Here is a 62286-nt window from a genome sequence, read left to right as displayed (position 1 = left end):
GCTCTAGGAAATTGGTGCCATGATGATCTGATCTCAGAAATGATTCATTCAGATTCCTTTCAGGTTGGATGAGGGTTGTGATGACCCCATATCGTGCTTTGTAAAGCAAGGAAAGATGATTTCCTCTATATATCATTGGATTTCATAATGATCTAACTTGTCGTACTCTTAGGATCAACAATTAGGATGAAACAATGTTTGGAAGATAGCTGATGGACCACATATAAAACAATTTTTCTGGCATATTTTTCATGGCAAAGTACTAAATTACTGATTTATGAGTTATTTTTGCAACTTTGGATCACATGTGTACACGCTACCATGCTGTTTTGAAGCATGTTAAAAAAAATACAAAACAAACAAAAACCTAAGCGGGGCCCGCAGCTCAAAATAAACTGGGTATAAACCCTAAGCCTAAATGAATTTCGCCACCCTTTTATGTTTCATCCTTGTCGATGAAATTTACCACATTTTTTGTTTTATCTTTGTCAGACGAAATTCGCTAGCTAGGTACGTTTCTATTCTCCTTAATATAAATGTTTTTAACCTAACTAGCCTCTTTGATAACTTATTTTTCAAAATAGAACCAAAAAGGATCTTTAGCAAGGTAGCCCAACATAAAATGCTAATAAATTTAGTGCTTTATCTAATCAAAAGTAAAATACTAATCATATATGCATTTTATATCAGAAAATATTAAAAAATTAAGCATTTTATCAGAAAAGCTGAAAATAAAAATAAAAGTAATACTTGGAGAAGCTACGATTTTATTTTTCACAATTCTAAGCGTAGTTGGTTTTGAGAATGATTACATGATTCCAATTTATAAAACTTTTCGATTTATTCACAATAATATATTTTATAGCTAAAATAAATATCAAAGCATAAAAGTATACTGTTATAAACCTTTCTTTATATTTTTATTTATATCTTTCTTATTTAGTATTTTAATAATAAATATTTAACTTATAGTACAGCATGTTTAACATTTTTTCTTTAAATAAAAACAATGATGTAATCAACATTTTACTTTTAACTAAGTATAATTCTTAACAATTTAACATTTTACTTAGGCTAGAGTAAAATAGACCTTTTTAGCATTTTTGATATTAAGTTTAAAAATATAATCTATTTTGGTCAAAAACTCTAATATAATTGGTATAATATTTTTCCTTAAAAAAGGACTAGTCCCTTTCCCAAAAAAAAGTATACAACTTTGAACTTGGGTTATGAGCAATTTGCACCAAAAAGCCCATCAATTATCAAATTAGCAGCAGCAGGCCCCCTAGTTATTTAATTACAATTTTGAGCCCTTTTTACCAATTTAGACTAATTTTCCTTTCTCTAACCCAACCCAACCATTTAATCTAATCTATCTAATTAATTAAATTCTTCTTTTTAGTTTTTTCTCCTCACACATCAACCTCACCATCAACCCCAACTTCCTCTCTCATGCATCAAACTTGTCTTTCTCTTCTTCATCTTCTTCCTCTACTTTCTCTTCTTCCTCACAACTCTCTTCATTGTCCTTTCATTCTCACGCATCAAACCGTAATGCACGCATCAATTATAATATTTTGCCTTAAAGTTGCTTGCATCAAACCCTAAAACACGTATCCAACTCTTTTTTGTTCAATTCATGCTCTATTCTTATCTTCTTCACCATTTTCACTATTTTTGATTGATCTTATGGCTCCTCGACAAAGACGTAAGAAAATCCTAAGATTATTTTAGGTAATTAGTGTTTTGAGTAGTATGAAATAATTTATTTTTTTCTATATTTCTGAAATATTTTGTTTATTATTGTTTGTTCTTCCTTATTTATTTTCTCTTATGTTTAGTTTTGATCATTTTAGTTGATTCTTATTTAATATCAATAATTATGTAATTGTATAAAGTAATCAGTTGTGCATCTTCATTAGTTTCTCTCATCCTTGAATTTAGAAAGTTCTCTGTGAGTTATGCATGTCAATTTCAGACTAAACTAAAACTAAAATTTGAAGCCTTAGAAGCAATACAAATATTTAGTAAAGACTGAAAGCTTCTTCAACCCACAAATACTATTGAGGAACTCAAAAGTACCATGGTTTCAACATTTCCTTCTAAGTTGGTATAGTTGTAGCTCAAGTTTCATATGGAATTTAACCAAAATATCATTTTATCCAAATTATCAGATTTTTGAATTCCAGTCAAAATAAGATGTATATTACAAAAGGAAAAGCTCCTACAGTAGATGCAATTCATGGTCACTTAGAAATCATTTTGTATATGAATTAATTTCAAACATGAATGGATCTCTTATCAGGCCAAATATCTCTATTTTTTAATTGACTAGATATTTTATCTTCCTTTAAGACAATCTCTTCTAATTACTAATGTCCATTATTTTGGGTTGGAATTTATTTAAAAGTATTTTCTATTTTTGGAACAGTTCCGATAGACTTACTATAAAATTTGTTCTGCAAGCTATGTTCTACCTATAATGGCAATGACTTATTTAGCTATTAATTGTAGAATATATTTTGTTCTAATTGCATATATGTTGTATGCTAGATGCATACATTTCTACAATATAATGCACACCTTGACTAATAGAATGCGCATGCTGTCCGTAGAAAATCTAAGCGAGCAATACAAAATTCTAAGCAACATAAAAGTCTAAAATTTTTGGCAAATGTGAGTAAGAAGAAAAAAATAGAAGATGAGCAAAATAAATACACGGTACATTTATACTCTAGATGCTACACTCGTGCTGTCATAGAAGCTATACAAAAATTTGTGAGGGAGTCACATAATAATATCTTGATGCATACACTCTTTATAAGATTGGTAGAATTTCCTCACGTTGATGCCAACATGTCATTGGTGCAAGAGTTAGTCTCTTATTGGCTACACAAGAGCCTTTCAAGATTGGGCATCTCGTTCTACTAACAAAGGAGGATGTAGCGGTTATGATTGGTATGCTGATTGTTGGTCTTCCTATTGAGATAGGTTAAAATGAAAATGAACTATTTTCTTGAATTTGTTACAAAGCATTTGGATGAAGATAATAAGAAATTAGACCATTTTGTCATTCTTAGGGTGTTGGAGAAGCTATCACCTAGCAATGTGGAGAGTGATGTCGAAGATTTTGTTCACTTTTTAATACTTTTCATATTCAATAGCATACTTTTCCAAATAAGTAACTATAAATGTCTACCGGGCCTTACATATTATTTGGAAGATTTTGAAGGCCTTTCAAAGTATTCATGGACATCTGTTGTTCATGATTTCTTAATATGGTCTATAGCTGAGACACATAAAAGAGTAAAAGAGATAAAAAAGAAAAATGGAAGGAAAAGTATGATATTTAAATAGTGCAATCGTCTTGCTCACTTGTTAGTTTTATGAGTATGTTGACTTTGTGAAACCGTCAAACATGGTGCATCAATCCACAGTAAAGAAAAACTTATAGAGAATAAGGCAAAGCTTGGTAATGTTTAATATTTATCTTTCTTAATTTTATATAGATATTTTCAACCTCATCTAATCTTAATTTTTTTTTTAAAATTATTTTTCGTAGGTTAAGAAGACATTGCAGAGATATATTTACTTATGGATGAGCATGATGCACAAGAAGAGATGTATTTACTTATGGATGAGCATGGTGCATCGAATGAAATAGAGAAACTAGTGAGTAGTGATTATTTCGAATGATGGTCGGGAGACATGGAAGGCGTAGAGGTGGCTTCGAAAGGGGGTGAAGAGAATGAGCAAAAGAAGAGGAGTGTGAAAAAAGGAATGGTATATAATAAGTATGTTTTTAGTTATATGCAATTCTTATTATATAGTAACAAATATTTTATCCATTTTGAAATGTAGGATAAATTAAAAAATGTGGGGTAGTTTTCAAATACTTATATCCAGCTATTGATTAAAGATGTGAACGAACTTATAGTTGGACAAGCTGAATTGACATGACGTGTGATTGATATTAAGGCTATTATAAAGATGCTAAAAAAGAAAATAGATACTTTGTTAATACCTTACTCGAAACCTGAAGACCACAAACAAGATACACAAACTTCACTAATTGTAATACTGGAAAAAGAATTAGTTAAATTTTATAAATCTACCACTGAAAAGCATGCAGAAGTTTCTCATGTTGTATCTAATGTTGTTGGTAGCGGCTAACTTATCAGTTGGTAAGGTGGTAGATGACTTATTAATTGAAAATGATGACATTATCAAACTTTTAAAATTCTCTGATCCAATAGTGCAAACAGATACTATTACTTTGCATCGAAGTCCATATAAATTTAGAGCAAAGCAATTAGAGAATATAACAATAACCAAATACAAGATAAGTAAAAGTAAAAAAGAAGAGCAAATATGGGATCTTTCTAAAATGGGAAAAAAAAATTGGAGAAGGAAAAACGTTTAGAAAAAGAAATAAATTTGGGACTAATTTTAATAAGCTTTACTGAAATGTCCCTTCAAACAAGTGACTAAGATTTTGAGATACTCTTTGAGAAAGTTCATCACTAACAATGAGCATAACAACATTCGAAAGATGCTAGAGATACAAAATGAGTGCGTCACTTATAAATCTTATTCACGTTTTGATACACTATACTCTTTTAATGTTTTTAAATCTTATTAATATTTTTTTTGTAGTGCGGCAATCATACGGTGCAATAATTATTCTATTGTCAATAGAGGATAATTAGTTAGTCTTCTCACTCATCATATGATTGGAGAAGATGTCATACGTGTTTGTCAACAAATGCTATACAATATGTGGTTGGCAGATCCGACTAAATATGCCCTTTGTTTATTTATGAGTACTAAAGTCTATGTAAGTTATTTTCATAGTAAATAATTATATTTCATATTTATAGTTTATTTACAACAAATATTATTTTTTTTAAAGGGCAGCAAAGGCCAAAAATTTTAAAGTATTTACAACTTTTATGCAGCCAATTTATGAAGATCAAAGTTTTGATAAGAAGGATTATTACTTCTTCTCCTTGTTGATTTGAGAGAAGCAAAAATGATTTATTATACTTCTCTACCTAGTGATAAGTACACAAAAAGATGCCAATGACATAGTAACCTGAGTATGTTAAATTATTTATAAAATATTTATTTGCATAGGCACATATTATAAAGAATTATCTTTCTAATTAGCATAAAGAGATATACAATCGATGTGAAATTAATGAAAAAAGCAATTGGAATATGATTTCTGTTGAAAATATCCCACAACAATGAAGAATATATGTGTTTTTATTTGTTTTCCTTTTTATTCGAAGTTCTTATTATTCCTTACTATAAACTAATTAATAATATCATCTTACATGAATAGGTAAGATTGTGGCGTATTTATCTTATAATATAAAGATTGCATACAACAACGCTCGCAGTGTGATTTTTACCAGTGAGATATTATGAAAATTATGGTAAAGCTAGCTATTGAGATTACCTTTGATGGGTTGGTGCGTAAAGGAGGCAGTAATTAGAAGTTATAAAACTATACCATGTAATTAAATGTAATTGTCATATCTATGATGTAATATTTATAGTGTAATATACTCAATGATAGTTGATTGTTACTACAGTTAGTTTGTATGGTTGTGTTGTTATGAGTTACTGTTTTATTTTATTGATGACTTTAGTGATAATTCGTAGTGTAGCATACTCAATGATGATTAAAATATTTAGTTCTGCAAATTGATACAAATTCTAGTGATAATTTATTGTAATTCCAATGATGATTTAATATTATTGTGGTGTTATGATTTATGGTGTAACATACTTGGTGATAATTTTAGATTTTTCCTCTGAATTTTCTTTTGCTTTCTAGAAGATGAATGCATTCAATTTGTTAAACATATGGATACTTTTAATTTGGGTCATGATATTATGTTGTTCTTAAATTTTTGTTGCTAAGGGAATGGATGCAAATTTCTACAATCTAATTTGTCAAATCTTAGTGCATTAATTTCTGAAAGATAAGTGCATTATATTTTAGTCTTATATTAGTTGTTTTTTAATTTCTATAAGATGAATGCATTTAGTTTGTTAAACAGATGGAAATTTTTAATTTGAGACATAATATTGTGTTGTTATTTAATTATTTGTTGTTAAGGGAATGAATGCAAATTTCTATAATCTAGTTTGTCAAATTTCAATGCATTAATTTTTAAAAGATGAGTGCATTATATTTTGGTCTTCTGTTAGTTGTTTTTTAATTTTTATAAGATGAGTGTATTTAGTTTGTTAACAGATGCAAATCTTTTAATTTGTCTAAATTTGTGTTGGATGGATAGTATAGTAATATTTCTATTTTCTTTTAAGTCTCAATGTGTACTTTATAAAAAATTGCAGTATACATTTTAAATATTTAATATATATAAATTATATATGTGATACGTATAACTTTTTATGAAATCTTAATGCATATCTTGTTTGAATTTGAGCATATAAATTACATAGACGATGCGTATAAATTACACAAGAGATGCATGACGTTTTTTTTAAATCTCAATTCGTACATTGTTTAAAATGAGAGCGTACTTATTCCATAGTCGATGCGTAGAAATTACATAGGTGAAGCATGACGTATTTTTTTTTATTGTCGATGCATACTTTCTTATATATTAAAACATACATTTGACATAGATAATACGTACAAATAACATAGATGATGCATAACGTTTTTTTTTAAATCTTGTCGTCTACCTTCTTAAAAATTAGATCATATATTTTGCATAGATAATGCATATAAATAACATAGGTAATGTGTAACGTATTTTTTTAAAAATCTCGATGTATACATATGTTAAAATTATAGTATATATTTTGCATAGGCGCAAACAAATAATATAAATGATGTGTGGCGTTTTTTTTAAAATCTTGATGAGTACATTTGTTAAAAATAGAGCGTATATTTTGCATAAACGATGTGTACAAATAATACAGGTGATGCGTGACTTTTTTTTATAAATCTCGATGCGTATATTTTTTAACATTATAACGTATATTTTGCATAGGTATGCCTACATATAACATAGGTGATACGTAATATTTTTTAATATCTCGATGTATACCTTCTTAAAAATTAGAGTACACATTTAGCATAGGCAATGCGTACAAATAATATATGTGATATGTGAAATTTTTTTTTAAAATATTAATGCGTACATTTGTTAAAATTAGAGTATACATTTTGCATAGGCGATGCATACAAATAACATAGGTGATGCGTGACATTTTTATTTTTTTAAAATCTCGATGCGTATATTATTTAACATTAGAGCGTACATTTTGCATAGACGATACGTACAAATTACATAAATGATGCATGTAAGTTATGTATCCCATATATTTGTATTTTAAAATTTGTGATTGTTAATTTATCAAAATGATGGACTTCTTTTTCTATTTAATATCATGCTAATCTTTTATTAGTAATTTTTTTTATTTCTTGGTAAAAAAAAATAGTTTCTTTATTTAGCTTTTGATGCTTACCTTAGCTAAAATTTCTGCCCAAATTTAGTATACTTTTTGGAAGTACTTTACATACATGATGTGTATGATTTTGTAATAAGTTTGGATGCATATGTAGTTAATATGATGGTGTTAGATCGTAAATTATATGCAATCTTACATTATTGTCTTGTATCCTTAGTGTCTGGCGAAGAAGCTAAAGATGATATTTTTATTTTAAATTTTATTTTCTTAACATTTGACCATTATATACAGCTACATATTTTAATACCTAAAATTTTTTTTCGTCAGTTTACATAGGTGATAGGCAAGACTTTTTCATCATGATAAATGTGTATCTTACCTAATTACGAAGCACACCTTTTATATAGATGATGCGCGTAAATTACATAAGTGATGCTTCACATTTTTTTAAAAATCTTGATGCGTATATTGTTTAAAACTAGAGCATATTTATTGCATAGGCAATACGTATATAACATAGATGATGCGTAGCGTTTTTTTAGATCGCAAAGCGTATTTTTTTGAAACTTGGAGGATACATTATGCATAGGTGATGCGTATAAATTACATAACTGATGCATGATATTTTTTTAAGTCTCGATGCTTCCTTTTTTTAAAATTGGAGCATATATTTTGTATAGGTAATACGTACAAATTACATAAGTAATGCATGCCATTATTTTAAAGTCTCGATGCTTGCCTTCTTTAAAATTAAAGCGTACATTTTACATAGGCGATACTTATAAATTACATAGGTGATGCGTGACATTTCTTTTAAAGTCTCGATGTTTTTCTTTTTTTAAATTAGAGCATATATTGCATAGGCGCTGTGTACAAATCACATAGGTGATATGTGACTTTTTTTAAATCTCGATGTATACCTTGTTAGAGCGTACATTTTGAATTGCCGATACATATGAATTACATAGTTAATATGTGCATTTGTTTATTTAGAGTTTGATGTTCACCTTATCTAAAATTACATAGCTATTCACTAATTTGAATCCGAGACACCTTTGCAAAATTAGAAAAAAATATTGACAAAATAATATGCAAATGTTGACAACATTTACATAGGTGATACTTCAAATATTTCTTTCTTTACAAAATATTGATAAAATATTAAAGTGTGACTATGTCAATCATTAAACGAGCATAGTTTGGCTGCAACTTCTTTTATTATGTACATTTCTATAACAAATTGAACATTGTTTCTGTTTTTTCTTGTGCTATTAGTTTGAGCGTTGCCAACTGATGGTTGCCTCTTTTTCCATTTACATCCAGCCTTTACCTTTACTATAGGGGGTAGAACTGAAAGATAAAGAATATCATCTTTAGCCCAAAATTCTTTTGATGTGGTAGCTGGCACGTAATCTGAATAAATGCTTCTAAATAAATTTGCCGTAAACTATTTATCACAATAGTCATATTCTGAATGTAACATGAATTTGATGGTAGCAAGGGCATGCTCACAGAGAAAACTAAGTACCTTCCATGCATTATATGTGAATTCCCTCTTTTCTAGATTGACTACATGAGCCTTTTCAATATTTGTCACTTAAAATTCAAACATGTTGGACAACTATACTATATGTTGTCTTCCTGTTTATCTTGTATTTATGATTACTTTTTTTGCCCATATTGTTAGCATAGTATTCATCTTTGTTGCAATATTAATATTATGATGCTTCTAAAAATACGCTGCTACTTTCTTTCTAGTTTTCTCGACCATAAATTGTATAAAGAAATATTTTACCTCTTTGAAAGATTCATTACAACTCTCTGCAATATTAGTTGGAATAATATTATATCTACGTCTAGAGAAACAATTATTTGTCCAGCTTTTCTTTAGAATTCTTTCAATATATTTATAATACTCTAGGTAAAACTTCTTTAACATATCCATATAGCTTGCAAATTCAGAGTGTAAAAGCACGAGCAATAGCCCAAAATTAATTATAAGGTGCAGAATTTTTAGGAGCATTTGGAAGATTTCTTGAAAGATGGATCATATAAAAATCATGTACTGTATTTGGGAAGATATTTTGTACTGCATTGATTAACCCCTTTTGTTGGTTAGATATAATTGTAAGTTCTGAAATTGGTGCAATGCAATCACAAAGGTGTGTAAAAAACTAGGTCCAAGAGTTTTCATTCTCTCTCTCAACTACAACAAAACCAATAGGGAGCATGCAATTATCACCATCCATTGCAATTGCAATTAACAATGACCCTGTATATTTGCCTGTGAGAAATATGCCATCAATAGCAAAAAATCAACGCATGTTACCCTTGAATACTCTTAAACAAGCTCCAAAAGCCCCCAAAAATCTGTGAAAGTGACCGTCTAACTCATATTTCAATATACTTATGTTCATTAGGTCTCTCAATGTTAACTCCCTCATGTATGAAATTAATAAATTATACGATTCGTCAAAATTTCTGCATACTTTTTCAATTATCTTTACCCCAATGGGATATACCCATGTCATACTTTGTTTGCATAAATATTTGAATTGACTTCGGTCTAAATTCTTTATTTGTAACAATTTGTTCTCGACTTTCATTCAAAATGAAATTAGTTATCACTTGTCTATGACCTTGACCAACTATCGATTTATTGCATGTGTACTTATCAATAAACTTGTTTTATCTCAAAAGCTGCAACTCCATTTAATTTTTTTGTCATTATCATCATCATGGGCAGTCTAGAGAGCTACATCGAGCCTTTACTTTAAAATGTTAACACTTTATGGGCTGAAATTCAAATCGATAAGTGACAGCATGGACTTTGAGAGTATGCTTCAAATCAGCTATCCCATAAAAACATTGTCCAATGTGTAAATCTGAGACGAGCATATAAGTATCAATCTCTGCTTTAGGAGTATTGAAGTTAATAATAAATTCATCAATAAAATTTTCAAATGTTTATTTTAATGATGCTAGGTACCCCTTCTTTAAAGCCTATAATCAATTCATTATGTGTTGAAGTAGATGATCCATTTTCAAAAACGTCTTCTACTATTCCGTAATTTTCAATTTTGTCATCCTATGAGGTAGTCCACCTTCACAAACAATGCCTTCTAGTGCTCCATAATTATCAATTTTGTCATCTATAGGGACATATACATTTGCAAGAGACATTTCAACATCTCTTATTTTCTCTAAACTTTGTTTCAGAATATCATATCTGAAATAAAACAATATACATCATTACTTGCTAAAAAAGAATATCTTAGCATCAACGACAAAATATAAAAATCAAGATTAGACTTTTAAATGCGTTCATCTTTTATACTGGATACACTTTTTTATGACAAAATGCACACTACTTACATAAGAAATGTGCATAAAGTTTTTATAAATTATGTGTATTTAGTTGTAAGAAGATATTCATCTATCATTATAGGAAATAAAAGTCATTTGCATAACAACTCTCTATTTTCTCAAAAATTAAGATTAGGTTTTTAAATGCATTCATTTTTTTTTATACTTGATACACACATTTTTATGACAAACTGCACACTATTTACATAAGAGATACACACAAAATTTTATAAATTATGTGTATTTAATTGTAAGAAGATATGCATCTATCATTATAGGAAATAGAAGTCATTTGCATAACTCTACAATTTTCTAAAAATCAAGATAATTAGGCTTTTAAATATATTTTTATACTGGATACATATTTTTTTATGACAATATACACATTACTTACATAAGATATATACACAAAATTTCATAAATAATATATACTTAATTGTAAGAAGATGTACATTTGTCATCGTAGGAAATAGAAGTCATTTGCATAAGTATCTAATTTTTTAAAAATCAAAATTATGCTTTTAAATGCGTTCATTTTTTATACTAGGTACACATCTTTTTATGATAAAATACACACCACTTACTTAAGGGATGTACACAAAGTTTCATAAATTATATATATAAGTAAGAACACGTGAATTTGTCATTGTAAGAAATACAAGTCATTTGTATAATAACTCTTTAATTTTCTAAATATCAATAATAAGTCCTACTCATCTCTTATATAATTTACATGCATCTAGTATATAAAATAAATGCATTTAATTTTAAGACTCCAAACTTTTCATTACTAAAAATAAGATTATTTTTCTGCAAATTAATAATCTCACGTACACACAACATAGTACACATTATATATATGCATCACCTACCTTTATAATCTATGCATATTTTTAAAAATATATATATCAAAGATTTTTTAGAATCTATGTGCTTACATTGCATCTGATTTCTAGATTGTTTTTCAAAATACTTCAATCACTAAAAAAGATGAACAACAAACAAGATAAAAGAGATGTTTAATAGAGAAACTATTTTCTAGGATTGCTATATGACATTTTAGAGGAGAAAAAGTATTTGAATTGTTAGTGATGAAAATAGAAGATGGAAGAAAAATGAGAGAAGAATGAGAGGAAGAAAATGGCAACACGGCAATCTTTTCTTAGTTGAACACGACACACGACTGTCTTTTTGAAATTTATTAGAGGTAAACTGGTAAAAAAGGCCCAAAATTTTAGATAACTATGAGATCTATTGCTGTCAATTTGATAATTGATGAACTTTTTGATGCAAATTACCCCCTCCGATTACTGATTCATTGTCATTATTATAACAGAACATATATGTTCATCTATTTTAATATTTCCGCCAACTATCCACCAGTCATTTGAGCGAAATGAAAACAATAATGCCAAAGTTGAGACTCATTTTGTGAGTAACGTTCAAGGCAATTCATTTCACAAAATTGTCATGTATTTATCATATTCTAAATCAAAATAATTTGATTGAATGACTGGTATATTAAACAACTATCAAAGAGCATTCTAGTGTTTAATATAACATTTGAATTGACATTAAGAAAAGCGAACACAAATTAGATTGTATTAGTTTAAAAGATCTCTTCTATACAAGTCGATTAGGCTAATTGGACTCGTATCCAATAATTCATCAATATTTCTGGAAAGAGCTGTCACATTTTACAGATGCTTTACATTTGCGTTCCTCCAGAATGAGGAAAAAAGAGAGTACCTGGTCTTGTAACAATAAATAAACAAGCTTAACGACTAAGATGGCAATCCAATAGAAAAATGTCCAGATGATCCCGCCAACTATCCTGATGAGCAGTGGGTCCACGTTACAATTAGTAGTAGTAGATGTACTAGCTCAAGTACATAATTCTAAAACTCTTGAGTAGACAAGGAGAGATTGAATTAGTACCTACATTTCATACCGCAGGAAACGTACAGTTTGCTTGTGTTGTATAAGTAGCGGGGACTGAAGACAAATGTAACTTTCCCTGAATGCAGAAAGCAAAAACAGTAATCTCTATACAGCTCAGGGCGAATGAAGATATTCTTGAAATTCAGTGTCATCACAAATAAAGAGAAGACTTATTACATCAGTGAACATCAATAAGAATGAAATAGAGCAGTCAATTAATACATGTTTATCAATACCTCGCATCAAAATTGAAGGATTAGAGCTTAATTCAAGTGCTAGCTGCAAAATCAGCATAGAAATTTGCTGTTAGACATTTGTAGTCACTGATCAATTCAAAGACAAACTAGGAAATGGATATTATCATTTTCAGGCAAATTACAAAGTACTTTGACAAATGGAAACTAAAAATTAGAAAAAGAAAGTACAACTACTACCTAAGAGTCCAGTAACAATTATATACTGCAACTTGAATTTCTATAGCAAGCTTGGATAACAAGATAAGCCAGCACGAGCAGATTGCAATTTACAATGGTCATTCAAGAATAAAGAACTCACTTCTTTACAAAAGTTAAATGACATCTAGTAGGCCAATGCACCATTAACTATACCTGCAAGTATTAAAGGAATGATTATTCCTATACATGTTATAATGGCATCAATAATTAGTTTACAGAGAAAAGTAATGGAGCTGTCTTTCAGATAATTTAAGGGGAATATAAATAGAACAATTAAAAGAATCATGTTCAATAAAATGCAGCATTCAATGTAATAAGCATATCCTTTTTGTGTTCAAGAACCAAATCCATTCTGCATCCTCACCTACACAAATTGTTCAATCATTCTGGTGTGTCGGAATAGGTAAAAGTGGAATAGGTAAAAGTGGCTTATTGACATTAACATGTCGTACCTAGACCAGTGGGGCGTCGATTCGGTGAAATTCCACCGCTAGTCCCTTCTTGCGACACCAATCTTTGTCGAGGAGACGACGAAGCCGACCGTTTCATGACGTACTCCTTCAAGGCATTATAATCGTTCTGCATTGTGTCCACCCGCTACAGCAATGTTTGGAACATGCCTCTAAGTTTATCCACCAAACCCATGCTCATACCCACTGGCATCAGTTGACTCTGCCCTACCGCAGCTGCTCCAAGGGGCTCGACTTTTCGGTTAGGATTTTCGTGGGTCGAGTTTTTCGGTGTTAGTGCGCCCTCCATTGATTTCCTTAATGCCATCAACCTTGTCTCCACCATTAATGGAGGTCCGAGGTCCACCGGGCTCTGATACCACTTGTTATGAACGAAACATCCTCTTCGCGATCTGAATCAATTGCAAGAAAGCAGCCCGCGCAGCCGAAGAAAAATATTCACCAGATATTCTCCCGTAGTCGAAATATTACGAAACTATAGGTGGTCAATCCATAACTTCCTGGTCTATATTTTTGGTATTTACGCCCTTCGCAGATTGATTGGAAATAAGACAAAAATACGTAAAAGTGGGGATGATGGTGGTGATAATGATAAGGTTAGGGATGATAATAAAAATGAGGGTGGATGGGTTGTAGAGTTTAGGGGATAAGGATGAAGGAGGATAAAGGGGCGAGATCCCAAAGTGGAAGGAGGACTCGACAGACAAGAGAGGTTAGAAGATCACCGACGTCGAGATGGCGCACGGTGAGAGCTTGAACGAAAGGGAAGGGAGATTAGGGTAGAGAGACGAGAGAGAGGATATAACTCAATATTCATTCGTCATAATATTTTTTATTATCATTTACACTTTAAGAGGCTAACTAAACAAGCCAAAAATGATAATTATTAATCCTAAAAATAATAAATTCTCGCCGATCGCATTCGGATGGGGTTGAACACGTTCGAAAGCACAAATTGAACGATGTCGATACGAATGTATGCAGGCATTCAAATGCAGGCGTTCGAATGCACAAATTACGTTCACTGTCGATACGAACGTATGTAGGCATTCGAACGTGAGCGTTCCGTCGAGCGCGTTCGAACACACAAATTGCGTTCTCTATTGATGTGAATGCTTGTAGGTGTTCGCAAAGGCGTTCGAACGCACTCCCTCCCGCATTCGAACGGGAGTGCGTTCGAACGCAACATATAGAATCCTTATTTTTTTCTAAAATAAATAACTAGCATAATAAGAAAGACTCTCGTAAGGTGTATCACAAATCCATCTAGTTTCAAGTATAACAGAGAAATGCCAATATAGGACACAATGCCTACCAACAGTTGTTATTCCAGCTGCCCAGTACCTGACATGACTTAAAAAGCTAACTTCAAAATCTCACTCCTAATTCTACATATTATTTGTATTTCACAACTAGTGGTAATTTGTCAAGCCTTAGCTAGACGATATATGACTCTTTCATTTACCTACGATTTATCTATTACTTATAACTCAAAAATATTATAACCGCATAGATAGGTAATTATTCCTTTTCCATAACTAACAAGTACTAAAAGGCTTATTGCAAGCTTCCATAATCCTTTTTAGAGTACCACTCGTGCATATGAATCATCTGTAATTCAGATAAGAATGGCTACAAGAGCACAAACTCATAATAAATTTTAGAGTACACAATATTTCAGGCAAGATAAGAAAATAAGGCAAATGTCTATAAGCAAGCATCAAATGGCTAAGAGACAACATCCAAATGAATGTGCAACCTATAAGATACATACCAAATTATGCCTTCAATCTACTAACCTTCATTCACCTTTCCAATGAATTAAATCACTTTGATGCACCCTAACTTTCGCTGCTTGCTGCTCTGCTTCAGCGTCATTAACGATTCCACGACATCTTGGAAATCCACAATAACAAGAAAGTTGCTCATCGATGGAAAAGAACCTGATTAAGAAAATTCATTGTCAATAGAAAATTAACAGGAAAACTAATAGCTAGAAAGACAATTTTCATATCAAACCTATAATCATATGTCAGCTCCTCCCATTTGTTAATGTCCCGTTTTGCAAATATAATAATATGATCATCACCATTAACACTTATAACTCTTGAATAACAGTTAGGCTGCATAATAAAAGAAAGTAAGTTTTGTTAGTAAGGACAAAAGACAAATGTACATGAGGAAATTAGTAAGGACAACAAGCAATATGTATGCAAAGAGAATTATGTAAAATTAGTTAAACAGAAACTATGTCTTATATAACTCTGCTTAAAAAAACAATTCCATCTGTCCTCCGTTTCAGACCAGGTGTTTATACCACAAATTAAAGTCAATATCATCAGCAAGATGTTGACTTTCTCTAGAAGAAATGGTCTACAAATAGGAATTGACTTTCATTGCTTTATTCAAAAACACGTGGAAGTCAGCACAGCTGACTTTGATAAAGGTTAAAGAAAGTTATTAGGCTAGAGGAGGCCATAAAACTTCATCTTTATTAACACAAAATAAGATAAACAATGACAAGGTAAATGTATCAAAACAGCTTACAACAATGTCATCAACAAAGAGGTAATGAAGAGAGATTTTCCAACATAAAACCTCATTAAAACTCGAGAAGTTATTTATGGCGCAATTATGACAAATCCTTATGGAGAATGGATAAACTAAATGAGTCTTTTTGTCCAGTCAGTTTATATCCACTCACACAAAAGGCTAGCTTGATTGCTAACTTTCTCTATCCATGTATTCTCCTAGTATACTTCTTCCATATAGAATATATTCAACTGAAAACTAATCAGTTCTCATACTAGCATAGTATATAGTCCAAACTATGGATGGCCATACCAACTAACACAAGGCATGCCAATAGACACTTACTGTGCTGGCGGCATACCAGTACGTGGCACAAAGGGTGTCACACTGCACCCCTCCTAGTAGCTTTGCTACTCTCCCCACTCTCGCTTGCTCACTGCTTTCAAGTGAGAGCGTGAGTGAACGGTGAGTGCAAAGTTGGCAACCGTGGCGAGCCTATTCTCCTTTATCTTTTTCTCTCCCTCTTGAAGCACGGCATGATGCCGTGTCGACCAAAGGTTGGCATGGTCTATACCTGTGGCACGACCATCATTGGTACAAATCAAATATTATCGTGCTTGTGGCACAGCATGGTACGTATCACAACACTTGCTAACCATGCCACGATAAAAGAGGTTCCACCCCCAAACTAGAGGGAGAGAAAAGGAAAGGAAAAGGAGACTACTTACCATGTTACCATCATCGCCCTCGACAACACTCTCGCTATCTCTGATTCACTAGTTAACCTAGATCCGCAAAGTAGATCTATTTTATTTCAAAATGTTTGGGTCGACTTTTCCCTCAGGATGGTAGAGCACACTCTCCTCTTCACCGAGCATAAGTGAGAGCGATAGTGGAACGACGAGGCTTCTTAGTGATCCGTAGGAAGCAAGAGGAGGGGTGTCATGCGGCGGTCCTTGTGCCATGTGCCTGTACTGCATCGACACGACAATCCTCTGCATCAAGCTCTAGCCTCTATTCTTATGCTTTTTGCTATTCACTCTATCCACTTTTTTCATCCTTGCTGAATTTTTTGGTACCTTAATGGACTATCTTCATCTCTATATGTCCTAAGCAAGATTCCCAGTATCAAAATCAAAATCGGTATTGACCATTTGAAAAAACGATGCATATGGGCTGCATGCGCAGTATCGGCCGCTCATATCAGATCGAACTATTTATTAATTACGTAAAATTCTAAATATTATTTAAAAATATAGAAAATTTTCTAAAAACTTAGAAAAAAATAAAATAAAAATTATTCCCATATGAAGCCTAAAATTTTGATGAATATCGAACTCTCGCTACCCTCCCCCCCTCTCAAAATTTAAAACTTATTCAAAAATTACTCACATACACAAGGTTCCCACTTTTTCTTTACTTCTCCCCTCTCCCTCTTATTCAAAAACTACTGCTTCACCGCAACAGCAACAGTAAAGGTCGTCAGATCTACTCGGTGCAGGAAGAGAAAGAAAAAGGGAATGAGAAGAATTAAAAACTCATCCAAGGTTGTCAGATCTTTGTTGGAGAATGTCGTCGAAGATCTATTCGGTTGCCAATGGAAGAGGTGAGAAAGAAGAGAGAAAGAAAGAAAGAAAGAAAGAAAGAAAGAAAGAAAGAAAGAAAGAAAAGAAAAAAGCAGGTGGAGGGGGTACGAGTCCGAAATGGATCGAGTATTAGCCAAATGGCTGAAACCAACCAGTTGGCTAGTTTTGACCAAGCATCCTATAGTAAGAGTAGTGATGAACCTTGCTTCTAAGAGTAAAATAGTGTGGTTTGAAAGATCCATGTTCTAGTAGATTCTTGCCAGATTATTAATAAAGATCAAAATCTTTTGTAATTTTCTTCTTATACTTGTGCTTCGTCTAGTATGACATTGACCATCTATACGTCCTGCCCTTGTTGTGGCACTCTTGTATGGATGTTATAAGGGAATGTGAGGTTGATGATTCAGATTTGTTGATGTTTAATGCATGGATGGCCGTGCCGGTGGCGTACCGGCACATGGCACGAGATGTGCCGCACGGCACCCCTCCTAATAGTTCCGTCGATCACCACCGACCTTGTCGTCGAGTTACAAATTGCCGATCGTCGTCACCGTCGCCCTAGCGCGTCGGATGCCCTAGCCCGAGGGAGAAGGAGAGACCAAGAGAGATAAGTTATCAGTTAAAACTTAAGTTGCGGATCAGGATCCAAATCTAGATCCGCAACTTAAGTTTTAACCAATAACTATATATATATATATATAGTTATCGGTTACTCTCTCTCTCTCTCTCTCTCTCTCTCTCTCTCTCTCGGTCTCTTCTCCTTTAGGCTATTGCACCCGACGCACTTGAGCGACGACGAGTGGCGAAGGCAATGGCAAGCGGCGAAGGCGACGGCGAGCGTCGATCAGCGACGACGGAGGCGAAGGTGGGTATCTCTTTTTTTTTCTCTCCTCTTACAGCACGTGCCGGCCGGTGGTTGATACGGTCCGTGTCTGTGGCACGGTCATCGTTGGTTTGATGTGTTGTCTGCCTTCCCTCATATTATCTTGTAAATGCCTACTATATCCTTGGAAAGATACTTCAAAACTCTAGTCTAACATATTGGATATCGTACAAGATACTCATCGAATACTTCAAGGATATGTATTGAATGCTTCCTTCACGTAACTGATTTTTTAAAAATCAAAAATAAAAATAAATATGGCTACTCTTGGAGTCTTTGATACTTCTAGGGTACTTCTTAGAGGCTTCTATTAGGTCAAGAAGGTTCTATTTGCAATAAGTTGACTATATACGTTATTTTCTTGTGCATGATATATGAATTTGAAGAATCAATATTAGGATTTCTTGCCACAAATGCATAATTAACTCATAATTGATAGATCAATGTTCTTTCCAAATATAAGTCTAAAAATTTGTTATCAGTGATTGACTTTGTTGATGAACAAGTTAATTATGTGCTGAAGTATACTCCATTAGCAAACACGTTTTTCAGAGATATATTGATTTAAGACTTTAATCTTACATCTTAGCTCAAATTTTGTTAGTCCTGAAATTTCTCATTGTTGCTGGGCTGGACACTGGAAGTAAGACTTACTCTACAACAATGAAGCACGGACACCTCTCCTAGGAGGTGTTCGTGTCCGACATGCGTGGGACACATGTCCAGAGTATCCCAAAAAAAAGAATATCGGACACTGTTGGGACACGACCGGTATTTTGGATAATGTTTAACGGGTCGGGTCGGGTTCAGTCAAATGTTAACCCGAATCCAAACCCGGTAATAAAAACTAAAACCCAAATCGTTGTCCTCACCTTCATTGTTGAGCGACGAATCGGACGATCGAAGCCTTAAAACCCTCGAGCGGCTGCCGAGCGATGATCCAAGACGCGACGGGCTACTAAGCGAGCACAACGACCGATGGATTGAGCACAGCAAGGACAACAGGTTCTTCTCTGTCTCTGTTTGTCTCTTCCTCCCTCCCTCTCTCTCTCTATCTCTCTTGCTGTCTCTCTCTCTCTGTCTCACTATCTCGCTATCTCTCTCTCTGTCTCTTCCTCCCTCCCTTTCTCTCATTCTCTCTATCTCTCTCATTCTCTCTCGTTGTCTCATTCTCTCTCATTTTCTCTGTTAAATTAATTTAATTTCTCTTCCTCCCTCTCTCATTATCTCTCTCTCTGTCTATCTGTCTCTCTTTTCCTCCCTCCCTTTCTCTCATTCTCTCACTGTCTTTCATTTTCTCTCTATTATATTATTTTAATTTCTATTAGTTATTTTAATCTTTGTTATTAAATTATTAAATTATATTAAAGCTTCTCTATCTATTAAATTGTTAATCTGCTAATACATATCTCTTGACTAATGTAGTTTTATTGCGGCTGAAGAAAAATTATTACTGAAAATAGTCTTGATTTTAGTTAAAATACTGCATCTTCTGTGGATGATAATGCTTCTTTGTGGAGATATGTTACTAAGATGGAGAAACTGGAAGGTGGAGGAAATCATAATTTTAGATGCAATTATTATCAACAAGTCTACAAAGGATCATATTATAGATAGAAATAAGTTTGATCCAAGCATGTAGTGGGTTGCTCATGGTGCTTCTACTCCTATTCTTTAGAATTTAGCACTTAGGTTACTAGGTAACCTTGCTCTTCTTCAGGTTGTCAAAAGAATTGGAGCACCTATTCTTTCATCCATTCATTGAAAAGAAACAAGATAACTCCACAAAGAGCTGAAGATTTAGTATATGTGCATACTAATCTTCGCCTTCTATCAAGGAGGTCTCCAAATTATTTGAGAGAGAAGACCAAGATGTGGAATGTCGGAGGAGACTTTTATGATTCCTTTAATGGTGCAGGAATATTAGAGTTTACTGACCTCTCAATTAATGAACCGGATTTGGATACTATAATATTTGTTGATGAAGGCAACATTACTACATTACAAACTTTTACTTTAGATGTATCAATAATATATATATTTTTATTTATTTATTATTTTGCCGTCCTATGTTATGTCCATGTCCTATATTTTCAAAATTTGTTGTATCGGCGTGTCCTTATCGTATCGTGTCCGTGTCCCATGTCCATGTCCGTGCTTCATTGCTCTACAAGTAATATGACATATTACAAATACAAGTTGATAAAGAACAATAGATATATTAAGGAAACACGAGACAATATGAACTAGAAACACAAGACAAGTAATAAAAGGATATACTAGACACACTTGAATATATTGTGCAAATTTCAATTAGTCAAAAGAAGAAAAAACACTATAAAGCTCATACCTATCATAACGAGAATGCATCTATCTGTCCTATATATTAATGGATGGATGTACCGACCGACACACCCACTTGCCATGCTGGCAACATACCAGCACGTGGCACGAGGGGTGCCACACGGCACCCCTCCTAATAGCTTCGCTGCTCACCATCAACCTTCGCCAATCGTCGTCGCTTCATCGAGTGCCCTAGCCCGCCCGAGAAAGGAGAGATCGAGAGAAAGATTGAGAGAGAGAGGAGGGATTAAAAACTTAAGTTGCAAATCCGAATTCAGATCTAAGCGACAGCGACGGTGAGCAGCGAGTGATGGTGACGACAACTATAAAGGCGAAGGTGAGTATCCCTTATCTTTTTCTCTCCTCTTACGGCACGGCCAGCAAAGCAAAGGTGGTCGGCACAGTCCGTGCCTATGGCATGGTTATCATTGATATTATTAATATGAAGCATATGCATATGCATATGAAACTAGGCTCAAGCTGCTATATGTGGGCACATATGTATCTTCTGCTTAAAGACGCCCTTGTATTATGGTTGGGCCACATATTTTCATGTGGGGATGGTTACCAACTATCACCACCTAAGCAGTTTACCATGACTTTGTTTCGAACTTCCAATAGAACTTTAAAAATTCAAGCTTAACATTGTGAACAGTGTTAAATGATTAACACCTAAAGTATGACACTTTCTTTTAGTTGTAAGTTCTAACTTTTTTGTTTTTTGAGATGTAAAATTAATAAAAAAAATTTCACATCAAGCCCCCTTTTCATAGATTACTGATTAACTATTATGTTTTTCTCTGGTTGCTGACTCTTTGGAGAGAACAAAAATTCTGGATCTGATTGAATCTCAAAACTCAGAAGCAAATACAGAGGGGAATTTTATATGAACATTAAAGATTTAAGGAAAACCTAAAATTATATATATATCTTGACAATAGAAGGAGAGGAGAAACTAGTCAGTGCTCAAGGGGCACTTATCAAAAAGCGAAAAATTCATTCAATATACACAACTACTCGTCCGATACAACCTTCCTCATACATTAATGTAGATGCAGGATTCCTAAGTTTTATTGGTGAGCCCCTTAAAACAATAAATGCAGTGGGTTAAATCTCTTCTACAAAATAAATGGCTTCACTTCTAAGTAGGCACATGCAAATGCATCAGTTTTTTTATGGTGGGGCCATCGTAAACTATAGCGCATAAGGGGTTAAGGATTATAATATTTTTATTAGGCCCTTCCTTGTGGGGCCTTAGGTAATGGCTCAAGTCGCCTTACATGAGGGCTGACCCTGGTGGCATAGCAGAAGAGCTAGATGATGACATGTGTCAAGAGTGTATGCCAACAGGACTTTCTCCCATTTTGGATGCTGGAAGGGTTATGAGAAAACTACAATATGCTTAAGCATATAGTCAACCAAGTGAATGATCTGACTATCTAGTTAAGTAGATCATTAATTGTACCCTTACCCTCTCATAGTAGTGCTATTCTAATTAGTGTTTTGCCGGAGAATACCTCTTTGCTCTCATTGACTTGCGTCATCAACCTCACCACCATTACTATGCCTACCTCTAATTCTCCCTACTTATTTCACCTCCCTTGTTAACTTTGTCATCAACTTCATGCTCTATGCCACTCAGCATGTATCATGCCAGCAGGATCATTACACAATGTTCCTTGCGAGTCTTAAATTCTTGGTCTAAATTGTTTCTTAATCTGCTATTAGACTCATCACCTTAAATTTCCATTGCTAGATTTATAAATTATTTTTCTAAAAAAACCTATTAGGGTTAATTTTTAGTGAGCGATCTAACTAGGAAATGATGGACAGGTTAAGATGGAAGAAGTCATGGATTGTCATGCAAGTTGACACAAGTCGATACTCGATACATATTGTGCCAGTAAACTATATGCATCAATACGGGGGAGTATCTAGATACTCCTTTATGGCTACCCATATCAATACATGCCACTAGGAATTGAGCAAAGTTTACTTTAAACAAACCAAATTTGGGGTTGTTTTCATTCCTTATGATACCTCTTTGAATTTTGATGTTTGATATATACAAATTATACTTCAAATTTTAGAAATCAAAGGGTTTCCGCTAGTTATGTGCACCAACCTAGAAGATCGGGGAAGAATTTGGGAAAATTATAAGATCAGAATCTAATTACGTATGTTACACTAATATCTAGGACAGAATAGAGATGTGGGATCATTGTGGTTAATTTTGTGAAAATTTTCTTTTTCCCGTAAAAGTTTGTTCGTAAGGAATCGATTCGGTGTGAACTACTACAAGCTTGTCCACGCAATAGATTTGTTTAATTTGCTCCAAAACAACCATTCAATAGAATAGAGGTATGGTATCAATGTACCATTGGGGTTAACTTTGAACAATTTTTTTTTTCACATAAAAGTTTTTTATAAGAAACAAATTCAGCATGATTGTGAACTACTAAGCAATGTTCGAAAAATCGGGATCAGCCTTCCGAAAAAACAATAAGTATCGGCCGGATCGAACCTTTTAATTATGTAAAATTCTAAATATTATTTTAAAAATGTAGAAAACTTCTAAAAATTTAGAAAAAAGTTTACCAAAAATAAGAAATAAAGAAAAAAAAAAACTATGGTGCAATAAAACTTAAAAAGAAGAGATTAGAAAAGGAGTGAGTAGAAGAAAATCAAACAAGAGAAAGAAAAATTATAATGCAATGAAGAAGAAGAAGGGAGAGAGTGGAAGAAATGAAAAAAAAACTGGGAGAGAAATAAAGAAATAAATTATAAAATCAGTACGTCGAAATTTGCCGAAGCTAGATCTCTCCGTAAGAGAAATAATGATTATATGGTAACGAGAGAAAAAAAAATTGAAAAAAAGAAAAAGAGTAAGAAAGAGAATTTGGATCGGACCTAAATAGGGATCGGGGTTCGACCAATCCCGATTCGAATTGGCTGATCCGGCAAACCATGCAACTAGGAGTTCATGCATGCACTTAATGATTTGAATTTTCCTCCTAAATTTATCATCCAACAAGTAATATCATTTTAATGGCACAGGGAGTGCTAACCCAAGCTCGGCAAACGATGTATCTAGAACATATTGTCCATTCCAATGTGCTGTTAGGATACTAGATAGTCTTGACATGCTAAAAACCTTTCTAAGGCCTTAAACTAGGTTTTAAGGGTTAAATCAAAATCCAATGCTAGGAAATTAAAATTTGCCCAAAATTAACTACAATCATCCCACACCTCCATTCTATTATTGAATGGCAGAGATGGTCTTGTCAGTTAGCAAGAGTGTGACCGACATGGGTCAAGTGATGCCTAGAGTTCAATAACTCATTAAGGGTTAGTCAAATAGACATTTTGTCTAATTGTTTGGAAGTCATTCCACTAAAATAATAAGTGAAAATGACATAAGGCGAGAGAATGTCAATAAGAGGGGAAAGAGAAGAAATTAAGGAAGATTCAAGATTTCTTCTGCAAATACTATCAAATTTTTTTCTCTTAAAAAAAATTTTATAATTTAAAAACTAGTTTGGGGTGTACAAATACTAGATCTAACTTAATTCTCCTAAATCTATCATTTGTACGGGTTTTTCTTCATAGATCTAGCATTTTGATGCTAGATCTATAAAAGATACTACTCAAAATATGGGAATCAAAAGGAAAATTAAACTTGCCACAAAGTTTTCCCCAAATTTCAGAAAATTAATATGTCAAATTCATTGAAATTGGATAGAACATGTTTGGAGGTAAAACTAAAATTTCAACATAATTAGATTTCTCCCAAATATCAAAAAATGCAAAAAAATGTCATTCTTTAACGTTTGAACAAAATTAGGATAGGAACATGTTAAATTAACTCTATATGAATTGATTTGAACCCAAATTTTATAATTTTTAGCCAAAATTTTAACATTAGAAACAATTAAATTTTTCAAAAAAAAAATTATTGACGATATTTGACGCAACATCCTTATATTATTTTTGTGCTAACAAATGAAGTTTTTGATTCTCCTGATTATTCTACATTCAACTAAATTATAGTTTTAATTATTGAATTATTATCAATTAATAAATGTATTCAATCATATTATGTGTTGAATAAAGTTTATACTTTACTATTGCTTTATCATTAATAAAATAGAACCATTTACAAAAATAATCTAAGGATAAATAGATATATTCAAATATAAAACACCTCCAAATATACTAAAAAATATATACCAATGGCACCCAATAGAGTCCTGGGGGCATGTTGACTAGTAGCCCCGTGCCAACCAAGCATTGGCATGGCACATGCTTTTGTCATGGTAATCCTTGTAGGAAACACGATGTTGCTAACTTCACAAGAGTAGCAAGATGCATAGAAAATAAATTTCCACAAAAATAAGAAGATGATATTTCTTACTTCACAAGAGTGGTTGATTAAATGAGCTATGCTTCCTGCTCTAGTAGCATCAACAACTCGCTCATCATCTATCCTGAACATATATGTCCCAGCACCCTGCATAAGTTGTTAACATTACTTTTGGATATGGGCATGCATCAGACATTTCCAAACATTTTGCTAGTAGTAACTGTAAATAGTACTGTTCCATATTTAATATACTAATGCGGATCTCCCAATTTCTGACAAAGAAAAAAAGTGCATAGTACTGATAAAAATGGAGATTCACTACAATAGTTCAATATGAAAAGTACGAAAAGAAATGCTGAGAAAAAGATATATTAATATTGCATCGCACATCTAGCAAGAAAGTTAGTAACAGGGTATATTATTCTATCATGCATACAGCATACAACATATTTGTTGTATGCAGTATGCATAATAAGTTATCAACATTATTCTAGGATCAGATTGATTCAGATAATATATAATAGATACGTTCTATTGCTTTCTCTAGTCAACAGTGCCTCAATTTATATATTTGTCCACTTATGGTAAATGTTGACAACTTAGATATTAAGATTGAACAGAAATAAACAGAAACTTAACGTCAAAGTTATTCATGTAATCTAATTCATTTAAAGCTTCTATTTCTTCTTTGTTTGCTCTTTTCTCTTCTTTTTGCTGGTCCCATACTTGAGATTTTACACTTCAGGGGAAAGTCATAGTACATTATCACATTTTCGTCCATGTCTATGTACTACAGAAGAGCGCGCAAAAAAAGCACACAAAGAAAACAGAATGCTTTTGGGAAAAATATAGGATCAATGGCAGCATTCAAGCTCAATTTAGATAGATGAAAGTGTACATAAAGTCATAAACATCATTACAAAAGCTTCTATGCTGATAGGCTTCAATAAACTCGAAACAAAATACTAATGCAACATATTAGATTAGGAATCTATTCTACTGCACAGGGCATCAGAGAGAACACAAATTGTGGGACTATGTTGTCCTGATTTAGCTTAATCCAAAGTGTTCTTCCAACTGGGCTCAATATTAGGACCCATACCAGTTGTCTGAGTATCAAGTGTAGAACAAAAGCGTGCATATATAGTATCTTAATTAAGCCATTGCACTCAAGACCATCAGAGCAGGAAGAACCTTCAATACCAGTACTTTTATGACCTTCAGAAACATGGATACCAGACCTCAATATCAAGTTTGTAGCCAAAGAAAAAAGAAACTGGAAGACTTGCCATAAAACCTTTATGCCATTGATTATAGTTATCCATTTATTATTTGCAGTTTAGGATCAGGAAACCTGGACAAAAGACAACCACAACAACTTGGGTGCACTTTATTTTTTATTTTGAGTTATAAGCAAGAAAAAGAACCAAATGTACACAACCTAATACACAGACACATACGTACATTTATTGACATTACATAGATATAGAGAGATGTCGACATACACTATAAACTTTCTGTGTGTGTTCCACTGATATGCAATTTGATTGGCAATAACATATTGTACGTGTCTTGTTGATGGAACTTAGTTTCTCATTCTATCTTTTTCATATGTATTTTCAGTTAAAACTTATATTTGTTTCTAGCATATCTTATTTAGTCTAAAATTGCTAAGATCTAGAAGGATTGTTAGTTAATTAGGAGATGTCTTGTTAGAATTTGGTTGATTTTGAAGTTGAAAAATGCCTAGTTTGGTTAGATAGGATTAGCCGATTAGGAAAGTTCTAATTAGTTTATATTGTGATTTGATGTTATCTTTTGATACAGGATTAAGGGGAATTCTGGTAGTAAGAGAATTTAACATGGAAAATTGAATAATTTTTATTCTTGGGGACGATCATGTACCTCTTCTCTCTTCTCTCTTCTCTCTTCTCTCTTCTCTCTTCTCTTTGTGGTGGATTACATGCTTTCTCTTATCCCCTAACAATCTAGGTGAGGTTTTCATTTTCCCAAACAAACTAAGTGGATTTGATTTCTTTCTCACGTGGCTTGGTGAGCTATCTTCAATCTCCTTTTCTTTTTCCTTGTGGTAATATATTAAAGGTACTTGTAGGCAAAAAAATGGTATCATTATGCAGTATCTTGTCTCTCCTTGGGTGCCGACCTATGTACCTCATTATCTTTGTCTATGCAGGCACATCTTATATCCCAGCTTACATCCCACGCCACATCACTTGTTCTGAAAGTATATGGAAATTAATTTCAAATAATCTGTCTGCCTCTAAATGAATGAGTTGTCAGCTGATGTTTGACATACAAAGAAAACAAATATTGGGCTGTACAAATTGCATCAGAGCTCCAAGTAGACTGGGTTAATCTTTCTTTGAATGACATGACTCAATCCAATCATGGAGCAATATGATAGAGAAAACGAAAAAAACAAGCAAATCAAAATGCAGATTTATTCACATTACAACATTGTTTAGTCCTGTTAACAAACCAACTATAAAAGATTTTGTTAGAGAACAGTATTTTTATATTTTATATTCTAATACTTATACTTGACTAAATGGGCAGTGGTCTTATCTTTTTTGTTCTAACAAGTCGAAATCCAAAGAAAACCTTATTCTTTAATCCAAACAAAAAGATGACCAGAGAAAAATAAATAAAATGTATTGTTTAACTGTAGGTTAATCTACTCAAATATAGTAAAACAATATTCTATAATAGAAATCTCCGAGTTCCAACTTGTCAATCATGTTTTGGTTTTGTTATAGATGCAGGAAGTATCTGATACATATCCGAAAGTATCCATCGAATATCATATCCAATATAGATACGGCAAGAGTATAAAGGTATTCGTGTTTCCTAGGTCTAAATATAACAACATTGGGATAGATAACTTACCACTAAAGAGTTATATATACGTCGTTCCCTTATATCTGCTATTGTTGGCCTAACAAGCTCACCAATATATTCAATTACCTATACCAAAGAATGAATAAGCAGTAAGTCCACTATTTCTCAGAATAAAAAGACTTGCAACTAAAATTACTCAACATACCATGTCCCCTGCCTTGTGTGTGAGCTTTGCAAAGACACCAAATCCATGAATTCTTGATTTCCCTAGAATATAATACAGTCAACATGTTTAGATTTCTTAAAGGAAGTGTTAACAAGGATGGACACCAAGAGTTTCACAAGCATATAGGCAGTACAAAAATAAACATCAATAGGTCAAATAATGATGATGCACAATTCATATTTCTCATATACTGTCGAGGGTTAGAAAGATCTTCTAATCCTAATGCTAGTGCAAAAAATATTCAGCTGAGGCACAAGCCCCTTCATATGAAAACTATCTGCTTCACCTTTCTGGATCTCTCCAATTCATTCTTTCTACAAAAGGCCCTTTATTTTGTAGTCAAAAATCAATCCAAGCATTAAAGTTCGAATCATGGTCGAAGTTTTAGTTCCCCAAGAAATGAATTTCAGTTCAGTTCAAGCCTTTTTGGTTTCAGTCTTCTTTTAATAATTAAAAATTATTTAAAAAACCTCTAAATTGTATTACAAGAAAAGTTTAGAAAATACTATAAAATTCAGGAAATTCACAGAAATAAACAACAATAGGAGAAGAGTAATTCAAAATAAGTTTACCACTAGCATACTTGAATTTGGTGAGAATCAAGCAACCTAATGAATTTTTAAGTATTTTGAGGGTTACATGGTAAATCAGGAGAGTTTCTTGTAAAAAGGGTAGCAGCTAGACATAGAGAGGTCTGGAGCTTTAATCCCGGCCCTCAATTTACTATCTAACAATGTAAGAAGACTTAGAAGAGAAAATAATCAAAAGAAAAAAAGAAAAAGGAATAGAAAGGATCTCAAATCTAGTTTCTTCAATCCAATCGACTCCAAAAGAGAAGAAAAAAAACCTTATATAAGCATATAAGCTACCTTAACCCTAATTAGGGCTACAGCAGAATGGGCAATTCTTCTCTATCTTCTCTATGCTATACCTAAAGGAAAAAAAAAAAAGCGAGGAGAGATAAAACCAAATAGATCTCGCTCATCTTACTTCATACCAAATTCCTAATTCCAACTCCTCTCCCTCTCTCCCTCCCTCTTTGGTCTTGAATTCAACTAGATAAGGTCCATTTTGCCTGTTTTGGGTGAAATCAACTAACGCAAGCAAGAATTCATCTAAATAATATATATGGAGAAGCATCTTTATCAAAATCCTATATTACAAATAATATGGTATTTCATAATTTTTATGATGAACCATAACCAAGTAATGCACATTAGATTCTTCTAGGCTTCTAGCTACTTTTGTAGATTGATAACAACCATGGTTCCTAATATCAATATCAGCATTGTCTACCGAAAAAATGATATGCATCGACTATGTTAGCTCTTTCCATATCATACTATTTTTTAATTATATAAAATTCTAAACAAATGATATGAAATGTAGGAAACATCCTGAAAATTTATTAAAAATGATAGAAAACTAAATTTTAAGTTATTTACTTAAAGTACCGAATTTGTGAAGAAAATAGGTGGCCAAAACCACCACTACTGCCAGTAGTGGACACAGCTCATAAAGGAAAAATAAAATGGAAAGGAGAGGAGAAAAAAGAATCAAAAGAAGCCCCACATATTGGGGGAACACCTTGCCAAAGTTTCAAACTCGCCGGATCTCCGTCTAATTAGTCAAATCGACCTCAACTTTGCGGGTTAACCTACAAAGCTCCTAAAGGATTGAGATTGATCCCAAGATTTGAAAAATCAAGATCGGGATTGAGATCGGCCTTCCAAAAAAATAATACGTATCGACTGTATCGATTGTCTGGATAAGATATGACTTTTTAATTACATAATATTCTAAATACTATTTGAAATGCAGAAAAATTTCTAAATATTTAGTAAAATAAAAAAAGAAATCCTATGATAAAATAAAAATTAAAAAAAAGAGATTAAAAAGAGAGTGAGTGGAAGAAAATCAAACAAAAGAAAGAAAAACCAAGGTGCAGTAAAAAAGAAGAAAAAAGAAAAAAAAAAGGAAGAAAAAAGGAGAGAGTGAAAGAAATATAAAAAACTAAGACAGAAATAAAGAAATAAATTAAAAAATTATATATCAGAGTTCGACAAAGTTTGCCAGAGTTTGTTGGAGCTAGATCTCTTCGTAAGAGAAACAATGGTTATATGGTAAGAAGAGAAAAAAAGAAAGATAGTAAGAGAGAGAGAGAGAGACAAAAATATGAGAGAGAGAGAGAGAAAGAGAGAGAGTGAGTGATGATCGGGCCTAGATCGAGATCGGGTTCAGCCGATCCATATCAAGATTAGCCAATTCGACAAACCATGGCTGATCCAACAATATTTGACTTAAAATAAAAAACAAAGAAAAAGAGAAGAACAAAATGTATTGTAGTTGTTTTGGTTGATACGACCTTGTATTGACTAATACAACTAAAACCCAATATTCCTAGTTTTGACGATGGCTTAGGATCAATGTTGCCCGATAATGATACATACCAATCAGTATGAAGTTCAAACCATGATAAGTTGATAACAACCACCAAAACATTAATCACAAAAGACTTAGAGAAGAAAAATAGAATATCGAGTAACAACACAATAAATACGCAGTCTCTAATAACACCTGGACCCCTGAGTTGTAGCTCAATTTCACATTGACCCCCCATTAATTTTTTGGAACACTTTAACCCCCTCAATTATATAAAACCTCCTAAATGCTCTTCTTCTGTTAGTTATCATTTGATTTTTTTCTGTTAAGAAAATGTCACATGACTATCACGTGATCAATTTTAAAGTGGTCCTAAAGAGAATTTTTCTCTTATTTAGAGTTAAGAAAGAAAGAGAAGTTGAGGATAAAATGGCAATTGTCTTCCATTTACATCGTCAAAGGGTAAGAGATATTAAATAGTTGAGGAGATGAAAGTATCACAAAAAATACATTACAGGGTCTACATGAAAATATGCAATAGTTCTAGGAGTTCAAGTGTAATTAACCCTAAAATTAACAATACAACTTACAATTGCCATATACAAATGTAAGCATATATGTTCATATATAATCCATATATGTCATATGGAGCTACTAAGCATATGATTTCTGCATATGCAACCACATAGACTGCTTCTCGAAACAATGTCTTTCATATAGATGCTTAAAGTGCTAATATTCCTAGATCCTCAAATAATAGTCAGTTGAAGGACTCTTAATTTCTTAATGCCTTCACACAATTCTGCTGCTCCGTGATTAATTCTCATAGAGAAAAAGATTTAACGATACTACTCTAGGCAACTTGTAAACCAATATTCTAGATAGCACCTACTGTGATAAAAAGCATTTGGGGCAGCTTATCACAGACTTAACATTTTCAACCAGTTGACTAGTTCGCAGCATTCCACCTTTTTCACAGAATAAAGTAAGCCTTGAAGTAAAAATATTGTAGAAGTAGGAAAAAGGAAAAAGACTTCAATAACTTAGAAAAAATAAACATTTTTATAAAGTTCACAAACATTTTTATAAAGTTCTCACTTGTCATTCACTAACTTTAGATCTCTTTTACAATAATTATTCACGCCCTTATATGGGCAAAAAGAAAGCTTAACTACTAAGATTTCTAAATATCTTTCTAAGATACTTAGAAGGCTAACGATAAGATCAAGAGAAACTATTCTTATTTTTATTTATCCAACAATAGATGAGCTTAAGATTTGTCCAGCAGTGGATAAGCTTAAATCTTGTCTAATTATTGTAGTATCCCTTGAGTCTAATTTTACTATTGCATCGCTTTTACTTTTAGACATCTTTGCACTTCAGTTTTGACCAAAATTTCGATAGGGCATTACCAATTGCTCCGCAAGCCCATTTTGCTGTCCAACTAAGCGATTGGCCAACATAGCAGACTTTTGGCAGTTTGACAAGGCGGAGCAGCCAATAGCAATTCACAGAGCGGATTAGTCGGTGGATCGGATATGGGTTTCACCGAATTAGATTGGGTTTAGCTCTTAGCTAATAAATGAAAAATAAAAAAAACTCATCCAAAGGTACCCTAAATCCCCAAATTAGAAATTTCCTACTTTCCTCTCCCAACTCTCTCACATGATAACAGAGGTGAATGGTGGTCAACAACTCGACGACAATGGTGGTGATCGCTAGTGACTACCTCTGCCACCATTCTCCTAGCTCACCAACTTTCACTTTTCTCCTCTCACTAACACCACAGTCTCTCCCTATCCTCTTGCATGTCTTGTTTGCATTTTTTAAGTAAAAGATTCTTCACTCTATAATTTAACTTGCATTAATTTTTGTGATCTTAAGTTTAACTTGTTTCACATGTACAAACATGGTTGTTGAGGTTGAGGATTTGCTGTCAGGATTTCTAGCTGTATAGTTAAATGATCACATTGTTTCAACAACTATGATCAAGTCATGACATAGAACTAGTTAATTAGTAATAGAATTTGATATACATTATATAGTATGTACTATATATAATATATTACATATAATTATGCTTATATATTAAAAATGCTTCGTCTAGAGGCTTGCATACCGCCTAGGCGCCATGTAGTGGGGTGACCACCCACATACCGCAGCTGCCTTTCAAAATATTGGTTACTCTAAATATGATATAGAAATCAAACATTAGACTAAAATTGGAAGATGGGGTCAGTTAATGAAAGGATATATCATCCCTACGGATAAGCCTAGGGACGATATTAATCCCTCCTTATCAAATGCCACAACCAAATGCACCCTCAATGTACAAGATAGCTGAAGAAATTACATGTACAAAAGAAACTTCAATGAAAAGATCAACTCTACTCTAAAAAAAAAAGTCTATGTGAAGGATTGCCATGCCTATAGGGGCACAACCTGTGCCAATCGCTGACAGTGCCATAAGGATGGAAACTCCACCACACGCTCCATACAATAGAGGAGGGGAGAAAAAGAGAAGAGGGAGAGCAAAAGAGAAGAGAGGGAGAGAAAAGGAGAGAGAGAGAGAGACTACTTACCATGCCACCCTCGTCAGCACAATCAGCCTCGATGTCGTTCACTCTCTCTCTTGCTATCACCCTCCTTTCTATTGATCCGCTACTTAAATTAGATCTGCTTTACAGATCCTTTTTATTTCGACCTATTTAGACATTGTCTTCTTCCCGATACTAGGGCACGCAGCAAGAGGAAGGCAAACGCAAGAGAGACAGCAGAGCAATGGAAGGGCAACAATGACCACAAAGGTGAGAGATGGTCTCAACCATTAATTGCCTATAAGAGCCCTTTCGCAGTGATTCGCAACAAATTATGCATAGTCCGAACTATGGGAATAGAACACCAAGAAGATCTCTTCATCAAGCACATATGGTTAAAAATTATAATTACATACACCATTAAGCTTGCAGTTTGCTAAAAAGGATAAATATGTCGATATATTTTAAATGCATTAGTGCATTACTATTCGGTCATCCCTAACAAAAGGAAAAAAAGAAGACATAAATAAAAAATTTTGAGAACATATGCTAGTGAAAAAGAATGGTTAAAATTTGCATACTTTACAGAACTAAGAGTAATGTTGTGTACATCAGCCCTCCCCAAGACTTACTCATTGCACTCGAACATAGGGGTGTAATTAAGCGGACCTTGATTGAGCCTAGCTCATCAAGCTTGAATTAGAAAAAATTTCAAGCCTATAATGATCAATCTTAAAATGAAATCATTTCAATTTAAGCCAATTTCGAGCTAATTTCAAGCTCGAGCCTAAACGAGCCGATCAATAAACAATTTCAAGCCTTGATCAATTCAAGCTAAATTTCGAGCCTGATCAAGTTTGAATTAAATTAAACTAGATTTAGGATTAAATCAAACTTAAAATAAGGTCTAATTAAAAAATATACACTAATAGAATCAAAATTTAGAATTGAACTCTATAATATCAGAGTACATAATAAATCCACTTAAATAAATCTTAGAATATAACAAAATTATACTATAGTAAAGAAAATATTACTCATTATATATATATATATATATATTTATATATATATTATATTATTTCGAGCCTTATCGAGCTTATTTTGATCGAGCTCATGACCAAGCTAGGCATGAAATTATTTCAAGCCTATTTTTGAAGATCAAGCTCAGCTCCAGCTCATTTTCCAAATAAGCTTGATCGAACCGGCTTCAGCTTGATTATTTTGACAGCCCTACTCGAATGCCCTTTCAAACAGGGTGTTACTTAGTGTGACAGTAAGGCTTTTATTAATAGATAAAAATGGAGTAAGCAGTTCATTTCAACTTCTTATGGTTTATATTCTTAAATATGCCGAAAGCCAATCAATATGATGTACAAGTTCATGTTGAGAAAAGTTAGCATGAAAAGAACACAAGATATACAATAAAAGATGAGATTATATGAAGAGAAAGCCTTCCCTTTTGCATTAATGAATTAAGATACTTATATATGAGAAAATTGTTAACAACATCTAGACATGATATCAAAGCAATCATATTATCCAAATAACTTACACTCACCAAATGCCAGCCTCTTCCTAAATGTTGTCTTCATATTTTTGTACTTTTCAGCCATTGAAGATATACTCGCAATGCTCTCTTGTTGTGTAGCATCCAATGCACCAATAACTTGCAAATAATCATTGCAGGAAGAACTACAACTGGTTCCATTTTGCCGACAGCCACTGACCAGATAAGGCCTGTTCTCCACAAATAAACGTTTTACAGATGCAGCAACAAGATCCTGAGGTTGTTTCTGACCCCTTCTTCCAGCAAAATTATAAGGCTCTGTCACACAAAACACAATTGATAAGGATCTAAGAGTAATGGTAGGGCACAGAAAAGGTATAAACAAAGAGTCTAGAAGATTTAGCATATGAACATAGTGAGAAAGATAAGGTGCATCTTAAGAAATGGACATTGAGTTTCATAACAAAGGTCTTCCTTCTCTGAGATCACCATCAGAAAGTGGTAAAATTACTCTAATCAACATTGAAAGAAATAAACAAAAATATAATTTGCCCTAAGATGGCTTTGGTATACATCTTAAAAATATTAAGTACAGAGATGAGGCTCGATTATATGGATACTTATTAAGAGTACATATGTACTGAACAATCAAACATAGGTACCAGTTCTTGCACAGCCAGATGGGTTCACAGAATTTATACAACTAGAACCAGCGTGAGTAGATACTGTAAGGTTCTCCTCAGCAGATGGGCGTTCATTTGATGGCTGCCTATGTTTCTTGCAGAAAGAGAGAAGGCGGATACATTGGTCATCATCCTCATCAAGTGACATAAGATGGATTTTGTCCTCATCTTCAAGCTAGAAAATCAAACAGAAAAGCATGGCAAGAATAAAATGCAATTAAATAGGCATTTATCATGGATAACAAAAGCACTGACAAAGAACATTAAAGGCAGAAATCCCAAAGAGTACCTCAACACAAAGTCCAGCAGCACGAGCACAAAGAGGATGATATGCTACACGACACGTGTTATGAGAACACTGTAAGATAAAATGATGTCACGGAATTCAATTACGCAATGACTATGATAGACGTGATTAAGTGTTAAATCCCTTGAAGGAGAGAAGTCATATGATTCACAAAAGTAGGTACGCAAATACAAAAGTAAGGCTCCAAAAAGTACCTGGATGCAAGCCCCATAAGAAACCCCACAAATGCTGCATAAAAGTTTCCACCGATCCTGCACATGTAATTTTACACATGGATCAGAATATACAGACTTTTCTGTCCAAAGATAAAATAGTAAAATGTCAATTACAGGTGTGCCATTGTATAAAGCTCCTCCCATTGTGGGGTCTAGGTAGGTAAAGAGTACACAATATTACTCACATTATTCTTAACCCTCTATAACCCTTACTCTTGACCACTTGAGTTAAGCCTTATTGTCATACTAAGTATCAAATGAGAATTCTCTAGAGAACCATAGCAAATCATAAAATATGTGAGAAATGAAAGAGTAAACCTTGTTAATTCTGCTTATGCCATCAATAGGTTCCATTTGTTTTACATCTATCAAGCATGTCTCTGCAAAGAATCTGATAAGATATGAAGCAAATGAAAAATATATCACCATTAGTGCTATTTTCTTACGAACCAGGAATCCACATGGCACAAGTCAGGTGAGCCCAGCGCCCGTCAGCCGTAGGTTTCATTGCACCACCTATGACGGTTGAAGTTTGTGGATTAGAAAGATGAACCATACCGTTTGTAGTGAAACAGAAATGGACAGGTAAGTACCAGTCACAGGACAGAGACAGCACCGTGGCGGTATAGTGGGTGCCCCAGGCCGACACAAGTTGCAGAGCCAGAGCACCCCATCCAAGGGTTCCAGTTCGCCATAGCATCTAGCATGAACCTGAGAAAGAGATGTGACATTGAATGACTTACCAGTGAATCAAAAATTGTAGTCAATGAGAATGTACTTACCATCATGCAACATTTATCGCACTGCAGGAACAGATTGTCCTCATACTCCTGCAAGGTCATAGACAAGATTTCAGTAAATAGAGTAAGAGAAAGCAAGAGGTTCACAATCCAACAAAAACGCATGCAGGTTATAGTGAAACACGCAATCAACCTCTAAACTCTAAACAATTTTGAGACTAACATATTAGTTTTTACCTCATCCATGTCACAAACACTGCATCTGTCAAGATCTTTCCAGTCAATACGAACAGCTCTATAACCGGCAGGAAGATTCCCACAATTTTTAAAGTACTTGGAACACATCCGAGAATTTGGCAATTCCTAACAGATAATAATTTGATTTCAAATTAGGCTGAAAAGTTTGAGATGTATATAGTATTGAACAAAGAAGATCAATAAGTAATCCTGTGTGAAGCTCAACAATGTAAGAGGGAAAATAAAATCTCCTATGGAATGATTGAAAGACAAAAAAAAATTCTCCTTGACTTCAGTGCATCTGTCAATGTACTTATTTACACAAATGTAGAAAATTCAGTGCTGTAGCTTTGACTTTTCATCATGTAAATTTTAAATGAGACTATTAAGTTCCGACCTCCTAAGGATGCCAAATTGGCAACATGAAAAGCATGAGACCTTATAGGTATGATAATACAGATACTCTTCAGGAATATATCATATATGAACACTTCAAAATCAGATATGAAGTTTCAGCTAAAACTGTCTTGTTACTTGGTGAACGTGACATCCTTTTCCAACATTAAGACAATTTCCATGTCTTATATACACCATGTTTCTGCCAGCATTAGTTGAACCAAAATTGCAAAGAGTAAGCTAAATAGTGCCAGCAGAATAGTCTGCCAGTATTCAAGCAAAATCATTCACTTGTTTGAATTTTTGCAGATAGAAATTCAGCACCAAGTTCAGGTGTTCACCGACAGCCAATTCGCACACCATGCACCATGTCAACTTTGTTTTTGCTCTAGCTAAACCCCATCTTACCAAGAAAGTCTTATCTGATAATGATGATTATTCTTAGGAATCCATAACCAATAACTGACAGTGATAGGGAGTTTCTTTTTTATTCAACGAGCATTGCCACTAACTAGGAAATCAGTCTTTGTTTCAACTTCTGAACCAATGTCTTGCAAATTCCAAACACACTATTACACGAACTTGCAGAAATATAGGTCATCAAATAGCCAACCTCTTTTTAAGAAGTGAATGTTCCAAAAGAGAGAGAGAGAGAGAGAGAGTGTGTGTGTGTGTGTGTGTCTACTCATACAACTCTATATATTTTTTTCTATATTTCATCTGTAATGAAAAATTATTAGCTAGCTTGGTGTTCTCCAAAAAAAGTCAACCCTATATAGAAGCCATTGTGAGATGGACGTCAGTGTTTAAGTTATGCCAGTTAACTAAGGGTTCATCTGGTAGCACGGTAGTTATACACAATAATAAGCATGGAATAGGTTATCACTTAGCAAAAGGGGAAAGTAAAGCAATATTCCAGCCTGGGCAAGAATCTTAAGTTCAATATTCAGCAATGAAGTGTAACGCTCAATTGACTTGTCTAAATTTAGTTTTTTCTAGCTACTATAATAACAATTCTAATTCTCATAAACAGTCAACAAAATTGAATGATAATACCAGGTACTTCGGGAGGCAACGCCCATCATAACTTAATTTCAGCATGACATCTCACTCGCCTAACGAACTAAAGGGCACTGGTCTTAAAAAGTAATGATCCTCGTTCATATCTTGAGAATGCAAATATCTTAAGGAAATTCAGGATATATTTGACTATGTTTTCATCTACTCAAATAACCAAAAAGAGAGTAAATGAGGGTTGTTGGAACGGTCTTAAGAATACACTGATATAATTATCAATGTTAGACATGTTGGCACATATAGACAACTTGTACTAATTTCTCTGAGATTGCGTATTAATGATATATAATCATCAACTTCTCCTTCTCTTCTTCTGTCTCCCTCTTACTGTCGCAGTCCACCTCTCTCTCTCTCTCTTTCTCTCTCTTTCTCTCTCTTTCTCTTCCTCCTCTCTTTCTCTGTTTTTCTCACTCTCTTACACTCGCGCACCTGTATCGGGCGGGATCAGCCGATCTGGCTGATACCTGGCTGAAACCAGTCAGAAATTTGGATTGGCTATGGCCGATCCCTATCCATTTCAGCCGGTCCGACTTGGGATCGGCCGAAACTGGATTTCATGATTAACAAACTACCAACAATAGCAACTTTGATAATATATATCATAAGTGTTGCAAATTGGAAAAGGAGCTTTCAATATTTTAAAATTATGTCATTGCATGTGCAGCCAAGATATTGCATATTACAAAAATGATAGTTATGCTGCTCACATGTGATCCATGTTAAGTTCATTCAAATATTATTTAAACTTTTGAATATGTGCAACTTCATTAGAATATGTAGTGAAGACTAAAGAGAGACCAATAGGCCATTAAAATATTAAGTTGAACAGGGAATACTAATTAATAATCTATTTCAGGACCAGACTTAGTGATATAGTATAACATACTAATCTAACAAGATCATGCTCAACATTCAAGTAAGGTTTTGAGAAACAATACCAATTTATCAGATAATAAATAACTTAAACAACAATTCAATGTTACAACTCCCTGTAGCTAGTAATCTGCATCTCACCTAACATGCTTATCTACTTATATGAGCATTTAACATAGATGTCTCTCTTATGTTCCACAAAAGAGCACTCTGACGACAGTCAGGGAACTGCATAACAATTTGAGGGCAGTAACTTATGTGCATAACGGTTAGATAATTAAGCATGCATTCATCAAGCGCAACTGCAATAAGGCCAGGAGACCTCTCACTCCTGGGCCAATCATCATCCTCTCCACAAATAGACTTAGTAAGTTGTATATTAGTCAAGGTTCGTCGGATCGGCCAGACCCGATCCTTATCCAAGTCCGATTAGGATTGGCCAAGATAAGCCGAAAGAATATTTGGCCGGAAAAACATTTAACCGGAAGACAAAGAAATATAGCAGCTTGCACTTAAATTAGTTTGAAAGTCAAACGAGGAATGTTAACTCATCTAATAGGCAAAAACAAAGATAAACAAACTGTATGAAAAAAGAGTCAATGATTCGCCAAGAATTAATGCATGACTATAAAAATATTGACGATGATAACAATGATCAGAATAGGGAGGAAAGATAGATGAGGAGGGCAATAAAAAAAAAGTAAAAATACACAAAGTTAGATAAGAGGAAATAGTGGCGGACCTGATGGTAATTTTCAAAAATCTAGATCAATTCACATGCAGAGAGAAGGAAAACATGGGGGCAATAATTTAGGGACTCTTAGTGTTATGGATTTTTACAGCAGAATGTAAAAATATTGAACTGATGGATACATATCTTCAAAAAAAAAATGTCGTACACAGACTACTATCAAGATAGCTCTCAAAAAGATATAAAATGCATGGAATCTATTAGTTGTGCAATCTCTAAATTTTTTTTTACAATCATATTATTTTCAATGTAGCTAATATCTCTTATTATCACATCATAGTAAATGTTATACAATCAGTAATACCTAGTGCTTTGCCTCCTAATTCAAAAAATATTGTTATTAAATATCTTGACTTTTAAAAAGTATTAAGATGAATTTGCTTATACACTGATATGTGATGGATGGATTACACAAAATAAAAAAAATAAAATTAGTTTCCTGGTATACTCAGGCATGGAAACAATATTTTTGAAGTTTATAACTGGTACTACTCATTTTAAAAATACAAATTATATTTTTCAATTGATAGATAAGATAGCAAAAACATTTAGCAAAACAAAGATAGTCCAACTAGTTACTGATAACGGGGCAAATTATACGGCTGCTGAGCAATTACTTATGATAAAAAAATAATATTATATTAGACATCATGTGCTGCACATTGTCTTGATCTCATATTAGAAGATATTGCCAAAGATCCTGAAAGTAACAGTCATATATAAAGGTCAAAGATTAGCACACTTTATATATAATCACGATTGAGTTCTTAATTTACTTAGACAGATAACTAATGGTAGAAAGATTATCATACCCAGCCTCACTAGATTCGTCACTCATTTTCTAGTATTGAAGAGCATAATGCAATATAAAGATGAGATTATACAGGTATCTACGTCACCAGAGTGGTCGACAAAAGTTAAGAATATAAAACCCAAAATACAAAGTTTAGATGAAGCTTTGAAAAACATTGCTCGTGAAAATACATTTTCGCATTATACTAAAATTGCCACCGTAATATTTGAGCCTCTTGTCAAAGTATTACGACTTATAAACAGTGACAACAGATTTGAAATGTGTTTCTTAAGTGAGGCTATGAACTTAGCCAAATAGTCAATAAAAATATATTTGGGCAAAAGTTATAGGAAGTGATTGACTCTAGATAGAACAAACGACTACATAGAGATATACACACTGCTAGTAAGCATTAGTTTATTAATTTAATTTTATCTAAATATTTTGAAATTTGAATACTTACAAATTTTAAATTATAAATTTCTACAAGATATTTTCTGAATCCAAAATTTCAATTCTCTACAAATATCAATAATGATATTGAAGTCTAGCTAGGAGTTAGAAAAATAATCAAAAAATTAGAGCCTGATATTCGCGATAAGGTAGTGAGTTATTATTCAATTGAATAATTTATTATTATTTGTTTCAAGTTTTAATCTATTTAATTTCTTATAAAATGTATTCAATAAAATATTTCAAATAGAGAAATAAAGATTTAGAGTTGGCCAATTCAGTACTGCTAAAATTACTCCAGCTATATCTCATAACAGTCCAATTGAATAGTGATCTACTTATAAATGGGAGGAGACACCAAATTTGATACCTATAGTAAAAAAGATCTTAAATCAAACTGTGTTTCATCACAGTGTGAAAGAAATTAGACTACCTTTCCCTTAATCCACACCAAAACACGTAATAAATTGACAATGAAAAAATTAGCAAAATTAGTGTTTTGTTAAAGGAGAGAAATTTAAAAAGACAAAAAATAATCAACTGATTGATTTAAATCATGTTTTTGATGAAAAAGACCACTCAACTCCATAGATCAGAAAAATGAAAAATATATTATTTGATAATAAAGATAACCCATAGTTAGATGAGGCTGATACAAGTTCAGCAACGATAGATAGTATAGCTACCAATATTAGCGATAATCCCAATGATCATAATGATACACCTAGTGGTGAGATCATCCCTTCTACATTTGCTAAGAAAAAGTCAAAAAGGCATATAAATTGAAGACAGAAAAACTAAGGATATATATATAATATCAACAACGTCGTTATTAGAATGTTGCTTCTTATGACTATGGTTTGTTAAGTATTCATTGTTTGAAATCATCACATGATCCATATACTGGATATTATCCTTCTTAGTATCCTTAGTATCCTCAGACACAAAATCCACATATTGATGATTATTCCCCTCAGAGACAACAAGATTTATTTGATATGAATAATATGATGCAATACTCTTTAGAGCACCCAGCCTTAGGCATCATTATTTACAAACTTATGGTGATTATGATGAAGACGACCACAGAGATTTCTGAGAGCTAGCTGTATATTCATCGAAATTTTAACTTTGAGTAAGTACTTTTGTTTAATTGTTAGGGCAAATAAAAGAATAATTATTATTTTCTTATTTTTGTCGAGTTTTTTAAATTTTTAGAAATTTTTCTACATTTTTAAATAAGATTTAGAATTTTATGTAATTAAAAAAAAATCCGATCCAATCGACCAATATGACCGATCCGATTTGGTCGACCAATGCGGCCGATACGTATCATTTTTCGAAAAACCGATCCCAATCTCAATTTTTTGAACCTTAATATTATCTACTAACTAATCTATCAAAAGAAATACAACACACATGTTGGAGAAATCGTGTCAATGTTGCTCCCTCTTGTGGTTTACCACACTAAAATCAAGAGTAATATTTTAGAAACTAATGTTGCAGATGCAAGAAAATGTATTTCTTTCTAGATCAAAGATGAAGTGATAGTAGATATCAAGGTTGAACTAATAAAAGAGATGTATAGTGAAAATGTATTTCTTTCTAGATCAAAGATGAAGTGATAGTAGATATCAAGGTTGAACTAATAAAAGAGATGAATAGTGAAAATGTATTTCTTTCTAGATCAAAGATGAACTGATGGTAGGTATCAAGGCTGAACTAATAAAAGAGATTAATAGTTTGTGCATAATGCATTCAAAAGCTATGTATTAGACAAGATTGATGTCAATTATCAACATACTCTCAAGTTACTTCTCCAGGGATTCTTAACTAGAGAGTGTGCATTATTGAATACAAAAATACTGATCATTCTTGAGGAAATGTTTAACTTCTTACCTGAATAAGTTGGCAGATTTGTGGATTTGAAAAGCCAAACATGTAAGAACCAGACCTTTGAGCATTCACTTCATGAACACCATTACACTGAGTTTTCCTTATTCTGCTGTAAATCTCCTTCCAACAAGCACTTGGAGTAGATCCATCAATCTGATATATGGAAAGATACATGGGAGAGGAAAGTACATTAAAAAAGCGAATCAGTAGCAATACTTTTATTCATGAAATGATACAGAACTTTTAGTACATCTAACATACCAGTTCACCATTTCATGGTAAGGAATTACCAACCTTATATTTTTAAAGCATTTTTCCCAAGATGATCTTTTACAGTATATTCCATGGTTTAAATATGTTAGCAAATTAATTACAAAACTGCAAGGAAACAAGTAAACTAAAGAGCCAATCGGAGAATTGTAATATCATTTAAAGATGAATAGATCGCAATTTCATCAATCAATACCAGTCTAAAATCAAGAAGTCAAAAATGAAAGCCGCCAACCATGCCCAGGATATATTGAATCTCAGTTGATAAAAGAATATAAAAATTAATAAACGCCAACTTTGACAGAAATCCTGCAAATTATGATTTTATGGGAATACAAATAAAGATTCTCTTATGACATTAAACAGAAGTAACAAGAATAATGTATCACAGTGGTTGCCACTATTCTGAAAAAATGTCAGTAGCAGTAATGGAACAAACTGATGGAAGACAAAAAGTTGTCAAGCCATAAGATCAAAACAGGAAAAGAAGAGAGCTACTGGATAGCATCGCTGCTTGGAAGTGTACCCGCAGCAATCTTTCAAAACTCAAGAGATTATTTGATTAACAGAATAAGAATTAAACCAAAAAAGGAGAAAGATAATTAGTTTCATCAATCTCTAAAGGAGTGAAATCTCCAAAGGACTAAGTTATGATCGCAGTATTGTTCATGTCACAGACTCACAGTACAGTAAATAGTAACCAATATAAAAAGGATGAAAGAGTCCAAGTGGCACACTGACTAAGGTGCATTGGCAAATCATGATCGTTCCCAAAAATCATGAGATTTCAGCAAAAAACATCCAATCCGACTGTTCTAAATGAAAATGCAGATTTGGCAAACATATTGCCAGATGCCTGCTACAACAGTATCTGCAATCAAGTCATATCAAACTAAACTGCCTCCCATTTCTAATAATCAAATAGATTCACGGAAGAATATTGCTGAAGTACATCATTAGTGCACTCAAAGAATCTTGATTGTTATTAAGTACTTATAGAGCACCCAGCTGTATGCAATGAAGCTCAATTGCTATGGCTAGCCATAGTTGATTCCATATTTGAAACTAAAAGGCAGTAGGCTTGTATACATTTGAACCTGAACTCATAAGGAAAATTAAAGAGGACAAAAGACCTGCTGATTTTGGTAAAAGCTGGAGAACATATCAAATTTCAGCAGAGAGAAGGGGGAAGTACAACAGAATGCAGAAGAAGATAAAACTAGTAGTCTGTGACTTTGTTCAATAATTAAGTCCTAGGTTACAGGAAAATTGTTTATAAGCAAAAAGAACTATCTCAATGTGCAGTCTGGGCCCACATAGAAGAAAGATGGGAACAGAAAGCAGGACAACAGCTCAGACTTGCAGTTTGTGGTATGATACTGCAAAGAGTAATCGACCTCATAGATCAGTTAAAGTTGAACTGCAATTCATAAAATGACTAGTGCATTTCATTATAAGGCAGTTAATGAAACTTTCGATAATAATGTCAATCAATTAAAAGTGGCATGATTTGACTCTCTGAAGAAACACAGACCAGTTTACTGGAGTTATGAATATTATTACCTGCTCTCCATCTTCTGATGTTACTCTAAACAAAGGCCGAGTTTTTAATCTGGGATTCCTTAGAACTTCCATTTTATATGATGTTAAAAGACTTGGATCTGCACTAAAAGAATGATATATTAATAACAGTTGCCTGAACGATCTAAGGAAGTTATAATACATATATAGAGGGCATATATATAGATATACATAGATATATAAATTTAGAAAGAGAAAGAGAGGGAGAGGAAAAAGAATGGTAAAATCTTACATGACAGGCGGTCTAATCTATATTGTATAAGTTAATTCTTGGGTAACAAACCATTACCTTTTACTGAAGTAAAATTCCTGAAAGCAGTATACCCTTCAGGCCATATGTGCTTTTTGTTGTGGAAATTATCCGAATCATATATAATCCTTCCTGGAAAGTATCATAACAAAATTTTATCAATACAATAAGAAAATCATTTATACTTTATTTGATCTGCAAAAATAAAGAGCTGTGAAAGAAAATAAACTCTATCCAAGTCTCTCATCTAGAAATGAGTATTTCTTGTTTCAAATGTTGAAAATCACCTAAATTAGTTACACGAAGACTTCCTATCTCAATTGGAGATATTTTGGAACATTCAGCTGAAATTTGCATTAATACTTCTTCTGACAGATCATCACAAGAATCTACTCCATCCTCTCTAGAATTAACACTACATTCATCAGAAATGATAGTTTTCTGTAGCAGCAGCATGCTCTTTGGAAGCTGTTGTGTGCTGAGATACCTGTAATAATAATGTTCCTAACAGTAAGAACTTAAGAAGATCATGCCATATATTACAGTATTACAAAAGGGGAACATCTAAGTAAGTTTGTCTAAATAGTACTATAAAATTAAAAAAAAATAAAAAGAAAATCATGTTGAAAGCAAAAGTCAACCATAGATCCAAAAGATTGATGATTATGCAACTTTAGGATGCACTTGCTAGGAACTAAAGTGAGAGACCATATGACAAATTCCCGATAAATCAAAAGATTCAAAACTAAAGCCAGCAAATAATAAAGTTATCATGCAAAGATAAGTAAAAAATCAAAATTTTCTGCAATGCAAATAAAGAATACATTATTGATCTTAACCTAGAATAACAACAAAAATTGACTCTCCCAATAGAGAGCAAAATAATTTCACACATTTAGGGGCCGTTTAGTTGTGGAATAAACAAATTTTGTTATCGGAATAAAAGAAATTTTTATTTAAATTCCAATTTGGTGTTTTTCACAAAAAGAGAGATAAGTGCTGGAATAAAAATATGGGGTAAGATAGTGTTTGGTTGTGATGATTTAATTTAAGGGATAAAAATGTTCAGTGAAAGTCAGCAGGATTTGTTTTTGGTTTTCTTCTATCTCCTTCACTTCCTGATTTTTTTTTTCACATAATAACTTTCCAAAATCCGAATTGTTATTTGCTGAATTTGCTGAATTATTTAATTTGCTAAAATTGCGATAAAATATTTGCTGAATTATTTAATTTACTGAAATTGAGATTAAATATTTGCTGAATTATTTAATTTACTAAATTTGAGATTAAATATTTGCTAAATTATTTAATTTACTGAATTTGAGATTAAATATTTGCTAAATTATTTAATTTACTGAATCTGAGATTAAAAATTTGCTGAATTATATTTTTAATTTAATCTCTATTTAGGTGTTTATATTAAAATTAAAACCTCTAAGAGAAAAGTTACAAGATACTGACATTAGTTGACAACATTGCATCCCTCTTAATATAAAAAGAGTATCAAATGTAATTGGTGTAGAAAGAAAATAAGTGGCAGTGGCAGTGTCCACCGTCTAGAAGAATGTTAACTAAAAGACAACGAAATGTAGCAGCTTACACTCAAATTAATTGGTCAAAAGAAAAATATTGGCCGATCTAATAGGCAAAAAGAAAAATAAATAAACTGCATAAAAAAGAGAATCAATGATTCGTTGAGAATCGATACATGACTATGAAAACATTGATGTTGATATCGATGTGCAGAGTAAAGAGGATGATGAGGAAAGACAAATAAAGAGAACAATAAAAGAAAGCAGAAATACACAACTAGAGTAGATAAGAAGAAGCAATGATGATAGCTTTCAAAGATCCAAATCAGTTCATATGAAACGAGAAAGAAAATATGGAAGTAGTAGTTCTATGACTCCTGATGTTACAAGCTTTATAGTAAAGTCTGAAAATATTATACCGATGGATACATATATTTAAAAAAAGATCGTACACATACCATCAAGATAGCTCTCAAAGAATGAAAAATACAAAAAACCATATTAATAGAACTATCTCTAAATTTTTTCATCTACAACTATATTTATTTGAATGTAGCTAATGGTTATTATTATCACACAATGGTGGATGCTATATAATCAGTAGAATTTGTTGGTCCGCCTCCTAATTCAAAAAATATTACTACTAAATATCTTGAGTCAGAGGTCGATGATCTTCACACTTATATTGAGACATTTATAAAGTATTGCGATGAATTTAATTGCACACTGATGTGTAATGGATGAACTACACAGAACATAAGAAATATAATTACTTTCCTGGTGTACTTAGGCATGAGAACAATATTTTTATAAAGTATATGGATCCTACTGCTCATTTTAAAATTGCAAATTATTTTTCAGTTGATGGATAAGGTAGATAAAAAAAAATTGATGAAAAAAATGTATTCTAAGTTGTTATTAATAATAAAGCAAATTATAAAGCTGCTGGGCAATTACTTATAATAAAAAATAATTATTATATTGGATGTCATGTGCTGCTCACTATCTTGCTCTCATATTAGAAGATATTACCAAAGATCTTGAAATTAACAGTCATATATGAAAATTAGAAGTTGACAAACTTCATAAATAATCATGGTTGGGATTTTAATTTTCGTAGGCAGATAACTGGTTGTAAAGAGACTATTAAACCCAGCCTCACTAGATTTATAATCTATTTTCTAGCATTGAAGAGCATAATGCGATATAAAAATGGGATTATATGAGTACCTACATCACAATAGTTGTCTACAAAAATTAAAAATATGAAACCTAAATATCAAAATCTAGATGAAGCATTAAAAAATATAGCTCTTAGAAATACATGTTAGCATAATATTACAATTGCCACCGCAGTGTATGAGAAGTCAAGATATTATAACTTGTAGACAGTGACAACAAGTCTGAGATGGATTTCCAATACGAGGCTATAGACATAACAAAAGAGTCGATAAAAACACATTTAGACAAAAGTTAAAAAAAATGATAGAAGTGGATTAACTCTAGATGGAACAAACAACTACGTAGAGATATACACGTTGCTGGTAAGCATTAGTTTATTAATTTAGTTTTATTTAAATATTTTGAAGTTTGAATGTTCATAAATTTTAAATTATAAATTTTACAAAATATTTTCTTAATCCAAAGTTTCAATTCTTTACAAATGTCAATAAAGATACTGAAGTCTTATTAGGAGTTTAAAAAATAATCAGCAGACTAGAGCCTGATATTCATGAATAAATCATATACGATAGATAAGTGAGTTATTATTCAATTGAATAATTTTATTACTATTTGTTTCAAGTTTCAATATAATCAATTTCTTATGTAATGTATTCAATAATATATTTCAAATAAAGAAATATAGATTGAAAGTTGCCCTATTCAACACTGATAAAATTGCTACAGCTATATTTTATAACAATCCAACTGAATAATAGTCCATTTATGAATGTGAGACACCAAATTTAGCACCAATAGCAAAAAAGATTTTAAGTCAAACTGTGTTTTCATCATAGTGCAAAAAGAAGTTGGATTACCTTCTCATTGATACACACCAAAACACACAATCGATTAACAATAGAGAGATTAAAGAAATTAATTTTTTGCAATTACAATATGAGAGAGAAATAATGTAACTTTACAACAAAATATATCAAGTATCAAGCAATTGATAGATGTGTCACAAAAACTGACAAAAATAGATGTATCAAAATTTCTAGATTATGATGAAAATAACAATAACAGTTTGGTGTTCCAATTAAATCGGGGTGGTTATAATATCATAGCTTTTCTCAAAGTTCCTAGTCAAGTCATCAATCTTAGGCTCTTAACCACTCTATTCTATTCTTCTAGTGACACCAATCATTAATCTCCAAATTCTCACCTCAGCTATATTTATTTTACGAATATATTATTTTTCTAATAGCCCTATGAACAGATGAAGCACTATGAAGCACTATCAACCTTGTAGTTGTGGTGTAATAGCCACACTTTACTTAAGAGACATTCATTGTCTAACATTGAAAATACATTGGCTAATTATTGCAATCAATTGAACACATAGAAAAATTACATTAAACAATTCAACAACCAAAAGGCATGAAAATAGATGGAGCCTAGGAGACTGCACAAAAGCTAACTTAAAGAGTTTGATCTAGACTTCTTAATATAGAATCTAAAATTAAGAGAACGATGTTGGAAAATGATTAAAATATGAGGAACTATGACAAAGACAGCTCCCACAAAGATGACTTAGTGAGAAGAACTCCAGAAACACCTCTTGCTGAGAAGCTCACCTCAAAGACAGCTTCGTGAGAAGCCCTCCAAATCTTATAAACTAGGTCAACCCCAACTAATAGGAGAAAATAGGTTATCTAAGATTATGGCAGGAAGAAACAATAGGGGAGACTAAAATCACAATCAAGTAAACACTAATCACTAAATGCTCTCTTACAATTTGAAATTTGGAGAAAAAAAACTAACAAATTAAGAATTCAACTTTGTTGTATTTATATCAAAATAAAGTAAATTAAAAAGTACTGCATCTACAACAAACTCTTCTGCTTTGCTTTCTATATGTGCTCAAAAGGTAACTACAGAAATCAAATCTTTTGATGTTATGAAAACAAAAGGCATATCAAATAGAAAAGCATGGTTTGAAATCTTTCAGTTGGGAACAATCCGAAAAGAAATGGGAAAAAGTAACAAATCGAGTACGCATATAATTATCGGCCAAAACTTGTTAATTTCAGTCAAAACAAATCATTCTTTTGAGCAAAATAGGCAAAACAAAGTTGTTGTGAACCCTTTAACCTACCCAATTAACTTAACTAAAATTTCTCGCAATAGACAGTGTCAATGCCATTAACTCTCTCTCTTTCTCTCTTCTTCAGTGATCATCTCTGGCAGAGGCAAGCTCTCTTTCTCTCTCTATTTTCTTTGCCAGTAATCTCCATGGTCCATGTTTCAATCTCCTCTCAGTTTTTTTTTTTTTTTTGTTGTTGTTTTTCTTTTGTTGCTGCCTAGAGCAAGGTGGAGAGAGGCAAGTAGAACAATCCCATATTCTTCCATAGCACTTCTTCCCCTTTTTTTCTTCTTTTTGGCTTTCTTGCTGCCACAGGTGGCTACTTACATAGTAGAATAGTGCAAATAAAAATTATGACCTCAGCCTCGTCACCCAAGTTTGGCCAATTAGTGGGGGCTTTTAGGTGTCTTATGCCCTTTAACTTTGAATCTGAGCCTGCCACTTGGATGAGAGAGGGGGGTGTTAAAGAGAAGAGAGGGAGAGGAAAGAAGTAACAGAGAAAAAAAACTTTAGAAAAAGTGATAGTACATCTGCCAGTACCAGTCATAATCCTACACATTTACATTTGCTGAGGAAAGTCAATGAGACGTAAGGATTGAAGATAGAGAAACTAAAAGTGTACATACATATCAACGACGTTGTTATGAAAATGTCCATACATATTAGGCTAAAGATTGGTGTGAAAGTAGGTTAGGACCCTAGCTAGAGATAGGCTAGGGTTTGGATTAGATTTAGGTTGAGTAAAGGGCTGAACACATGAAAGCCTTGGGCCTTGGACTGGGATGACTAACGCAGCTCGGTGGTGGCTATGGTTAGGAGATGGAGCAATGGCTTAGGGGCTGATGGACGGCTTCCAACAGGGCCTGGCTGAGACTAGAGAGTTAGGGAATTGTTGTGCTGAGGTGGTGGTGCTGATGGAAAGATAGAGGCCGAGAATGGAGAGCTCAGTTAAGTGGTTGTGACTTGCGATTAGGTGGTGGTTGTGGTAGTAATGGTAATAGTGGCAGCAAAGTGGTGATGGTGATGGTGATGGTGATGGTGTTGGTGGGTAATGGAGTCAGTCGAGTAATAAAAGGGAAGAAGGGAAAGAAGGCGGTCGACCCTAAGGGACTTGGGAAACGAAGGTTGACGGAGGGAGGTGGCCAAAATCCTAAAATGGGGATCAGCTAGGATGAAACTTAGGAGGGAGATAAAGAGAGTGTGTGTGTGTGTGTGTTAAAACTAAGGAGAACAATTCAATACTTGCATAATGATCAAAAGGGTTCTTCACATATTTATAGAGACTAACTCAACTCCAATTCAAACTCGACTTAATTCAACCTAACTTAAGTGGACTTAGCTAATAAAATAAGTCATAGCCTATTAGGACTCTACTCAAGCAAATAAGTAAATGACAAAACTTACAAAGACTCTGAATAAGCCTAATTAGCAAATAAAAATAAATAATATAAATAGACTCAATCCATCAAGCTCAATATTCTCCAATATAACCAATCATATATGTATCCATCAGATTCAAACTTGACTCAATCTGCTCAACCAACTCAATCAACCAGCTGGCTCAAGCTAACTCGAAGTCAGATTCAACCTTGATCATATCATAATATAGTATTAAAATTATTAATTTAATTAATTGTTATGACCCATTATAGGTTATGCAGTGCTCTATTTTCCAATTTTTGTTAGATTTTTTTCCAACTGATCAAGATATAAGAATGACTCCTAAAGAACTTTCTAGGTATTTTTATTATTTTATTTTGAAAAAGACTGAAACTAAGAAAATATGAACCCCCTATCAAAACTTGGAAATGGACTAAAATGAAATGTTTCGTTTTCTTGGGGGGTTGAAACCAAAGCCAAAACAAAATCTTTGAACTTTGGGACAAAAAAAAAAATCAAATATGCACAAATCAACTAAAGCCCAACGTAATATGATATTCACATTATACTAAAGAAACTAAATGACAACGAGCAAATATACCACAATCTAACAAAGTTCACTATAGGAAGAGGTGAAACACAAGACTTACACTTCACATGAATTTGTGATAATACATGATAGAGCACCATGAAGTATGGTATAATGGCTCCAATCATACAAAGAACCACCATTATCACCATATGCACTCACCTCCAAAATAAGCATGAACATACTTGCAACAAAAGCACAAAAAACCAACACAAACAAAGATTATAAGACGTAAGACCACCATATATTGTTAAGGGTGAAAACAACTTAGATTAACTCCAACCTGACCCACTACCCGATATGATCCGAATCGAATTCGGGTAAAAAATTTCTACCTAAATCGGGTACAAATTTGGATACAGATAAGATTTTGAAAAAAAATGCAGATACGAATTTGGATAGATTTTTTCTAAAACTTAGATACGGATATGAATACAGATCGGCTAATTTTTCAAATACAAATATTCATTTATTGCATATTTTTTAATAATTTATAGTGTTTAGTTTGCTTATTTAAATGGTGAATATTGATATTGTCACTAATGATGTGTTATATACTATTTGTAGAGATTGATTTTGCTAATTTTATATGTATTTGACACGTACGAAAACAATTAACTCTTAGTATTTTGTGTTAATTATGTTTAAAAAAATATCATAATTTGTTTAAGATCTAATTGTTTATCCGAAAATTATTCATATCCAAACAAAAAATATGGATCCGGATGTGAGTTGAGCACTGTTTGATTTGTATCCAATCCGTTTTCATAGTAATAGGAACAATATCATATATGTTAAAGAAAACTGAACAAAAAGCAAGCTTGACTACTGTTCAGAAGGGAGCATGTAGCAATGAGCAGAGATGCAGGAGAAAATCATGGTCACATACATCAAAACAAAGAAATTTAAGAGCATCAGCTTGCAGGAGTGAAGGATAAATCATCAATCATTAAATTGTTAAGAAAGTACTATTGTTCTGGATGACATACATTTTTGCTTCTTCTAAGCTTCGGTAAAAGCGTGCTTGCTTGCACTTCAAATGCAAAGAGGAAAGCAAACCATTGAGAAATGGAACAGCCTGTTTTAACCTAATCCTGCAAGACCAGTTACTTTCAGATTACAGAAGACATATATTTCATTGCCTAAAAAATAGAAGTTAGTTCAAAATAAGCTGGAATTTATCTCTAGACCACAAATTTCATCCATTAATTCTAATAATGGAATTTATAAGATCAAACTACATCCTATATGAACCAAACAAAGGCTTAAGTTACTTTAACTCAATCCTAGTGTATCTCTCATAAAAGCACTGAACCTTGCAAAATCATGTGTTCCGAAAAATTGTACAAGAACTGATTGATCTACCCGAACTGACTTCAAACCCCTCCTTGTACCAATAACTGATTCATCAACAACTACTGCTGGCCACATTGCATGCCCTGTTGAAAATAACACCAGAAAAATAAAATAGTGTTGAGCAAGTAAAATTTCTAGTGCCAAACAATATGCTAAATAAAGTACATGAAAATGTTAGAAGCTAAATTTACATGTTACACATCTTTTTCAATTCATCATATAGAATGATTTGAAGTTTTTAAAATACAAAGATCTTATATAGATTCCTGAGGGAAAATTCCATGTAAAGGCGACGTCTGCAAGGTAGGATGCCCAATGTAAAGTAATTGCTGAGAGAATTCCAAGTCAGAAACTTTTAATTTAGAAACTGCTAACAGTTACCTCCACCAATCCAAGCTTGCTGTGATATCTTTCAACTGTTGGTCCCAAACCCAGATAAAGGAGAAGGGATGTGTTAGGTGGCTTGGCAGCCAATGCAAAACTTTTGACAGGAAACTATGAACATGGATTCTCAACCCTTCCTCTAAATAGAGATGAATAGAGGAAAAGGATCATTGAGCTGACCTAGTAAAGGCTTGATTGCCGTTATTGCTGCTTGTTAGTCAACAATCACATTGAAACTTGTCATTTACAGGTAACTTCTATTCATGATATGGATATAAATCTGATATTCTTTCCTGATCAAGATCCAAAGAAGTAATACAAAAGGCTTACGGCCATGTTGATCATATCATGAGATCAAAAACATGAATCCCAAAACTATGTCAAAAATGACAATGTCAACCCATGGCAATGAACTAGGATTAAGTTTGCAATTTGGTTGTTGGGAAGTTGCTCCTTCAAACGAGTCAACAAAAATAGTCAATATTTGTATTAAAAAATCATCTATTATGCAAATCAAGAGTAAAAGATCGGACGTAGAGAGCCATAATTTTAATTTTAAACATCAGTCATAAGGAGAGCCACTAGAAAAACTTCCATATGGTGGTTTATGCAATATCATATGTTCAATCCCCTAAAAAATATGATTGGTTTCGAGATATTAAACTTTGCATGGTCATAATATGTCAATATACTTCAACACCCGAAATTCCGTATGCTTCAGTAATGTATAATGGATAATGTCCTGGAAACCAAAAGTACTACAAATTTAATACCATAAATTATGGCATGACAATCTAACACTAGAAAAGTAACAAGTGCTGGCATAAGAATCCCATCCAATCATGGATGAAACATGAAACATTATGCACCTACATGCTAATCTCTGACTAGGTTTAATAATTTACAAATCATCTGTACCGAAAAGTATATTTAGAAGATCAGATTATTTGTCATAGTGATAGTCAGACTATGCACCCAATTTCTGTCACTGTATTCAGAATATCAGTATTAAGGGAAAAAAAGATATCAGCTTACCACAAAATAGGTAAGTCATCTTCACTTTTAAAGTCATTTGAACATAAAATTTACCTAAAATGACAAAACAATATTCTCTAGATATCAGCTTTGACAACAGTAAAAGATGTTTATTTGATCTGCTAAGTCATTTCTAAGATATAAAGAAGAGTTCTCATATGCAGCATACTAGTAGAATTCAATTTATGCTAAAGAAATGCATGAAGGCACAAAAGATAAACCCAAGAACCCAATCAGTACTCTGCCAAACTTGGTTAGATTAGGAAGCCAACCTGTAAGTTTCGCCCATACAAGATCCCCAGGGTCAAGATCTTGGCAATCATGAAAACTGACAGCCAGTGCCAACAATTCGTTGTATCCTTTCTTCTCCACATTGGGAACACCACATTTCAAGTTCAATTTTCGCAATTCATCATAAGAAATATGAAATTTTATCCTCTCATCTACAAGAGTCAGAAATTCCATATCACCGTCATCATATTGTACCTGCAATATTGACACCAACTATTTGGTGACCAACCTTAGGAAGGGGAAATAGTCCATATTAAAAATGGCCTGGAAAGAAGACTATGTAAAATATATTTGCAACGTTCTTGAGCCAAATCAATCTGACAAAGAAAGCATCTGAATTATGTGTGCACAAGGGAACTCCTAATGCATCATTACTACAACAAATGCCATACTTGCACTTCTCATAAAAATTTAGCATAATTACATGTCAAGATTCACCTATAGAATTGCAAACGATTGACTCAACACATAAGTTGTGAAAGCTGTTTCAGGCCTCAAATAGAAAAGTAGAATCCAGTCTGTTGGAAACTATGCTGAAGAAATCGGCATATATTTAGAGCTTTTAAAAGGTTCATGAGAAACCATACACAGTGCTGTTTGCTGGCTGAATTGTACTGAGTCACCGAACCCTTATACCAGTCGTCATCCATTGGCCAATAAACCTGCAGTTCAACACCGTGTTCAGAAGCCGTACGATCCCAAAAAGAAGACCTTCAGAGGATCCCCACTTACCTTGCATGCCAAGCGAATGAAAGCCTGAGGATCTGCACCTTCAATTTCCAATCTACAACAGATTGAACCAAAAAACCAAAAATAATCAAAAAAAATTTCCAATTTTGACCTACAGCAATCGATAATTTTTTCCATACAGCAAAGAAGCAACAAAGAATACTTACTCAACCCATCTATTCCCAACCCATGAAGAATCCTTAGCCGCACCACGTTCTCTCCTCTTCACCCCCGCAAAATTGATCTTTTTAACTCCTTCCAATCCTCTCAGTCTCGACCTGCCAATGCCGTTCTCAGCTCCCAATCCGTTGCCCAACCTTAGCAACTCATACTTCATAACATTCTTTTTCCTCATACCCTTACCATCCTGGCCACCATCTCCATCCCAACTTTGCCGCGGAGGCTCTTCTAACCGCACCTTCTTCTTCCTCCTGCGGTAAACTAATATGGGTTTCGCAGCATTGTCCATGCGGGGCTCCAAACGGCCAGAATCATAACAATCGAACGATCTCTTCTTGCATTCACCTTCCTTATCACCATCGTCGCCATCATCGCAATCCCCTTGGTCGGCAGTGATCATCCGAGCTTTAACCATTACCTTAGAGTAGGGGGCGGTGGAGGAGTAGACACGACCGAGGGGGAGGTAACGCACAGGGTGGTCGACCTCCTCCTCCTCGTGAACGAACCCCTCCATGGCGAGCGCCATAGTAGCGATCGAAGGAGAGAGAGATCTCTAGGGTTTTGATCGAAAAGGTAACCTAGGGTTTCGAAGAGCGGAAAAATTTTTGAGATAGGGGGCAAAATTTTGCCTTTTTTCCCGCCGGAGGGGGGATTCTTTTAACCCCTCGTCCCTTGGCCCTAGTTCCCTTCATCAAATGAGAATTAAAGCTTATTCCTCCTGGTACAGTAAGCTAGTAACTAATAAATAAATCTAAACTAAACAATATCTTAGCTATATGAATAAGTATTTTCAGAGAAAATAAAGGCACGTTTTAGTAATAAGGTGTTATAAACTGACACTGCAAACTTAACATAAAATTATAAGCACACGCTGCTAGAAAAGTGTGCAGCTTAATATTTTTTTACTTTTATAGAATTACTAATTCAAAAAAAATTAAATCTCAATTATAAGTAAAATGACTAATATTTAGAAAAAGAGATAGATAAGAGAGAAAAACTAAATTGTAACCGAGATGATATATATTTAAGAGAAGAGATAGTAGAGAAAGTGATAATCTCAATTGTATGTGAGATGTAATTAAATATTATCTAGTTTAGAGGTAAAATAATAACTATGAGTTATTATCAAATTAGTTTTTAAAATTCGTTTGGAATAAGATTAGAAAGTATGAATTAGAATAAGATAAATTATTATTTAATTACTATATTATAATAAGTATATTATAATAAGAAGATTTATTTTAAAATAAGCTTATTTCACTTCTACAAAAGTGAATAGAGGCTTAAAAAACGTCAACAAAAAAAAAAAGTAAATTATTCACTTCAGCAAAGTGACTAATTTTTGGGATAAAGTCAAAAAAAGAAAGTCAAGTAATTTCTGGTAGCTAAAGAAATTAATTCATTATTTTATTTTTCGTAACCGAACATTAAAAATAGAGAAGTTCTTAAAAATAAATACTTTCTTCCCCTGTTCTCTAGCAGCAAAACACCCGTCAAATTATGTTTATTGTTTTCCATCAAAATTTTCATCCTATGTAAACAGAAAATTATACAAGTCGTCTAATATATATTAAATATATCTTACATTGGGTTAGATTGATTGAGTCTATTTATCTTTTAAATTATTTCATGATGTAAGCATTTTAGATAAGTCTAGTTTTATCATGTGAGCCACTAAGACAAGTCGAAATAAGTCATAACAGCCCTTAAAGCAAATCTAATTAAGTTAAGAAAGCTTTTAAAGCAAGTCCAATTAAGTCATGTAAGCATTTAAAGCAAATCCTAATTCGAGTCGTGTCAGCCTTTAAGACTAGTTCTAGTGGGACTCGTTATAGCCTATCTCTTATATATAGAGGGATTGGGCTGCTTGTGAAGCATCCAAGCATTGAGAATTAATTGAGTTTAGCTATTTTCTTATCATCGTATTTATCGTTTTATCGTATACATTAGATTGTCTTTACATTTTAGGAGTAGATCATAGCTGTAGAACCTCTAAAGCTTCCAAACCCAAACCGCCGCCACCTTCCTCCAGCAGCTATCCTACCCCTATGGCCGTCCACCATCACTCTTGGCCATCCATCACCCTTCGACGACTGCCGCAACGTCAGATATTTACTATTTTGGCTTATTCTAACCTATCTCCACTGTTTTATTTTTAACTTTTTATCCCGACCTCTAATTTAAGTAAAACTAGAGCAATTAAAACCCTAACTCACGTCGCACACGAGTGAGGCCGCCACACACTAATACACCCTTAGGCTCACATAATCTATCAAAAAATTAGTTATGATATCATCAAGTTAAACCTATTAACATATTCATATCTAAATCCATAACAATCATACTAGACAGCTACATAATCTGGTAGAACCCACACAAGCCATAATAAATCATTAAGATATGACTAAAACTACTAATACACAAAGTACAATATAATCTGACATGTATTCTACAATTTATCATCTAATACAATGGAGTGCAAATATCCAATTAACAGTACAACCTAGTATTTAGATAAACTATCTTTTATATCATATCATATACCATATATCTAAGAGGGTTAGAAAAGAAATAAAAATAGTCATGAGCTAAAGGCTCAGTTTATAAACCTTACCTCGAATCAGTGACGCCAAATAAATAGTAAATCATATACTAAATAATATGAAATAGAATTTGCTTTCACCGCACTAAATACCCGAATATGCATTCATCAATATTTTCGCTTGAATATCTTTCTCCGTGCCCTTTTCCACAGCCTCCTCATGAACCTCCTTTGAACACTCTCCATCACCAACAACCTTGTCGTCTTCCTCGAGACCGTCGATGAGCATTACACTCCCGATCGGTTTGGAATACCGTTCATCGCATCAAAAACAAAGGCCCTTCGCTCTTCGCTCCTCCACCTGGGCAAGTGTGTTGTACGATCTCTCCTTTAGGCTAAAGTTTGATCTATCCCGTTTTCAAATCTGGATAGGATTTGGCATAGAATTTTGGAAAAGGATTTCAGAAGTTGTAACCATTGGATCAACGTGAAATTTTGTTATGTTGTAGCCCTGGAAAAGAGCTTTCCAATAAATCTAATTTTGGGAAAATTGGACGGTGGGATCTTGAGATATTGTTAGGTAAGTAGACAAATATCAGAGAGTCCGTCTATGGATTCATAGATGGAGGCACAAGATTCCAGGTGATTATGGAGGTGGTAAGCCGACAATAATGGGGTGACACCGGTGAGTAAGGTGGTGATGGAGGGATTATGGATAATGAAAGGGTTAGGACAAGGGTAAAAAGATTTGAAGAAGGGGAAGGAGTGGGCCGCCCCTAAAGGACTAGGGTGAATGGCCGGTCGAGAGAGGCTACAAGTGGCGAAGCCGTGGAATGAGGGAACGAGAGAGAAGAAGATTAGGGCAAACTCAATTCATTCAATAATACCTCTTTAGTTGCCATCCACACCTTTAGAGACTAACCAAACAATTCAAAAATGATAATTATTAACCCTAGAAATAGTGGATTTTCGCCAACCGCATTCGAATGCAAAAAAAACATTCTCTGTCGATGCAAACCTGATGTAGGCGTTCGAATGTGCTCGATCGCGTTCGAATGCACATTTCATAAATTCTGTTTTTGCGAACTTGATGCAAGCGTTCGCAATTGTGTTCGAATGCACCCACCCACGTTCGAATGCGACCTACAGAAAACTTATTTTTCTCTAAAATAAATACTAGAACAAAAATAAAAGACACTCCTAAAGTATATCCATGCTCAAGACAACATCGGTGAAGTCTGAATCGTATCAATGTGAGAGTTTGAACGGGGGGTCTTATGCCTCCTCTAATATCGGAAGAAGATCTCAAAGGTGGAGGTGGTCATAGTCTAGTACTAGTAGCTACTATCTTTGAACCCGCAAAATTTTCGGCTGGCGTTCTAGGTGCAAACCACCCATCTCGGTTGCCCCAACTTATTTTCGTAAGCAGTAGTTCGCGCAATCGAGGAAGAATATTCACCAAATATTCTCCTGTAGTAAGAAATTATGAAACTAAGTTGGATTGATCCGTAACTCCATGATATATATTTCTATATTTATGCCCTTCACAGATTCGAACTACAACTAGGACGAAATCATGATATAGTGCGGATGATGGTGGTGGTGACGGGTGGATAATGGAGATGAGGGTGGATGGTTGATGTTGTTTAAGGATTAAAGATGAAGGAGAATAAGTGGTCGAGATCCCGACATACGAGAGAGGACCCGACATACGAGGGAGGTTAAAAGTTAGGAGAGACCTTGCCAACGGTAGAGGTGGAGGGTTGGCGAAGAAGGAGGAGGGAGATTAGGGTAGAGAGACTAGAGGAAAAAATAAAGAGGTAAGAAACCAATATTCCAATAGCATAATGATTTTGGCTGTCATCTACACTTTTATAAAGACTAGCCAACAAGCTAAAATAATAATTATTAACTCTAATTCTAATGGACTCCCGACAATTGCATTCGAAGTACAAAAGGTATTCTCTATCGATTTGAACGTGATGCAAATGTTCAAATGTGGCGTTCTATGTTTTTGCGAACCTGATGTAGGCATTCGCAAAGCCGTTCGAACGCGTTTTTAACCACGTTCAAAGGCAAACTATAGAAAATTTATTTTAATGAAAATAAATAACTGATGCAATAAGAAAAGACTCTAACTAAATATATCAAAGTGTCAATCTTCTTCATCGACGAAGTGCACTAGTACTGCGCGCTTCTCGGGTTCCACCACTATCGACCTCGTGTTGTGTATCGGAGGTGGGGGATGATGTGTTGGAATAGGTAAAAGAGGCTCATTTACATTAACATGTTGTACTTGGACCTGTGGGCATCAGTTCGGTGTGGTTCCACCGTTGGTCCTTGTTGAGGCACTGATCTTCATCGAGGAGATAATGAAGCCCGATGTTCATGATAGATTCCTTCAAGGCATTATAATCATTTTGTATTACGTTTATCATATGCAGCAATATTTAGAACATGCCCCTGAGTTCCTCCAGCAAGCCAATGTTCACACCCATGGACGTTGGTTGACTCGATCCTATCGTGGCCGCACCAAGAGAATCAGTTGTACGATTAAGGTTTTTGTGAGTTGAGTCTTTTCTGGTCAGTGTGCTCTCCATTGATCTTCTTGATGAGGCCATCCTCCTTTATCCACCATTAATAGAGGTCTAAGGTTCCCCAAGCTCTAATACCAATGATTAGGTAAGGAACTTCCTCTTCATTATCGGATTCGGTTGTAGGAAGCGGTCTGCGCAACCGAGGTGAAATATTCACCAAATATTTTCTCGTAATTAGAAAATTATAAAACTATGGGTGGTCGATCCATAACTTCCTGATCTACATTTTTGGTATTTATGCCCTATACAAATTCGGACTATAACTAGGACAAATATATGCTAGAGTGGGGATGATGATGGTGATAATGGGTGGAGAAGATGGTAAGGTTATGGATGATAATAGAGATAAGGGTGGATGGTAGATGTAGTTTAAGAGATAAGAATGAAGGGGGAGAAGTGGTCGAGATCCCAAGGAGAATGGAGGACTCGATAGATGAGGGAGATTAGAAGATATATGAGACATTGTCAACGGTAAAGGTAGCTAGTTGGTGAAGAGAGAGGAGGGAGATTATGGTAGAGAGACTAGAGAGAGGATAGAGAAAGATAAAAACTAATATTCATTAATCATAATGATTTTGGCTACCATCCACACTTTTATAGAGACTAGCTAATAAGCCAAAATTACAATTATTAACCCTAATACTAGTAGACTCTATCGATCGTGTTTGAACGGGGTTGACCACGTTCGAACACACAAAAGACGTTCTCTATGGATGTGAACTAATATAGGCGTTCACACGCGGACGTTTGAACACGCTCGACTGCGTTCAAACATGGTTCGAACACACATTTTGCATTCTTTGTTTTTGCGAACTGATATAGGCGTTCGCAAAAACGTTTGAGCGCAATCTACAAAAAATTTATTTTTATGAAAATAAATAACTAATGCATTAAGAAAAGACTCTAGCATGGTATATCAGAAGCTATGTCCTTG

At 33.5% G+C, this 62286-nt stretch overlaps 1 protein-coding gene across 5 annotated transcripts; it reads right to left on the bottom strand.

The window, feature by feature from the left end:
- Positions 1–12389: 12389 nt before the first annotated feature.
- LOC140766931 (histone-lysine N-methyltransferase TRX1-like) lies at positions 12390–56909 on the bottom strand. Of its 5 annotated transcripts, none has more exons than XM_073106631.1 (28): positions 56201–56909; positions 56037–56088; positions 55892–55966; positions 55286–55499; positions 53554–53677; positions 53228–53332; positions 45718–45917; positions 45470–45562; positions 45163–45260; positions 43333–43482; positions 37091–37216; positions 36896–36943; positions 36707–36824; positions 36564–36629; positions 36432–36493; positions 36093–36149; positions 35881–35949; positions 35571–35766; positions 34960–35226; positions 28459–28520; positions 28302–28379; positions 25446–25541; positions 15707–15810; positions 15487–15630; positions 13318–13370; positions 12999–13041; positions 12760–12838; positions 12390–12655 (listed from the first exon to the last, which is right to left on the bottom strand). In XM_073106631.1, the coding sequence occupies exons 1-24, from the start codon at positions 56737–56739 to the stop codon at positions 15489–15491; spliced, it is 3141 nt and encodes a 1046-aa protein (XP_072962732.1). In that variant the 5' UTR covers positions 56740–56909; the 3' UTR covers positions 12390–12655; positions 12760–12838; positions 12999–13041; positions 13318–13370; positions 15487–15488. The 5 variants fall into 5 exon arrangements, with proteins under 5 accessions (XP_072962732.1, XP_072962731.1, XP_072962733.1 ...); XM_073106630.1 differs by having other exon boundaries at positions 12764–12838; XM_073106632.1 differs by lacking the exon at positions 13318–13370 and having other exon boundaries at positions 12764–12838.
- Positions 56910–62286: the final 5377 nt, after the last annotated feature.

Source organism: Typha angustifolia, chromosome 9 (assembly GCF_048772165.1).
Source record: "Typha angustifolia cultivar Huaian chromosome 9, ASM4877216v1, whole genome shotgun sequence".
NCBI classification, from domain to species: Eukaryota; Viridiplantae; Streptophyta; class Magnoliopsida; order Poales; family Typhaceae; genus Typha; species Typha angustifolia.
The sequence above is the reverse complement of the archived record's forward strand: the minus strand, read 5'-3'. Positions and strand labels throughout refer to the sequence as shown.

Coding starts and splice junctions, on each gene's coding strand:
- LOC140766931 (XM_073106631.1), bottom strand. CDS start 56,739: ATGGCGCTCGCCATGGAGGGGTTCGTTCACGAGGAGGAGGAGGTCGAC. Junction 45,563..45,717: donor TCTTCGTGTAACTAATTTAG/GTGATTTTCAAC, acceptor GATACTTTCCAG/GAAGGATTATATATGATTCG. Junction 35,767..35,880: donor CTGCTGGACTTTGTGTTGAG/GTACTCTTTGGG, acceptor TTGATTTTCTAG/CTTGAAGATGAGGACAAAAT.